Source organism: Mobula hypostoma, chromosome 4 (assembly GCF_963921235.1).
Source record: "Mobula hypostoma chromosome 4, sMobHyp1.1, whole genome shotgun sequence".
NCBI classification, from domain to species: domain Eukaryota; kingdom Metazoa; phylum Chordata; class Chondrichthyes; order Myliobatiformes; family Myliobatidae; genus Mobula; species Mobula hypostoma.
Genome location: NC_086100.1, coordinates 79,643,038 through 79,715,126, shown reverse-complemented (window position 1 = coordinate 79,715,126; position 72,089 = coordinate 79,643,038). Strand labels below are relative to the sequence as shown.

At 42.1% G+C, this 72,089-nt stretch overlaps 1 long non-coding RNA gene across 1 annotated transcript; it reads right to left on the bottom strand.

Annotated features, from left to right (window-relative positions):
• Positions 1-38,318: 38,318 nt before the first annotated feature.
• LOC134344851 (uncharacterized) lies at positions 38,319-53,177 on the bottom strand. The gene is made up of 3 exons (XR_010017542.1): positions 53,093-53,177; positions 52,883-52,928; positions 38,319-38,337 (listed from the first exon to the last, which is right to left on the bottom strand). It is a non-coding gene; the product is annotated as an uncharacterized LOC134344851 (long non-coding RNA).
• Between the last annotated feature and the right edge of the window lie 18,912 nt (positions 53,178-72,089).

The following is a 72,089-nucleotide window of genomic DNA, read 5'->3' as shown; positions in this document are numbered from 1 at the left end:
AATGTAATTAAGAAATGGCAGTTAACAGGAACGGTGGAGGTCAAGTTAAGGTCTGGATGACCAAGAAAACTTTCCGAGAGAACTGCTTGTAGGATTGCTAGAAAAGCAAATCAAAACCCCCGTTTGACTGCAAAAGACCTTCAGGAAGATTTAGCAGACTCTGGAGTAGTGGTGCACTGTTCTACTGTGCAGCGACACCTGCACAAATATGACCTTCATGGAAGAGTCATCAGAAGAAAACTGTTCCTGCATCTTCACCACAAAATTCAGCGTCAGAAGTTTGCAAAGGAACATCTAAACAACCCCGATGCATTTTGGAAACAAGTCCTGTGGACTGATGAAGTTAAAATAGAACTTTTTGGCCGCAATGAGTAAAAGGGGTGCAGAATCTTATGAAAAGAACACCCCTCCAACTGTTAAGCACGGGGGTGGATCAATCATGCTTTGGGCTTGTCTTGCAGCCAGTGGCACGGGGAACATTTACTGGTAGAGGGAAGAATAAATTCAATTAAATAGCAGAAAATTCTGGAAGCAAACATCACACCATGTATTAAAAAGCTGAAGATAAAAAGAGGATGGCATCTACAACAGGATAATGATCCTAAACACACCTCAAAATCCACAATGGACTACCTCAAGAGGCACAAGCTGAAGGTTTTGTCATGGCCCTCACAGTCCCCTGACCTAAACATCATCGAAAATCTGTGGATAGACCTCAAAAGAGCAGTACGTGCAAGACGGCCCAAGAACCTCACAGAACTAGAAGCCTTTTGCCAGGAAGAATGGGCGAAAATCCCCCAGACAAGAACTGAAAGACTCTGTCTGTCTGTATCTTGTTTTACGGTGGTCGGCATCCAGCTTAATGGTGCATTAACGCCACCTTCTGCTCCGGAATGTGCACTAGACATATATTCTAAATCCCTTCACCCAATCTTCTCGCGCACGCGCGCACATACATACACACACACACACACACACACACACACACACACACAAACCTACACTTTACCCTCCCATCTTTGACCATCCTAGTACCCTATTCCTGTTTATTCGTCATATCCTATGAAAAGACTCTTAGCTGGCTACAGAAAGTGTTTACAAGCTGCGATACTTACCCTAAAGGGGGCGTTACTAAGTACTGACCATGCAGTGTGCTCAAACTTTTGCTTTGGGCCCTTTTCCCTTTTTGTTATTTTGAAACTATAAAAGATGGAAATAAAAAAGTAATCTTGCTTAAAATATTAAAGACATGTGTCATCTTTAACTTTATGCCTTTTGGAAATCAGGTCATATTTACTCACTTAGCTATTCACAGTAACAGAAATTTTGACCAGGGGTGCCCAAATATTTGCATACGTATATGATATATCAAATCATATTTTTCATTCAACAAATTTGTCAACCTGTCAATCCTGAAGTCCTCTGGTGGTCTTATTTTTTTTTAATTTCCTCAATGCTGCTTTAACTTTTGATTATTCTCTCTTCTCACATCTTCAAGCAAGTCAGCAATGTATTCAGACTATCTGGAGAGTATATCTGCTTTTTCCATGAGTATTGATCTATCTTTCACCTTCTAACGCCCACTAGATGTACAAGAATTCATACCCGTGAGTGTCCTCACCTTCTTGTGCATATCATGAGAAGTTTTCCATTTCTCTACCTCCTTGCATTCTCCACTTATCTTTCTCTTCCCTATAGTTTTACTTCATTTCTTTGTTCTATATTTGTAACTGTTCGTTGGTGTGATTTTCTGTCTTTCTTTCATTAGATCCAGAATTTCATCTGTCATACATTTTTTCTTCTTCTCTTTTCTCTTTTTAGGTATCACTTCCTTAGACACATCAACCACTGTCTTTTTAAACTTCAATCATCTTGGTGTGTTCTCTATTGTCTAGAGTTTCCAATCTGTTCTTCACTGCTACAGTATAATTATCTTCGTATTTAGATCTTTCAAGCAAGCCAGTTCTAATTTGGTATTACCTTAAAACTTCTTTAACCATCTAAGTTTAACCTTGAGCTTGCATATCACTGAAACATGGTCACTCTCATAGTCCGGTCCTGGATACGCCTTGGTCAGTTGCTTGATATTCCTGAAACACTGGCTGATTGTGATGTAGTCTGCTTGATTTCTGTACTGATCTTCTGGGTTTCTCCAAGTCCACAAATCCTCTCTTGTGCTTCTTGAACCATGTGCTTGCTGTTATCTGAATATTCACATGACACTGTCTATGAATCTTGCATCTCTGTTGCTCATTTTTCCCAATCCAAATGCGCCAACAATATCACCAAGTCAATTTTGTCCAACTTTAGCATTTATGTCCCCTCTCACCATAATGATATCTTGTGATTTGCAGTGGTCCTTTGCTCCTTGCAAGATATCATAACAACTTTCTATACCTTCTTCACTACTATCAGCCTTTGGAGCATATACTACTATTACTGAAATGTTCATAGGTTGTCCTCTAAGTTTCAACAGCTGTACTCTGTCTGATAATGCCCAGTATCTCATAAGGCTTTTGCTTCTTTCAGCATCAAATGTTATTCCCACATCCCCTTTGTGTTTATCACCAGCTGAGTAGATCAGTTTATATTCATCAGAATCAAACATCCAGTCCCTTTCCACCTCGTCTCACACAGTCCCATGATGATCACTTCCAAACTTTCCATTTGTTGCTTCGCATCCTCTAGCTTTCCATCTTGATAAAGTGTTCTCACATTACGAGTTGCCATTTTAATAGTATCCTTGTTGTGGACAGTAGGCAGATGATGGTTGACTCTCACCTGTCTTACATGAGTGTCTCTACCGAGCAAGGGATCATTGCCTGTGGGGAAGACCGCTTTCACACTGTTGTTCTTAACCTTTTCTCTATCCATGACCATGATTGTTCTTGGCAAATTTTTCTAAGGAAGTGGTTTGGCATTGCCTTCTTCTGGGTGATGGGTGACCCTGGCCATTATCAATATTATTCAGAGATTGTCTCCTGGCATCAGTGGTCACGTAGGCAGGACTTATGATATGCACCAGTTGCTCATATAGCCATCCACCACCTGCTCGCATGGCTTCACGTGACCCTGCTTGGGGAGATAAGCTGGTGCTGCACCTTGCCCAAGGGTGACCTGCTAGTTAGAGGAGGGAAGGAACACCTTTGGTGGAGATGTATCTCCACCCCGCCACCTGTATAAGTTTCAATAATTGATGCATTATGTACATCATATAAGAACCAGAAAGATTTTAAGAGATGGTTCATAGCATTGAAATAATCATAACAGTTCTTGATTTCTCAACCAATTGAAGCTTGATCTTATGGTTGAAAGGTAGAATTGATAAATAGACTGGTCACACCTCTGCAACACACAAAGCGCTGGAGGAACTCAGTGGATCAATAGGTTCGATAGGTACATTTAATGTCAGAGAAGTGGATACAATATACACCCTGACATTCAGGCAGCCTCTACGTAGGGAAATGGACAGTCAGGTATTTCCTTCCATAGATACTGCCTGACCTGCCGAGTTCCGACAGTACTTTGTGCTTTGCTCCAGATTCCAGCATCTGTAATGTCATGTGTTTCCTGCTTTCTCCTGTGAACTGAGAAATAGTCTTTTATCCAAGACATAAATCAAAATACAACATGTGTGAGTTAAAGAACTAATGAATGGTCAATCACTTGCACAGGAGGTGATCTTGTTGGCTTTAAACTAGGAATGATAGTGAAAAACTCACTGATCTTACCTTGTATGGCCTCAAAAGATCTTAATTCTTGTCTTTTTTTTAATTCCCAACTGCATTACACTTCTTCATAGTTCTGTAATCTTTTTACACTTCTTCAACTCTCCAACTGTTCTTCCTTCCTCCAACCCTAACACTATTTGCCTGTTTAACCTGCAGCTTTCTCTTCACACAATTACAATAATCACAAGGCTTCTTTCTGTTTCTCTGTTTGGCTGTCATCTTTTTACAAACCCCTTGGGGTTTATATGTCCATCAAACTTATCAGTCACATTGCATATTATCTCTTTTGGTTCAGTACAATTTCTGGCAGATTATGTTCCTGTAAAGCACCTCTGATATTCTGTCATGTTAAAGGCACTACAAAAATGCTGATTATTTTTAAAGTAAGAAGGTTTTCCTGAATTCCCCTGTCCTGCTGCTTTTAGGAGAGGATACATGAATCAGAGAGCCCTCCCAAATTTTGTGATTCCTTATCACAAGATCACAAGACAAAGGAGCAGAAGTAGGCCATTTGGCCCATCAAGTCTGCTCGGCCACTCCACCATGAGCTAAACTATTCTCCCATCTAGTTCCAATTTCCGGCTTTTTCCCCATAGCCCTTGACACCCTGACTAATTAGATACCTATCAATCTCCTCCTTAAACACGCTCAATGATCGGGCCTCCACAGCTGTATGTGGCAACGAATTCCATAAATCCACGACCCTCTGGCTAAAAAAATGTCTCCTCATCTCTGTTTTAAATGGGTACCCTCTAATTCTAAGACTGTGGCCTCTTGTCCTGGACTCACCCACCGAGGGAAACAGCCTTACTACATCTACTCTGTCCAACCCTTTCAATATTCGAAATGTTTCTGTGAGATCCCCTCTCATTCTTCACCTCATCCGGACCAGGAGACTTATCTATTCTTAGTCCACTTAGCTTCCCAAGCACTTCCTCTCTAGTAATCTTGACTGTACCTAATTCTATTCCCTGATACCTTTGGCTATCAGGAATATTGCTCATGTCTTCCACTGTGAAGACTGATGCAAAATACTCATTCAGTTCCTCCGCCATCTCTTTGTTATCCATTATAATTTCTCCAGCATCATTTTCAATCGGTCCCGTATCTACCCTTGTCACTCTTTTACTCTTCATATATTTAAAAAAACTCGTAGTATCCTTTTTTATGTTAATTGCCAACTTCCTTTCATAATTCATCTTTTCTTTCCTAATGACTTTCTTAGTTTCCTTCTGTAAGTTTTTAAAAGTCTTCCAGTCCTCATTATTCCCACTAATTTTTGCTTCCTTGTACGCCATTTCTTTTGCTTTTATTTTTGCCTTAACCTCTCTTGTTAGCCACATTTGTGCCATTTTTGTATTCATGATTTTCTTTTTTCTTGGAATATATCTTTCCTGCATTTTCCTTATTTCTTGTAGGAATTTCATCCAATTCTGCTCTGCCGTCCCTCCATTTAGCTTACTCTTCCAATCGACTTGGGCCAGTTCCTCTCTTGTACCATTGTAATTTCCCCTGTTCCACTGAAATATCGATACACCTGATAACAACTTCTCCTTTTCAAATTTGAAACTGAACTCAATCATATTATGATCACTACTTCCAAGGGGTTCCTTTACCTCCAGCTCCCTAATCGCCTCAGGTTCGTTACACAGCACCCAATCCAAAACAGCCGGTCCCCTGGTGGGCTTATGGACAAGCTGCTCCAAAAAGCCATCCTGTAGGCTTTCTACAAACTCCCTCTCCTGAGATCCCATACCTTCCTGACTTTCCCCGTCCACTTTCATATTAAAATCCCCCATTATTATCTTGACATTTTCCTTCTGACACGCTTTTTCTACTTCCAGCTGTAACTTGTAGTCCACATCCCGGCTGCTGTTTGGAGGCCTGTATATAACTGCTATTAGTGTCTTTGTAACCTTGCCATCTCTTAACTCGACCCATAAGGATTCTACCTCTTCTGATCCTGTCACAGAGGTGTTGTCCACTGTCTCTCTATAGGTATTATCAATCACCTCCTCACTTTCCCTAATTAGCTGAAGGTCATCAAGTTGCAGCTCCAGATCCCTAACATGGTCCTTAAGGAGCCTCATCTCAATGCACCTGATGCAGATGTAATCCTTAGGGAGGCTGGGAGTCTCCCAGGGTCCCTACATCTGGCACTCCAAGCACAACACTAATCCTAGATGCATACCTCTAATGCTACTGTTATTACTAAATAAATAAACCTGTAACTTACCCCTTTACTATGAGACTCAACGGTCACAGGAAGCCTGTTATTGGAGTTTCTGATGGAGGAAGTCAGGACCGAGGGAATATATTTTGACAGAGCATGCTTCAGAGCATCCATAAAAAAAACTACTGAACAAACTCAGGCAGAGGCCCATGAACATATTATTGCAAACAACCAAGCTGCCAAGAGCTAGAGAACTAGCCTATAGGTGAGAAAAGGTTCACTTTTCTCATTAGCGCTTGGACAACAGGAAAACAGATTGAGCAACTTAAGAAAATGGGAAATTATCAATTTTAGTCAGAAGGAGAAGAAACCAGAATAGTAGTTAAAGATGGGAAACTATAGCAAAAATTCAATGTACTGCTACAGCAAGCGGCTGAGGTGGCAAATGATATGTTACAATTCAGTGGTAGAGAATTGGTGGTTACAAGTTTATAAATATTTTTTAATTTGCATAAAGCTCTGCAAATATTGCACCAAGTCTGATACATGGGTTTGATCTAATTACTTGAGGAAAGATATACTTACTTTGGAAGGATAGGAGAAAATGTAATTGATTGCTTTCTGGAAGGTCAATCCTCTGGAGAGAGATATGTCTGTAGGGTTTAGAATAATGAGAGCTGATGTTATTGAAATGTCTCAGAGATCTTGACAAGGTAGCTACAGAAAGATTGCTTCCCCAGACTGTCGATTTTAGAACTAAGCTCACAGTCTCAGGACAAATGGTCAGATACTAGAAGCAAAATGAGAGATGCTTCTTCCTTCAGAGTGAAGATTTTTTACTGCAATAGCATAGGTCACTGGTGAGAACATACCTGGAGGAGTGTGTACGGTTTTGGTCTCCTCATATGCTTGCAGAGAGATGCTGTCGTAATTTACCAGAGAAGAAAAGGAGTAAGTTAGCTTTCTGTTTGAGAGACGACTTGGGCAGGTGTTATCTCCAGATTGAGGACTGAAATTCAGAGGTCACTGTTTCATAGAACAGTACAGTGCACTACAAGCAATTTAGTCCACAATGTTGTTCCAACCCTCTAACCTACTCCAAGATCAATCTATTCCTTCCCTCCTGCAGAATCCCCCATTTTCCTTTCATCCATATTCCTATCGGAGAGTCTCTTAAATGTCCCTGATATTGCTGCCTCTATTACCACCCCATGCAGTGTGTTCCATGCATCCACAACTCTCTGCGTAAAATACCTACCTCTGACACCCCGCTTGAATTTCCTCCAATCACCTTAAAATGATGCACCCTCATTAGCTACCCTCTTTCCCTCTGGTAAAATCTTTCTGACCACCCACTGTATCTTTGCTTCTTATCATTTTGTACACTTCTATTAGGTCACCTCTCATTTTCCTTCCCCAAAGAGAAAAGCCCTAGCTTGCTCAACCTGTCCTCATATGACATAATCACTAATTGATGCAGCATTCTGGTAAATATCCTCTCTACCCTCTCTAAAGCTTCTCCATCCTTCCTATAATGAGGGGACAAGAATTGTATACTCCACTCAAAGTGTGGTCTAACTAGAGGTTTATACAACTGCAACATTACCTCATGGCTTTTGAACTCAATCCTCCGACTAATGAAGACCCACACACCATATGTTTTCTTAACCACCCTATCATCTTTTGTGGCTATTTATGCAAACTATGGTTGTGGACCCAAAGATCCTTCTGTTCCTTCTGCTAAGAATTCTGTCATTAACCGTATACCCTGCCTTCAATTTCCACTTACCAAAGAGAATGATGTCACACTTTACAGGACTGAACTCCATCTGCAAATCCTGTCTCTAAGCAGCCTCCCACATATTTTGCTCACCACTGATATAAAACTCACAGGTCTATAATTCCCAAAATTAACTCCACTACCTTTGTTGAACAAAGAAATAACATTTGCCACCCTCCAGTCATGTGGTACTACTCCACCTGGCCAGTGAGGGGGCAAACATAATTGCCAAAGGTGTAGCATTTGTTACCCTCAACTCTCATTGGAACCAAGGCTACAGTATACCCCATGTGGCCCAGGGGACTTACCAGTCTTAATGATTTTCAAAAGTGCCAGCTCATTTTTGTTCTAAACTTTGACCTATTCTATACTGCTTTACACTGTCCTCACATTTATCGAGGTCTCTATCACTGGTGAATATTGAAGCAAAGTATTTATTAAGACTTTTATATCTCCACTGACTCCAGGCATGTTTTCTCTTTTATCCCTGATCTCTCCTACCCTTATTCAGGTCAACCTCCTGTTTTTGTACATGTAGAATACCTTGGGGTTTTCCTTAATCCCACTTTCCAAAGTCTTTTTGCGTCCCTACCTAGCTCTAAGTCCATTCGTAAGCTTCTCTCTTGCTACGTTGTAACTCTCTGAGGTCCTGTCTGATCTTGCTTCCTAAACCTTTAAGTGTGCTTCTTCCTTTTGAAGAGATGTTTTACATCTCTTGTCAGCCATGGTTCCTTCACACTATCATCCTTTCCCTGCCTCAATAGGATCAATCTACTAAGAACTCCATGCAAGTGCTCCCTAAGCTATTTCCAAATATTCTGTTGTGCATTTCCCAGAGTTCATCCATTCCCAATTTTGACTCCCAAGTTCCTGCCTAATAGCTTCATAATCCCCATTCCCCCAATTAAATACTTTCTCACACCGTATGCTGTTAATCTATGTCGAAGGTTACGGTAAAATTTAGGGAATTGTGGCCACTGCCTCCAAAATGCTCACTCACTGAGGGATCTGTCACCTGACCAGGTTCATTGTCTAGTATCAGATCCAGTAAGGCCTTTCCTTTAGTCCGACTTTCTACTTAATGTGTCTGGAATCTTTCCCAGACACAACTAACACAATTAAGCCCCATCTACACCTTTTGCACTAAGGATAATCAGTATTAGGAAAGTTGAAGTCACTCATGACAACAACCCTGTTAATTGTGCACCTCTCCAAAGTCTGCCTCCTGTTCTGCTCCTAGATGTCTCTGTGCCGTAGGAGGGAGGGCGATGGATCTGTAGAATAGAGTGCTTACACCCTTCCTGCTTCTGACTTCCACATACATTGACTCACTTGATAACTCTCCATGATGTCCTCCATTTCTGCAGCTGTGATATTGTCCCTGATTAGTATTGCCACTCCCTTACTTTCCTCCCTGTCTCTTTTCAAATGTCTAAACCCCAGAACATCCAACAGCCATTCTTGCCCTTGTGACAGCCAATTCTCTGTAATTGTCAGGAGGCTGCAATTCCATGTAAAAATCCCTTGATGGCATTTGGTTTGTTGACAAAAAGTTCTAAACTCAAATGAAGGCTTAAGCCCTATCCAACAGACAGCAATAGGTACCCTCACTAAAGGGAGTTTATACTGTAACCACCTACTCTTCGAAAGCTAGATCACTTCCCTGTTTATGCTACGCAGTGTGTTTAGCTGCAAATACTCACTATTTGAGCAGTGGGTCCCTCTACCTACCAAGGAAGAGATAATTCCTTCTAACAAAGTAGTTTAAACATCATTCATTTATTTTTAATGATGCACATTTAAAACCAGACATCATTAAAAACATATTTAGACCTTAATGGATTTATATCTTAAAAGAATATTTCCATATTAGAAATGATTTTAAAAATATAAAGGATTTCCAAATCATAGATACAATTTCTATAAGCTGAAAAGACATACCATCAAGTTGCCGATGAACGAATCATTCATCACAGAAACTGAAGGCAGAAGAATGGATTCTAGTTCACCTCATGTTTCTGTCACTCTTTTTGCTATGTCTTAACCAATCCTAATAAGCCCAACTGCTGTCTGCATATATACAATTTTTCTGCCACTTGGGTGACGTCACAGTTATATGGTATTTTTTCAGATATATTTTTTACAGAAACGGTCTAAAAGCTTCTGGAGACACATTTCCCAGATTCCTACAATTAATGCTGTGAAGCTGACTCTTTGAGTGCACAAAACCATCCAACTATTAATAGATCAGCTATCTGATGTGCAAAGTAATAGTTTCAATCTGCTCTGCAAGCTTCATTGAAATCTAAATAATTTAGCCACGCTGTATGGTTTGAAACATGCAAAATTAAATAACCCCATTGTCCTACACTGCAACTCTGGAGAAATCAATTCTGGTGCTGTGAGCCAGTAATCTGCTCCATAGACAGTGCTTGTTTGTTTGCAAAGCTGTCCTTTTAACTTCATACTGATTATTGTTTGCCAATTACATTAAGAACTGGACTGGCTCCCATTGAAACTGTTTGCCATTTCATCATGGCTGATCTATTTCCCTCTCAGCCCTAATCTTTTGCCTTCTTCTTGTTGTAGTGTGAATGAAGTTACCGATGAAAGTTACTGGTAAATACAAAGCAGCTTCTTTATTCCACAAAACAAGGTACAGCAGGCATCATATGGAGATACTTTTGGTGGAAAGGTCTGCTGGCCCAAATTGGGGCTCGATATTTATTTGCTAAACACAAAGAACAATTTCATATTTACAAGGTATAGACAATGCTTTCTTTTGAAACTACATACAAACTTCACATCTTCTGATTCGCATCCATTCCACAGATGCCAGCAGTGTCTGTGGACTGGGATTCACAGCTTTTAGGAATGCATTGTTCTAAATTAAATCCACAATACATTTTCAAGGAACAGAAGACTGATAGCCAAAGCCATTTGCTAAATGTAAATGACCTAAACCCAAAAATCTCTCTAACATTCCCCATGACCCTGCCCTCTAGTTTAAATATACCCAGCAGCTTGATCAGAACAGCCAGCTGTGACAATGAACTCCACAAATTCACCACTCACTGGTGAAAGAAACTCCTCCTCATCTCTATTTTAAATGGACATCCCTCTATACTGAGGCTGTGTTCTCTGGTCTTAGACATAGGAAACATCCTCTCCACGTTCAATATTCGACAGTTTTCGATGAGATACCCCATCACTTTTCTGAATTTCAGTGAGTACAGTCCCAGAGGCATCAAATGCTCCTCGTATGACAAGCCTTTCATACCGCAAATCATTTTTATGAACACGCTTTGAACCCTCTCCAATGTCAGCACATCCCTTCTTAGATAAGGGACTCAAAATTTTTCACAGTACTCCATGAGGCCTCACCAGTGCCTTATAAAGTCTCAGCATTATAGCCTTATTTTTATATTCTAGTCCATTCAAAATGATTGCTAACATTGCATTTTTCTTCCTCACGACTGACTCAAACTGCAGATTAATCTGTCGGGAATCTTGCATGAGGATTCCCAAGTCCCTTTGCACCTCAGATTTTTAAAATTTCCTCTACTTTGCAAATAGTCTGCACTTTTATTTCTGCTATCAAAGTGCATGACCATATACTTCCCACCTCTGTATTTCATCTGCCACTTCCTTGCCCATTCTGCTAATCTAAGTCCATTTGTAGCCTCTCTGCTTCCTCAGCACTACCTGCCCCTTCAACGATCTTCATATCATGCACAAACCTGTACAACACAGACCCCTATGGAACACTACTGGTCACTGGCAGTTAACCGGAAAAGGTTCCCTTTATTTCCACGCTTTGCCTCCTGCCAATCTGCCAGTGATCTATCCATGTTAGTATCTTTCCTGTACAGGTCCACATTCCTTTATGCGAAATTCTGAAATCCAAAAAGCTCTAAAAACCGAAGTCTCTTTTGCCAACAGCTGATGCCACTCAGGTGTGATGTGGCAACACTAGCAGAGGCCACCAGACGTCAGTTGTGGCTCAGCGCTCGTACTGGTTACACGTGCATTTGCTGTTCACTGATATTTTGTGCTCATTGTTGACTTTGTGTTTGATTTCGCTGTGAAAATGTCAAAAAGAGCTGCAGATACTCCTATAGGTAACAATGAGAAAAAGAGAAGGAAGCACCTATCAGTATCAATAACGCAGAAAGTGGTGTTATTGCAGAAGCTGGATCGTGGTGTGTCTGTGCAGCATCTTACTGAAGAATATAGTGTCGGCACTACCACTATATATGATTTAAATAAACAGAAAGACAAGTTACTGAAGCTTTGTAGTGACAGTGACAGTGACGTTCTACATTTATTCCAATAAGTCATTTGCCATGTGTTTGATTCGGTTCGTTTGAAGCTGTATATTTTTATGTTTTATGGAATGTTTTTGTTGAAAATGAAGTTTCTTCTTGTCATTATTCCTTAAACAATACAATATAACAATTATTTACATACCATTTACATTGTATTAGGTATTGTAAGTAATCTAGAGATGATTTAAAGTATACGGGAGAATGTGCGTAGGTTTGGTGCGCCGCCAGGTCCTAAAGTCCACCGTACTGACACAGGTTAAAAATGGACTTGAGCATATGTGTTTTTTGGTGTCAGGTGGCGGGGGGGGGGGTGGTCTGAAATCCGAAAAATTCTGAATTGCGAAATGCAACTAGCCTCAATATCACAAAAACAAAGGAGCTGGTTGTGGACTACAGGAGGAATAGAGACAGGCTCACTACTATTAACATCAATGGATCTGGAGTTGAGAGGGTGAACAGATTTAAGTTCCTTGGCATATACATTACCAAGGACCCCACTTGATCTGTACATACTGGCTGTGTGGCGAAAAAAAAAGCACAACAGCACCTCTTTCACCTCAGACCATTGAAGAAATTTGGCATGAGTCCCCATATCCTAAGGACTTTCTACAGGGGCACAATTGAGAGCATCCTGACTGGCTGCATCACTGCCTGGTATGGGAACTGTACCTCCCTCAATCACAGCACTCTGCAGAGAGTGGTGTGGACAGCCCAGCACATCTGTGGATGTGAACTTACCACTATTCAGGACATTTACAAAGACAGATGTGTAAAAAGGGCCTGAAGGATCGTTGGGGACCCGAGTCACCCCAACCACAAACTGTTCCAGCTGCAACCATCCAGGAAATGATACCGCAGCATTAAAGCCAGGGACAGCTTCTTCCACCAGGCCATCATACAGATTAATTTACACTGACACAATTGTGTTTCTAAGCTATATTGATCATTCTGTTGTATATCTACTGTACATACTATTTATTACAAATTGCTATAATTTGTACATTGCACATTCAGCCGCAAATGTAATGTAAAGATTTTTACTCAAGTATTTGAAGGATTTAAGAAGTAAAGTCCATTCAATTCATGTGCCTCCTAGTATCCCAAAACCACATCTTTAACAATTAACTCCAAAAGTTTCCAAACTGCTAAGGTCAAACTAACTGACCTATAATTTCCTTTCTTTTGCCTCTCTCCTTTCTTGAAGGGTGGAGTGTCATTTGCAATTTTCCATGCTTCAGATATATGTCTAATGATCTATAAAGATCATTACTAATGTCTCCATAATCTCTTTAGCCACCTCATTTAGAACTCTGTGGTGTAGGCTATCTGTCCCAGGTGATTTATCTACCTTTAGAAATCTCAGTTTCAGAAATACCTTCCAATCAAGGTGACACCTGTGTACAACACTCCTTCAGTCGACACTTTCTGGATAGATCATGAAACCATATATTTCACTTCTTTTAAGTCTTTTACATTTGTTTTTCATCTTGAATGTGATTCTGGAACTGTTAGAGCCTGTGATTTGCAGCTTGGAGATAGTGTGGGTGTTTTAGTGCTCTGCATCCTCCAAGAAGATTCCAGGAGACAGTCAGTGTGTGGGAACATCTTAGCGAGAAGGCTGCGGGACGGGGTGCAAGCCTAAGTTCGACTCCATTTTGCCGATTAAAGCTTCCAGTGTTTGGCGATTAAAGTGATGAGGGAGATTGAAACATCTAGGTGAATGCTGAAGGTGAGCATTGGCTGCCTGTCTCTTTATCGTTGGGAGACAGGGACTGATTGTTGGTGGCTGGGGGATTGCTCTGCTCCCAGAGAAGGGAGACTGCCTTTTGATTGCTGGTGATATCACTGACTGTCAGAGAGGGAAAAGCTTGCTGCTGTGCTCAGAGAATGTTAACCAGGTTTTCTGCATTTTGGATATGAGCTTGGACTCCAGACTTTTTTTCGGTCTTATAGTTTTTTTTTATATTTTGTGTTTTTTGCCTGATCTTTCTTATTCTTCTGTGTGCAGAGGAGGAGGATTTGGGGTTTGATGTGCCTGACCCGTTTCTGTTCTTTTTTTTGTGCAGGGAGGAGGGATTTGGGGGTTGATGATCATGCCGTCATTCTTTTCTTTCTTGGTTTCATGACTGTCTGGAGAAGAAGAATTTCAGAGATGTATACTTTGATAATAAACTAACCTTTGAACCTCCTTCCTAGTAATGGCAACTTCACTCACTTCTGCCCCCTTGATGCTCCTAAACTTCCGGCATACTGTTTGTGCTTTCCACAGTGAAGACTGATGTAAAATACCTATTCGGTTCATCCGCTATTTCCTTGCCCCCTCCCAACCCCCATTATAACCTCTCCAGCGTCATTTTAGACCATAAGACCATAAGATATAGGAGCAGAAATAGGCCATTTGGCCAACACGGTGGTGTTGTTAGCAAACTTAAATATGGCATTGGAGCAGTTCTTAGCCTCACGGTCATGAGTGAAAAGTGATTAGAGCAGCAGTCTAAGCACACAGCCTTAGAGTGCACTTGTGCTGATGGAGATTTCGAAGATATTGTTGCCAATCTGAACTGACAGGGAGGTTACAAATGAGGAAATCGAGGATACAATTGTACAATGAAGTATTGAGGCCAAAGTCTTGAATCTTATTGATTAGTTTGGAGGGGATGATAGTATTGATTGCCAAGCTGTAGTTGATAAAGAGCATCCTGATGTATTTGTGTTTGCTGTCCAGATGTTTTAGGGTTGAGTGAAGAGCCAATGAGATGGCATGCGTTGTGGACCTGTTGTTCTGGTAGGCAAATTGGAGTGGATTCATGTCACTTCTCAGGCAGGAGTTGATACGTTTCATCGCTAGACTCTCAAAACACTTCATCACGATGGATGATAGTACTACTGGATGATAGTCAGTGAGGAAAGTTACCACGTTCTTCCTAGATATAGGGATAATTGAAGCCTGTTCGAAGCAGGTGAGTACCTCAGACTACCTAAGTGAGGGGTTAAAGATCTCAGTGAACACTCCAGCCATTTCATCAGCACAGGTCTTTCATACTTAATGAGGTATCCCATCTGGGCTAGATGCTTTCTGTGAAACATGCTCGCACATCAGCTTTAGAGGCTGGAATCACAGGATCATCGGGGGCTGTTGGAGCTCCTGATGCTTACTCCATGCTTCGACAGTCAAAGTGAACATAGAAGGCATTGAGCTCATCTGGAAACAAAGCCCCGTCATCATCTATGTCAGTTCATTTAATGTCATAAGAGGTGATAGTGTTCAAGCCCTTCCGCAACTGTTGAGCATCCTTCATTGATAGGACTTTAGTGCAGAATAGCCACTTGACCCATGAGATGGCTTTCTGGAGATTGTACTTGGACTCAGTGTAACTTTCTTGATTGCCAGACATAAATGCCTCTGTTTCGGCCCTCAGCAGATTGTGGATCTCATAGTTCATGCAGGGCTTCTGGTTGGGGAAGGCTTTAAATGATTTTGGGAGGAGACACTCATCTACAACTGTTTTAATAAAGCCTGTAACAACCATAGTGTTTTCATTCAGATCCACAGATGAGTCCTTGAATATAGTCCAGTTCACTGAATCAAAGAAATCCCATAGACGCTCCTCTATCTCCCATGACCACCTCTTTGTTGTTCTAATCTCATGAGTTTTGCTCTTTAGCCTCTGCCTGTATGCAGGCAGGAGAAGGACAGCCAAATGATCAGATTTCCCAAATTAGGATCTGCACATGGAAGCTAGGCATTCCCCATCTTAGTATAACAGTGGTCTAGTGTGTTGAGACTCCTGGTGCTACAAGATAAATGTTGGCAGTAATTGGGCATGAATTTCTTCAAACAAGCCTGATTGAAATCCCCGATCATGATATGAGATGCATTGGGGTGGACTGTTTCTTGCAATGGTGATGGCATCATGCAGTATCTCATGTGCTTGATTATAGTCGGCAACTGGTGGTATATAAATTGTGGTCAGGATCACCGATGAGAACTCCCTTGGTAAATAGAATGGATGGCATTTACTTGTTAGGTGTTCAAGGCTGGGGGAATACAAGTTTGACAAAGCACCACATTGAAGCACTAGAGAGAGTTTATCATGAAATACATACCTTTTTCCTTTCCCAAATCAGTTCAGTCCATCCTGTGTATCAAGAAGCTTTCAGATCTAATCACCATATTTGGCATGCTGGGAGTAGGCCATATGTCTCAATAAAACACAAAACACAACAATTTCTCATTTCGATATATTAATCTTGCCTTCAGGTTCTCAGTACCTACCTAGACGAGATCCCAATGATGCACAAGTCTGAAACCTTGCCCCTCTGTACCAATTCAGCCGCATATTCATCTGCATATCATCCTGTTCTTACCCTCACTGGCAATATGGCATGGGCAGCAACTCAAGAGATTACTACACTTGAGATCTTGCTTTTCAGCTTCCTACCCAGTTCCCTATATTCTCTCTTCAGAACATTATCCTTTTCCTAACTATATTATTTGTACCAATATGCACCACATCTTCTGGCTTAAGAGTTCTGTGTGCCTGATCTGAGATGACCCAGAGCCTGCCACTAGGAGGGAAATACCATCTGTCTCTTTTCATCCATCAGATCTGCTGTCTCTTCATCTAACTATTGCATCCCCTATCACTACTGCTCTCCTCTTCTCCCTTATTTCCTCTGAGGGACTGATCCAGACTCAGTGCCACAGACTTGGTAGCTGCAGCTTTCTCCTGCTAGTTTATCCCTCCCCAGTTGCATCCAAAATGGATTATTTGTTATTGAGGGGAATAGCCACACTGTCTGCCTATTCCCTTTACCTTTCCTGAAAGTCTCCCTGCTATCTGCCTCCTACAAATTAGGTGTGTGACTATCTCCCTGTAGCCCCTTTCTATCGCTTCCTCATTTTATTGAATAAGATCACCCATCTCCGGCTCCAGTTCCCTCACACAGTCTGTAAGGATTTTTACCCAAATGAACTTCTTGCAGATGTAGCAATCAGGGAGACTGAAGGTCTCCCAAATCCCCCACACCTTACATGAGGAGCACACCACAGACTTGGGATCCATTTTTTCCCACTCTAACTTGTTCTACTAATGAAGAAAAGTGAAACATGATAAGAACCTCACCCTAGCCTCTGCCTCATCTTGCCAAAGCTTCATGAGCCAAAGCCTCTGTTCCCCACTTTAACACTGCCCCACTCACACAATGGCCCCTCCCACAATGCTGCTCCACTTAAACCTAACTTCTTTTTTCTTGGCCCCTGCAAAGCGACTAATAACCCAAACAATCCACAAAGTAACCCAGCAGGCCCTAGTCACTTTTTAAAATTATCATGCCTCTCCACAAGTAACTGTCCCACGATCAGAAACCCTGCAGAAGGTTCCAACAGGTCCCACTCTTTTCTTAAATCTAGTGTGCTACTCTCCACGAGTAACTGCCCCATAATCTTAGGCTTCATGTAAAGAAGGAATGGGTCATTAAAAACAAATTTCTTCATTCTATGGATGATGAATTGTTGGAATTCATTAACCCAAAGAATTGAGAGGCTCCGTCATTTATTGCATTCAAACCAGAAATTAATTAGAAATATCAAGGGATATGGAGATAGGACAGGAAAGTGGCAGACCAAGTTCAAAGGGCCAGATAGTATATTCCTGTTCCTATTTTTTATGTTCTTGTTGATTGGTGTCACAAGTACAACCTTGCACTCAAGTATCAACAAGACCAAGGAATTGACTGTGAACTTTCGGAAGGGGAAGTTGGGAGAACACACAGCAGTCCTCACTGAGGGGCTCAGCGAGAGAAAGGGTGAGCAAATTGAAGTTTCTGGCATCAATATCTTGAAGGATTTACCTGGACCCTAACACATAGCTACTATCATGAAGAAGGCACTCTATCAATTCCATAGCATTAATAGTTGATGGAGATTTGATATGTTACCAAAGACTCTGTGTGGTTAAAGTGTGGTTGCATCTAGCCTCATATGGAGCTTCCTACGCACAGCATTGCAAGAGGCTGGAGGGATTTTTAGATTCAGTCATATCCATTATAGACACAGCCCTCCTCACTACTGAGGACATCGTCAAGATGCGGTGGCTCAAGAAGGTGACATCCATCTCTATGTACCCTCATCATCCAGCTCTCTTATTGTCACTACCACTAAGGAGAAATTAAGCAGCTTAAAACTTGCATTCAGTGATTCAAAAACAACTTCATTCCCTCAACCATCAGATTTCTGAATGGTCCATGATCCATGAAACTAGCTCAGTATTTTCGTACCTTATAGAAACTTTATTTCTTTGCATGATACTGAGCCACATAAGAACAAAAGAACAAAATGCCAGGCAGTAATAATAAATCCAGTATTGATTCTGATATTCTTATGTGCAAAGGGCTGCAAATTCTTGAAGTCCGCAGAAGATGGTGATAATCAATCCATGCCAATATTTGAGACCGTGATTAATAGCATTTTATGTTCTGCGAATCATTGGATACAAGGATTTGGAGGAAAAGCAAAGAGAAGCTGATGTACAGTATAAGTTCAGTCACGATCTCATTGAATGAAGAGACCTCATGGATTACATTTGTTCCTTTTTCCTGGAATAGTAAAATTTAATAAAACAGTTCTCTGTTCTCAACCTGACCTATAATATTTAATACATCCTACCACATCTTGATACTTGAACAAATGCAAATTTTTTCCAGTGCTCCATTTTAACATCACACTATCTAATTCATTATCTTCCCATCCTCACCCCTTGGCACTTCATCCCTGTCCCTTGGTACGTGGTCAGTATGTACACTCTCCGAACCTGCTCATTCTAAAGATTAATTGCAGACTCTCAGCTTTGACATCATGCTGGAGAGAGTACCCAAACCCACAATGCTCACCTTCTTCAGTCACTTTGTCAGGACAGAGGGTATTAAGTAACATGAATGAGCTGAACCCAACTGATGATTGTCAAGGGAACCACAGATTATCAGTTATTCACAGCTCAACATGTCTTGGATTTCTTCCCTCAGGTAGTGAAATGTGGATGTCGAATGCAAACTAAAGAGTGGATTCTGGTTTGTCTGACGGTCTGCAGCCCGATGGAGGAGGATGGTGGATGCATACAGAAATAAGAAAAAATGGAGGTCAGGAATCCAAATCAGAAACACAATCTGGTTTGATATCAATGGCATATGTCATGAAATTTGCTTTTTCTCTTTTTGCAGCAGTACAATGCAATACATAATAATAACACTGTGAATTATAGTTAGTATATATGTATAAAATAGTTAAATTAAATAAGTAATGCAAAAAAATTAGGTAGTGTTCATGGGTGAAATAAGATCACTTATCAAGACGTGAAAAGAAAATAACATTAGAGTTCGATGTGGGAGGTTGTAAGTGCATGTTGGTTGAGAAAGGAGAAGTGTCATCGGTGTCAATTGTTATTGGATACTGAAGAATATGATGAATGATTGATGATGTTAAATGATATGCAGCCGGTGAAAGAAGCATTGCCAGGTGCTGTGGAGAGGGATGAAGCACTATATTTATTCTTGCTATTGTGGACCCACCATTCAATTTAGTAAAATTGAACAGATTTGTTGCAGAAATGGAGCAATTACACTTTGTATGGCCTTTCAGCATTCAGCTGGGGGAGCTGGCTTGCAACAGGCAACTCCGCCGTGCTTCTATTTCTATGAAAAAGGGCAAGTGCAGGCAAGAGTCACAGAGTCATAGAGTCAGAGCAAAGTACAGCACAGAAACAGACCCTTCAGTCCATGTAGTATGTGCCAAACCATTTAAACTGCCTACTCCCATCTACCTGCACCGGGACCATAGCCCTCCATACCCCTACCATCCAAGTGTCTATCCAAACTTCTCTTTAACATTGAAATTGAGCTTACGGGAGAAACATCACCAGTTATCTTATGGGATACATTGAAAGCTGTACTGAGAGAAAAAATTATTTCAATTACCACTCACATGAAAAAAATCAACGCAGAAAAATTAGCAGACCTTCAAGGAAAATTAAAACAACTTCAAGTTGTAGATAGCAACAAAAGTAATTCTAATTTAAAACAGGAAATTAAGAAATTGCAAAGTGAAATTGATGATATTTATACATTGGAAACTCAAAGAAATTTTCTTTACCTGAGACAAAAGGATTATGAAGTAGGAGGTAAATCAGCTAGATTATTAGCACATAAGTTACGAAAACAACAAGCAGACACTACAATTCATAAAATGAAGAATCCAAAGACAAAGCTTGTGGAGAGTACAATAGGGAAAATTCAAGAGAGTTTTGAAACACATTATCGAGAGCTGTACTCCCAACCCCGGGCTTCCAATGAGCCCTAAGTGGACACTTTATTGAATTCTTTAGATCTACCCAAGCTTACAGATTTACAAAATGACTGCCTGTTAGAACCAGTAACTGCCAAAGAACTGAATGTGGCCATCTCTAGATTAAAGGCTGGAAAGTCTCCAGGTTCTGATGGGTTTACCTAAGAGTGGTACAAATCGCTGAAGTAACAGTTAGCTCCATTACTACTTAACACCTTTAATTGGATCTTGCAGAGAGGAGAAACTCCACCTTCCTGGAGAGAAGCGATTATTTCAGTTATTCCTAAAGAGGGTAAAGATAAACTACAATGTGGTAATTATCGGCCAGTTAGCGTTCTTAATTTAGATGACAAATTATTTACATCTATATTAGCGCGCAGATTGGAAAAGCTTTTACCTGGCCTAATCCACTTGGACCAGACTGGATTTATTCAACAAAGACAAACACAGGACAACATAAGGAGAACTCTACACATACTAGAACAGGTTACTAAGAACGGGACAGAGACAATGGTAGTGGGATTTGACGCTGAGAAAGCCTTTGATTCAATTAGTTCGGCATTCCTATACAGAGTGTTAGGAAGATTCGGCTTTCAAGAAAAGTTTATTGAAGTAATCCAGACTTTATATGACAGCCCTACAGCTCAAATTAAGGTAAGTGGGGACCTCTCTGACTCCTTTATTTTAGAGAGAGGCACTAGACAGGGATGCCCAATTTCTTCTCTCCTTTTTGCGCTATATATTGAACCGCTTGCCCAACTAATAAGACAGAGCAAAATCGTAAAAGGTATCAAGGTGGCAGGGATTGAACAGAAAGTGGCGTTATTCGCAGATGATGTTTTAGTCTATCTGAGTGAACCAGAAAAATCGCTTATAGGATTGTTTGCGCTGTTGGATGACTTTGGGAAAATATCAGGTTATAAAATAAATGTAAAGAAAACACAGGTTATGTCCCTAAATTATACACCATCCAAAAAACTGCAGGATACATATGATCTTAAGTGGGAAGCTAAATCATTAAAATATTTAGGAATAACCTTGCCGAAGGATCTTTCAACGCTGTCACAGGTAAATTATGGGCCATTAATTTCAGAGATAAAAGCAGATACGCATAGATGGAATTTTATCCCCTTTTTAAGTTTAAATTCAAGGATAAATACCATAAAAATGTATATTCTCCCTCGGTTACTCTTATCTTTTCCGGACTTTACTTGTGGAGGTGGATGATAATCAATTCAGGGAATGGGACAAATGGATTTCCCGCTTTATCTGGCAAGGAAAGAAAACTAGAATTCGATATAACACCTTACAGTTAGGGAAGGAAGGAAGAGGTATGGTACTTCCTTGTTTGAGAAATTATTTTTATGCTTCACAGATAACCCCTCTGTGATATTGGTGTAATAGGGAATATAAGGCTAGATGGAAGGAAATAGAATTTGGATTGGTTGACAGTTTTCCTCTACAGGCCTCAATAGTAGGCAAAGGATTGATGGCCCAATTGGAAAAGTTTAAAAACAGCTGGATAAATCTTACATTAAAAGTATGGCAGAAGGTGGTTAATTCATGTGGAATCAATAACATGTTAAAACTCTTCAGATGGTGTGCATATCATACCGATTTCCTTCCCAACAGAGGAGATAAAAGTTTTGAACTATGGATAAAGAAAGGTCTTGCAACCTACCTCTCATTTATACATAAAAGAGTATTGCAAAGTTTCCAATTCCTGCAGGACAAACATGGCTTAGAACACAATGATTGTTTTAGGTACCTTCAAGTACGACACTATGTTAATCAAAGTTGTAGATATACAGACTTATCAACAGTAGAATTAGAATTTTTCAAGATTCTGAATTCGGCTTACAATTCAATACCAAGTAAATCAATTTCTCGATTATATAATGCACTCTCCCATGCTAAAAATGTAAACACATTGTATATTAAAGAGAAGTGGGAGAAAGAAGTGGGGTTGGTACTTTCAGAGGAGGCTTGGGGGAAAATATGCAGCTTTCAATGGTCCTCGACTAATTCTTTGACTTGGAGAGAACATTGTTGGAAAAATATTTTAAGATACTTCAAGACCCCATATCAGGAAAAATATAAAGACACAAACGTGACGTGTTGGAGAAGGTGCGGCTCCAAGGAGGCAAATCATTTCCATATTTTCTGGGATTGCCCTAAATTAAGTTTATACTGGAAAGGTATTTATAGAACATTAGTTAAGGTATTTAAGACCCAGATACCTCTGAACTTTGAGATGCTCTATTTGGGGAATGTATTGTTTCTTGAACAGAAGAAAGACATAAAGTTGCTGTAGGCCCTTTTAGCGGCAAGTAAGAAATCAATCACTAGAAAGTGGCTAAATCCAATACCACCTACATTAGAAGATTGGCACGAAATTATCTTGGAAATATTTAAAATGGAAAGGATGACTTACTCTCTGAGAATTCAAAAAGAAAAAAATTTATTAAATTTGGAATAAATGGATTGAATATATAACCTCAAAGCGAGCAGACTTTAGATGACTCTCCCAATGATTTATATTGCTCTTCTCATCAACACAGTAATATTGCTAATGTAAGCACCCCTGGTCTAAATGTTTACTGTTTTTGCTTTCTTTTCTTTTTTTTGGAAAATGGAGAATTAATACAAGTAAAGGAAAAGATTTGGGAAAGGGATAAAAAATGATAAAATTAAGTAAATAAGTACATAGGGATTGGATAATTATGTTTGGGGGTAGGAGCAAACATGAACAAGTTAGGATATAAACACCTACAATGGTAGTTATATAGGCTTACATACAACATTTTGGACCAGAAAAAATGCTTCAGAAGAGATATATGGAAATTATTATTAATCCACTATTATTGCTATCTTTCTTAACAACTAATATCATTATTTAGCCTAATAGAGTAGAATTTCAACTGCACACAATTATCTATTTAAATGTCTAATTTCTTTTTATATCATCTTAATGTGTACTCAGGAATGCATAAATAATTATAGTTTTATACATATATAAAAAATGGAAAAGGTTATACATGTGAAAAAAGTTCATGATACTTGTGAATTCCTTATCCAAATATAAATAAAAATTTTTTTTAAAAATTGAGCTTACATCCACCTTTTGTGCTGACAGCTCGTTCCACACTCTCACACTCTCACAGGCTGCTTATTTCCTCCATTGTGGTTGTAACATTGTGACTTATATTAATTATTTTGATACTTTAATTACTTGCTATGATTTGAATTAAATATACAACGTATTAGAATATAAAAAATTTAAAAAAAAAACAACTATTACAGTTGTTTTGAAATGCATTCTACAATGAGTCATGCACAAAGATTTAAGAAGCCATTGAGAGTTCACCATTTCTTTCTAATATCATAAAATTGCAATTTCATAACTAATTCATTCTGGAGGAGGTCAGTGGGTCAAGTAGAGTCTGTACGAGGAAAGGAATTCTTGAAGTTTTGGGTCAAAACCCTGCATCAGAACTCTGCTGATGCTTTGAGTTCAAATCATACCTTTAATTACTGTCTTTCCACAGATGCTGCTCAACTTGCTGAGATGTTTCAGCAGATTGTTTGATGCTCCACATTCCAGTGTCTACAGTCTTCTGTGTATACACTAAGAACTAGTTAAAGTCATGCACCATCAACTTTTCCAGTCAAATATTTTTAAATCCCTCTGATCTAGATTTGTTTTTAAATGCAGATGCTAAGAATGAAGGAACTGCCTGCACTTACACCACCATCAAATCTCCAGGAGCTTAATCTGAAATGTGCATCATAAAACCCAAATAAAGATATGAAAATGATTTAAAATGCAGAGATATTCCAACTCCAGCAAAATATACTGTACTTTATATATTTAATGTACAGAACACTCTTCTGAACTCCACACCCCCTTTTTATAACATTGACAAATCCCTTACAAATACGAACAAACTAAGAGCTTTTGTGGGTTGAAGATGACCTGGGACTCAGATCGTCTGGCATTTACAGAATTCCCTGTGAATGCGGAGCAGTCGTCGTGGCTATCCCTTGAAGTCGAGGATGATTGTCTTCATTCTTTTGATCTACTTATGTGCTCCCAAGTGGCTTTTGAGTCCAATCTTGGCTTTGAAAGTTCTTCCGCATTCAGGACAGATAGTTCCAAATGGCAGATTGGGATTTGGTTGTTGCTGCCACTCTTTCCATTTTCTTCTCTTTTCTTCTCATTCTGCACATCTGTTGGCTTTGAAAGTTGATTTTCCTTCTCAGGTGATGCCTTACTAGAGTTTCCTTTCCTTGGTATTGGTTTCCCAATTGTTGATGTTGATGTTCCATTTCTTCATGTTGGCTTTTACGATGTCTTTGAATCTCTTCTGTTGTCCGCCTCTTTTACGTTTGCCATCTTTAAGCTGGGAGTGAAAGATTTGTTTCAGCAGACGTTTGTCTTTCATCCGATCAATATGGCTGCTCCATCTTAGTTGGTTCTTGATGACGTAGGCTTCAATGCTTGTTGTTTTTGCTTCATTTAGCACACTGACGTTGGTTCTTCTATCTTCCCAGCTGATATTTAAGATGTTTCAAAGACAGCGTTGATGGAACTTTTCAAGTTCCTTCAGATGTCATCAGTACGTTGTCCAGGTTTCTGATGCATACAGGAGTGTTGGAATCACCACTGCTTTGTACACTAACATTTTGGTGTCTGTTTGGATGTCACAATCATGAAAGGCTCTTGTTCAGAGACGTCCAAAAGCTGTTCCAGCACATTTAAGATGATGTTGGATCTCGTCATTAAGGTCAACATTGGAGGAGAGGTGACTTCCAAGGAGCGGAAAGTGGTCCACGTTTTCCAGGGTTGTTTCGTCAAGTTGAATTGATGGTTCTATCCAATTTGTCTCAATTGGTGACGGTTGATAGATGATCTGAGTCTTCTTGGAATTGATGGTAAGTCCAAGTTTCATGTGTGCACGGTTGAAGGCAGTCAGAATGTGTCGTAGGTGGTTTTCTGAAAGCGCTGCAACACTGTTGTCATCTGTGTATTGGAACTCGATGAGGGAACTCGTAGATGTCTTCGTTTTGGTCTTGAGATGGGCAAGATTGAAAAGTCTGCCATCTGGTCTGTAGACAATTTCAATTCCTGGGGGTAGGTCATCCTTGATAATGTGGATGATTGTCGCAATGAAGCTGGTGAACAAAGTTGGGGCAATCACGCATCCCTGTTTTACTCCTGATCTAACTTGAGAAGGCTCACAGTTGCTGTTGCTGACCATGACTGTGGCAAGCATGCCATCGTGGAGGAGTCTCAGGATTCAAATGTATTTTTCAGGATATCCATAGGGGGATAGGACATCCCATAGGAGTTCCCTTGATACCGAGTCAAAGGCTTTGGTGAGGTCGATGAATGCCATGTACAAAAGTTGAAATTGTTCATGACATTTTTCTTGTAGTTGTCGCATTGTGAAGGTCATGTTGATTGCTCCATGTCGTGGTCTAACGGGATTCCCTGTGAATGTGGAGCAGTGTATACCAGTCAGATGGGGAACATGATAGAAACCTGCTTAGAGGAGTACAGGAGGTATATCTGTTTGGGTTACCTGGTAAAATCGGCGTAAGCAGAACATTACATTTACAATGGCCGCAGGACTGACTTTGACAGCACCAAACTACTGTGCCACACCAATGGCTTTTGGGACCACCTGGTAAAGGAGGTCATTGAAATAACACAAGAGGAAAAGAATTCTAACAAAGATGAAGGTCTCACTCTGAATAAGAACCAGAATTCAATTGTAAACAAGGTGGGAAAGCGGAACCCTGATTGGATGAGGTTTAATCAATCAGGATGGACAGATCACAGGGCTAAAAATACTACCGGACTGGACCTGCCCAGGCATCAACCCTGATAAAGATGCTGGAATTTGTCATTGAAATACTGGTTACAATTAATACCTGTACCCAGCTTGAAGCCTGAAAAGAGTTTATTCGTAAGAGATTAAGGTTACAAGGCTGAAAATATGAGCACAAAACAAATACCTGAGAACATATTTAAAGTTCAATGCAGTTAATCTGTTAGATAGATAGATAGACATACTTTATTGATCCCGAGGGAAATTGGGTTTCATTACAGTTGCACCAACCAAGAACAGAGTATAAATATAGCAACATAAAACCATAAATAATTAAATAATATGTAAATTATGCCAAATGGAAATAAGTCCAGGACCAGCCTATTTGCTCAGGGTGTCTAACCCTCCAAGGGAGGAGTTGTAAAGTTTGATAGCCACAGGCAGGAATGACTTCCTATGACGCTCTGTGTTGCATCTCAGTGGAATGAGTCTCTGGCTGAATGTACTCCTGTGCCCACCCAGTACACTATGTAGTGGATGGGAGACATTGTCCAAGATGGCATGCAACTTGGACAGCATCCTCTTTTCAGACACCACCGTCAGAGAGTCCAGTTCCATCCCCACAATATCACTGGCCTTACGAATGAGTTTGTTGATTCTGTTGGTGTCTGCCACCCTCAGCCTGCTGCCCCAGCACACAACAGCAAACATGATAGCACTGGCCACCATAGACTCGTAGAACATCCTCAGCATCGTCCGACAGATGTTAAAGGACCACTGTCTCCTCAGGAAATAGAGACGGCTCTGACCCTTCTTGTAGATAGCCTCAGTATTCTTAGACCAGTCCAGTTTATTGTCAATTTGTATCCCCAGATATTTGTAATCCTCCACCATGTCCACACTGACGCCCTGGATGGAAACAGGTGTCACTGGTGCCTTAGCTCTCCTCAGGTCCACTACCAGCTCCTTAGTCTTTTTCACATTAAGCTGCAGATAATTCTGCTCACACCATGTGACAAAGTTTCCCACCGTAGCCCTGTACTCAGCCTCATCTCCCTTGCTGATGCATCCAACTATGGCAGAGTCATCAGAAAACTTCTGAAGATGGCAAGATTCTATACAATAGTTGAAGTGCGAGGTGTAAATGGTGAAGAGAAAGGGAGACAAGACTGTCCCCTGTGGAGCCCCAGTGCTGCTGGTCACTCTGTCGGACACACAGTGTTGCAAGCACACGTATTGTGGTCTGCCAGTCAGGTAATCAAGAATCCATGATACCAGGGAAGCATCCATCTGCATCACTGTCAGCTTCTCCCCCAGCCGAGCAGGGCGGATGGTGTTGAACGCACTGGAGAAGTCAAAAAACATGACCCTCACAGTGCTTGCTGGCTTGTCCAGGTGGGCGTAGACACGGTTCAGCAGGTAGACGATGGCATCCTCAACTCCTAGTCAGGGCTGGTAGGTGAACTGGAGGGGATCTAAGTGTGGCCTGACCATAGGCTGGAGCAGCTCCAGAACAAGTCTCTCCAGGGTCCTCATGATGTGGGAGGTCAATGCCACTGGTCTGTAGTCATTGAGCCACTGGGGCACGGCGTTGGCAGACTCAAATTATATTTATTGTGGGGCTATCAGATATTCTGGCACAATTTTCAACAATTATGCAACAAGTTTCACAGCCCATTTAATCACCAAAATCCTCGTGACCCCAGGTTCAGATATTCCAAACATCTTCTGAATAATCGGTATGAAACTCTCCTTACCCAAAGACCTTCTACTCTTAATTTATTTGAAACTAAGTCCATATTATTTCTTAATGCCAGTGGAAGAATTTATAAATTCAATGGATCGTTGTGAGATGATGATTATCATCATACATGTGAAACTGCATTGGCTACCAATTGCCAGAGCATCAAAATTTAAAGTCTTTTCTTTGTACTTAAATCCTTTATAGCTTTTCCATCCTCAGAATCTTGTTATATCTCCCAGGTCCATCCCTAACACAGCAACAACTTCATTCATCTTATTCCAGCCCATTGTACTTTGTTTTACTCTCTTTTCACTTCATGGTTATCAACCTAATCTTCATCCTTCTGCCTGAAACTCTTTCCTGAGCTACCTGCTTCTCCCAAAGACCTTTCTTAATGTCAATTTCTGCAACATACCTTATCCCAGGCTCTCTGGTCTGGCATTAATTTCCCAAAGCTTCCATGAAGCATGATGGAATTATATTTTACATTAAAAGTGCATCTGTTAGCAACGTCATTGCAGCTAAACTGAGCTACAGGAAGAAGTCATTGTTTCTGTATAACACTCTTATTAATTTGTATTATAGGTAGCGTTTTAGGCAGCTCATGGATCCTCTTGTACATTGTAGGTCCCTCAAGATTAAGGACCATTTGATTCTGTTCTGATTTTATATCTTCTGAGAAGTCTGAAGAGGCTGGTGCAGGAGATGCAGATGACGCAGGTGATAGATGATGGCTTGGGTTATGGGGGAGTGGGGTGGTCTTCTTTCAACATTTACAGGGATCTGGACCTCAAAATAACAGCATACAATCCACTTTCAGACATTATTGAAATTACACAGGTTACTGCATTTTAAGTTTTCTCATAAATTATTATTAAAAATAATTTCCATAAATAATAAGAAAATTAAAATAGTTGTAGATATTGGAATCTGAAATGCAAACAGAAGTATATTTCTGTTATCACAATTTGCAATGTCCTACCTGTGCTCTGTGCATGATGTAACCTCAAAAACACTCACCTACATTAAATAATAGCTCCTAATCCAAGGTCAAAATATTGTTTTATATATATATATATTCAGAAGAATAACAGCACCAGGTTTTCAGCTTGCAGAGCAGTGTGAAAAAAATGAGCAGACTCAACAGGCCTGTGCCTTAAGGTCTAAAAAATAAAGGAAAGCTAAATCCTAAATTGTTCTTGGAGAGCTGAATGCAGGGTATAATCTAATTAGTGAACTTGCCCAGCACACTCTAATTGCCCATGAGGTCATTTTAGTTGCTTGTCAGATGATCCCAATATATGAATTAAAATAGGGGCATCGATCTGTTCCAGTGGGTGAAGGTCAGCCTGTTATTGCAGAATAACCTGAAACAGCAAGATTCAGTGTTTTATCCGCAGGCTGGTTAGGTGGAGGTGCTGTCATGAGCAATAAATCCTAAAGGAAGAGAGGTATCACAAATAATTGTTGTGAGTGGTGCTACACATAAATTGATGTCTTCCTTAAAATATATCAGAAAGGGTTGTGCTTGCCATCCTGTACTGTTAAGCATCCTTTGTGCAACTGACCTCCATGTTTCTGAGTTTCAAGGCAGGGGAAAAGAAATGTTATTTGTTCTTCGTAATGATTCATAGAAGGATATGAAGCAGGCACAGCAAGTAATTTAGAAAGTTAACATCTGAGCATACACATTGCTGTGGTCCATGGGTTCCCAAATCACAATCACCTTGAAAAAGTAATTGAATGGTCAAAGCAGGTCATCATGGAACACTGAAAAAAGAGAAATCTCCAAGTCAGTTCAGTGGCAAAACCCAAGTACAAGAAAATCTGCAAGTGTTGGAAATCCAAAGCAATGCACGTAGACTGCTGGTGAAGATCAGCAGGTCAGGTAGCATCATTGAAAAAGACGTTTCAGGCTGAGACCCTTTATCAGGACTGAAAAGGAAGTGGGAGGGAGTCATACTAAGAAGATGGGGGGATGAGAGAAGTGCAAGGTGGTAGGTAATAGGTGAAACTGGGAGAGGGGGAGGGTGAAGTAAACAGCTGGAAATTTGATTGGTGAAAGGGGGGAATCATTAGGAGAGGATATGGAAGAAAGGGAAGAGGGAGGAGCACCAGAGGGAGGTGTTGGCAGGTGAGGAGAGAAGATGTGAGAGAGAAGCAGGAATGGGGAATGATCAAGGAGAGGAAGGGTGGGTAGGGTCAATTACCAGAAGTTTCAGAAATCGATGTGCATGTTATCAGGTAGGAGGCTACCCAGATGGAGTATAAGGTGTTGCTCCTCCAACTTGAGTGTGGCCTCATCGCAGCGGGACAGGAGGTCACGGACTGACATGTTGGAATTCTAATGGGAAGTAGAATTGAAATGGGTGACTACCGGAAATCCCGCTTTTTGTGGCAGATGGTGCAAAGGTACTTGACAAAACAATCTCCCAATCTAAGTTGGGTCTCACCGATATACAGGAGGCCACACTGGGAACACCAGTTACACTAAATAACCCCAAAAGAGTCACAGGTTAAGTGTCGCCTCACTTGGAAGGACTGTTTGGGGCCCTGAGTGGTGGTGATGGAGGAGGTGTTGGGGTAGATGTGGCACATGTTCTGCTTGCAAGGATAAGTGCCAGGAGGGAGATCAGTGGGGAAGGATGGATGGACAAGAGATTCATGTAGGGGATGAGCAGACAAGGGAGCCTCGGTGGGGATGAGTGGACAAGGGAGTCACTTAGGGGTTAAGTGGATAAGGAAGTGTGGCAAATCCTACAACATTATAAAATATATGTCATCAGCAACATGCCCTGGTTTTGTCCCACAACACCCCTGTACAGTTCTGTAGCTCATATCAGATGTTGGTTGCACAGTGACACTGTGGGCTAAGTTTCTGGGTGGGCTGACACAGAATTTAGGACTATCAATCCAGAGAAATGAATCCAAAAAAAATTGAAGCCAAACAGTTGAATCTCATGGATGTTGATCTTCAGATTAATGGAAACTATCAGAGAATCAAGCAGTTCAGGGAGTTGAATGGTTTGCCTCAAAAGGTAGAGTCTGAAACAGGGATTTTGATACAGAAGGCACTGGTCTGAGTACTGGGACAAGGGAAACTCTTCTATTCGGAGTGTTCCATTCATGCTAAATGTGGGACTAAGTAGCGATGTATCAGATAATCATATGGAGCTTTCAGCTTAAGACGGCATTGGTACAGGCAGGTGAGTTTAAGAGGAAATACATGTCTAAGAGAAGCAATGGAACCATGAAGTTGTGTGGTGATGAAAATGAAAATCTGCATATGAAAGAAAGGAAGGAACAATAAGAAAAATTGTTAACAGATGATTGAAAAAGATCAAATCAGAGAAAAATGTTAAAGCTCAATCTGTGGCGACCCACTTTCTAGCACACACCGGCAGAGAGGCCGGCCCCAAAAAGGGCGCCAGGCCATCGTCACCAGCAGGGGGAAAATCCCACGCGCGGAAAGAGTCTGGGAATATGCATTCCCCACAGCAGTTCCGCCCCAGGGAGGGCGGGAACGGGAAGGCTTTAAAGCAGGCAGCGAAGTTTGAATAAATCCTTTTCATCACAACTCTAACTCGCCGACTACGTGTAGTTTTTTTAGCGCTGTGTGTAGCACACCGCTACAATTGGTGACCCCGACGGCCCAAACGATATTTGGACCAGAGATGACCGACGCTGCATCTGTTCACGCAGTTTCGTTAAAACTGTCAAGCTTCTGGATGCTGCGACCCCAATTATGGTTGTACAAGTAGAAGCACAATTCCACATTCGGCAGGTAACCTCGGATTCCACTCGCTACTACTACGTGCTGAGCTCCCTCGACCAGGAGACAGCTACACAAGTTGAGGAGTTTATACAGTCGCCCCCGGAGAACGGCAAATACACAGCATTCAAAGCCCTGCTCATAAGGACTTTCGGACTCTCACGGCGTGAACGAGCTGCCCGCTTACTGCACCTGGATGGTTTGGGAGACAGGCCGCCGTCAGCATAAATGAACGAGATGCTGGCCCTGGCTGAAGGACACAAACCCTGCCTCATGTTTGAGCAGGCGTTCCTAGAGCAACTGCCCGAGGACATATGCCTGCTGCTGTCCGACGCAGATTTCAGCAACCCCCGGGAGGTGGCGGCCCGAGCAGATGTGCTGTGGAATGCCAGGAAAGAGAGAGGGGCGTCCGCCACACAGGTCACCAAGTCGCTTGCCGAACGGCAGACCAGACCAGGCCCAGCAGCAGAGCCTACAAAACCCGGCGACAGGAGTGAGGAACCAACGAACAATGGTGCTTCTACCACCAGCGATGGGGCACGGAGGCCCGCCGCTGCAGACCACCCTGCAAATTCCCGGGAAACGCCAGGGCCAGCCGCCGCTGATGGCTACGGCGGCTGGCCATCAGGACAGCCTCCTGTACGTCTGGGACAAGCAGTCGGGACGCCGCTTTTTGGTCGACACCGGAGCGGAGATCAGCTTCTTACCTCCAACGAGTTACGACACCCGCAACAGAGAACTGGGACCCACCCTGAGGTCCGCAAATGGCAGCACAATACGAACCTACGGCACCCGCACGGTGCAGCTACAGTTCAACTCCAGCCGGTTCACGTGGGACTTCGCACTGGCCGCCGTGGCCCAACCACTCCTGGGGGCGGATTTTCTACGAGCCCACAGCCTGCTGGTCGATCTGCAAGGGAAGCGATTAGTCAACGCCAAGACTTTTCAAACGTTCTCCCTGGGTGAAGCAAAGTTGTCAGCCCCAAACCTCGACTCCATCATGCTGCCCGATGACGAATTCACCAGGGTCCTGGCGGATTTCCTATCAGTACTGACACCGCAGTTCACGGCAGCCATGCCCAGACATGGAGTACAGCACCACATCTCGACCCAGGGACCACCCCTCCATGCCCGTGCTTGAAGGCTCCCCCCGGACAAGCTCCGACTGGCGAAGGAGGAGTTCAAGAAGATGGAGGAATTGGGGATCATACGACAGTCCGACAGCCTATGGGCCTCCTCCCTGCACATGGTGCCCAAGGCAACGGGGGGCTGGAGACCATGCGGTGACTACCGCAGACTGAACGAGGCTACAACGCCAGACTGCTACCCTGTGCCGCACATTCAAGACTTCGCAGCAAACCTACATGGTGCAAGGATCTTTTCCAAGATAGACCTCGTCCGGGGATACCATTAAATCCCGGTACATCCGGACGACATCCCCAAAACAGCACTTATCACCCCGTTCGGACTTTTCGAATTCCTCCGAATGCCATTTGGTCTAAAGAATGCCGCACAGACTTTCCAGCGGCTAATGGACGCGGTGGGACGCGACCTGGACTTTGCATTCATCTATTTGGACGACATCCTCATAGCCAGCAGTAGTCACCAAGAGCATCTGTCCCACCTCCGCCAGCTCTACACCTGCCTGAGTGAACTTGGCCGTACAATCAACCCAGCCAAATGCCAGTTCGGACTCGACACCATCGACTTCCTGGGCCACAGGATTACTAAAGACGGGGCAACCCCGCTGCCCGCCAAGGTAGAAACGGTCCGCCACTTTCCCTGACCCAACACAAAGGCCTGCAGGAATTCGTGGGTATGGTGAATTTCTACCACCGTTTCCTCCCCTCAACAGCCCAAATCATGCGCCCCCTGTTCACCCTGATGTCGGGTAAGGGCAAGGACATTACCTGGGATGAAGAGGCCACAACCGCTTTCGTTAAAACCAAAGAAGCCTTGGCAAACGCCGCGATGCTAGTGCACCCCAGAACGGACGTTCCTACTGCCCTCACGGTGGACGCATCCAACACAGCAGTCTCTGGAGTGCTGGAACAACTCATCGAGGGTCGCTGGCAACCCCTGGAGTTCTTCAGCAAACACCTACGACCACCCGAACTCAAATACAGTTCTTTCGACCGGGAGCTATTGGCACTATACCTGACAATCCGGCATTTCAGTTACTTCTTAGAAGGTAGGCCCTTCACCGCGTTCACGGACCACAAACCGCTTACCTTTGCGTTCACGAAGGTGTCCGACCCCCGGTCGTTCCGCCAGCAGCGATATCTGTCCTACATCTCCGAGTACACGACGGACATCTGGCATGTCTCGGGAAAGGACAACGTCATGGCGGACGCATTTTCCAGACCGAGCATACAGGCCCTGTCCCAGGGGGTGGACTATGCAGCGCTGGCGAAGGCACAGCCGGCAGACGATGAGATCCCTAGTTACAGAACTGCGGTCTCCGGTTTGCAGCTGCAAGACCTCGCCGTAGGCCCAGGTGAGAGGACCCTACTGTGTGACGTAGCTACCGGCCAACCCCGCCCCGTCGTCCCAGCAGCCTGGCGCCGGCGGGTTTTCAAATCCATTCACAACTTAGCGCACCCCTCCATCAGGACAACCATCCAGCTGGTCGCCAACTGGTTCGTGTGGCATGGACTGCGTAAACAGGTTAGTGAATGGGCCAAAACGTGCATGCAGTGCCAAACGGCCAAGGTGCACCGGCACGCCAAGGCTCAGCTGCAGCAGTTCAAACCCACCAGCCGGAGGTTCGACCACATTCATATGGATATCGTGGGGCCTCTGCCAGTGTCACGAGGAGTGTGGTACCTCCTAACTATGATAGACTGGTTCACCAGATGGCCAGAGGCAGTCCTGCTCATCGACACCACCTCCGAATCCTGCGCCCGAGCACTGATCGCAACCTGGGTAGCCCGCTTTGGGGTACCGGCCCACATTACCTCCGACAGGGGCACCCAGTTCACCTCCAGCCTGTGGTCGGCTATGGCCAGCCTTTTAGGAACACAGCTACACCACACAACTGCCTACCACCCACAGTCGAATGGACTAGTGGAGCGTTTCCACCATCACCTGAAATCGGCTCTCATGGCCCGCCTGGAAGGGCCTGACTGGGTGGACGAACTTCCCTGGGTCCTGCTCGGAATCCGCACGGCACCCAAGGAGGATCTGCACACCTCGTCGGCCGAGTTGGTGTACGGCGCACCCCTGGTCGTCCCAGGAGAGTTCATACTGGCCCCAAGGGGGCAAGAGGAGGAACCCACATCAGTCCTGGACAGACTACGTGAGAGGCTCGGTAACCTGGTCCCCATACCCACTTCACAGCACGGACAGAGCCCGACCTACGTACCCAAAGACCTGCAGAACTGTAAGTTTCTTTTTGTACGACGGGGCAGACACTGGGCACCGCTACAGCGGCCCTACGAGGGGCTGTTTAAGGTGATCAGGAACAACGGGTCCACATTCGTGCTGGACATTGGGGGGAGAGAGGAGGTTTTCACGGTGGACGGACACAAACCAGCCCATGTGGATTTGGCGCAGCAGGTCCGGGCACAGGCACCGTGGCGCAGGGGCAGACCTCCCAAACAGAGGCCGATCCAGACTGTGGACATTGGGGGATGTATCGCCGATTCGGTCGGGGGGGGTGGTAATGTGCCAACCCACTTTCTAGCACACACAAACCGGTGCGCACTGGCAGAGAGGCCGGCCCCAAAAAGGGCGACAGGCCATCTTCACCAGCAGGGGGAAAATCCCGCGCGTGGAAAGGGTCTGTGATTATGCATTCCCCACAGCAGTCCCACCCAGGGAGGGCAGGAATGGGAAGTCTTTAAAGCAGGCCGCGAAGTTTGAATAAATCCTTTTTATCACAACTCTAACTCACCGACTACGTGTGGTTATTTTAGCGCTGTGTGTAGCACACCGCTACAAATCCATGATAAATTCTTAACAAGACAGATGAATTAATGGTACAAGCTGAGATGAATAGGTTTACAGCAAATATCATTTATATAAACACAGCAAAGTGGCTCCACGGTAACAAAGTTGGGAATTAAGTACTTCAGGGTATTTTATGAGAATGTACGAAATAAAATATTAAGAGATAATGTGACACATATAACAAAGGATGATATAAGATCAGTTGAGAAGATATCTTGGATCAGAAGATTAGGAAGGAAAAACAGTGTGATAAGAGGTAAACAGAAACAAGGATCCTTAAGTGTGGAGAGGTTTAGCTCATGGTCCTGAAATACAACAACTGTGCTCTTACAGGGTATTAACATAGAGAGAGAACATTTATTCAAAGGCAATACTAATGGGTGCCTTTAATCCTCACTTAGACAGCCAAGTCAGGAAAAGCAGTTGGACAATGAGTTCATAGGTCAGATCCAATAGAGATTTCAAAGGAAATCTATGAGAGAAAAGACTGGGAAATGAGGTATTAGATTCAGATTATACAGGGAAGCAGTTAATCAATAGTTAATACTGTAGGATTATCATTTGATCAAAGCTTTACAGAGTTTGAGAATTACATACAATATGAGACACATTTTAAACAATCCATTCATCTGGTTGTCCAATCTTCATTGGGAAACCACATAAAATGTTTGGAATGCTGAGAAGAGATCACAAATACACAAAAAAATTTCAATATTCTCAGTGAATCGACATTCTGCTGAAGAATACAGACTCCTGGAGGCACAAATCTATCCATAGGTAATCAAGAGGGTAATGTTACTATTACTGTGAAGAAGAGTTCTAAAATGTGGCAATATCAGGATAGTTTCTGAAACCAGCAAAGTACATCACAAAAATAAAGAGAGAACAAACAGAATGGGAGTAATTCAAAGAAATGTAAACACATATTCTAGGAGCTGCCTCAAATTTATAATAAGAAAGATTCTAGTGAAAGCAAATATTATTGTCTGATGCAGGTTACAGCTTGAGACAGTTCTTGAAGGCGTTGTTTAGTGCAAACCTCCTAACGTTGTAAGCCAATCATGGTAACATTAACTTAGAAACTGATGAGGATCCTGAAGTTGATGTCCACACTTAAGGACAAATCATTACGTGTCACTTTGTGAATCATTATGTGGTGCACACGTTTCTCTTCTGATTATGAATTTGTCATTACAAACAGCAGGCAGACCCATGGTTAACAATGTAGATACCATTGAAGTCCAAGGGATGGTTTGTATAGATCAGGAGTGAAAGAGGGCAGGTGGTTGAAGGGAAAGTTATGATTGTTCAGATTTGCATATTTCTGGACTACTGGCAAGGGTTGAAAGGCAACAGCATATATAGTCTGCTATTCCAGAAGGAGAGAGAGTGAGAGAGACAAAAATAGGGAAAAATAGGAAGATCGATTAACTTAATGCAAGTAATTGAAAAAATTTTGGAACATGTTAAGGAACAGTTAACAAGACACAAAATATGATTTAATTAGGCAGAGTAAATCTGGTTTATCAAAGGGAACTGCATTAGCTGATTAAGTGGGTCCTCATTTTCAAAAGGCATTCAATAAAGTATCATAATGAGAAGTTGTAAACAAAATACACTCAGTGGCCACTTTATTAGGTACGCCTGTATATCTGCTCATGCATACAATTATCTAATCAGCTAATCATGTGGTTCCAATTCAATGTCTAAAAGCACATATCCAAGTGGTTCAGTTATTGTGCAGACCAAACATCAGAATGGGGAAGAAATGTAATCTAAGTGACTTTATCCCCAGAATGAGTGTTGGTGCCAGACAAGAAAATGATGTTCTCCTGGGACTTTCATGCACAACAAAGGGGCTCAAACATGTAAAGCAGAAGATTGTGATGTCAGACAGTGAACTGCTGGTCTCCGCTCTTATTGTTGCAGGAGTGACCCCTCTCTCCCTCGCTAGTGAGAAAGATCCTGTCTGAGATACCGAAGTGCTGGGATATGGACTGTAGTTTTTGATGGCCTCTAGATCAAGGTTTCTTTGGGGGGTTTTGCTATTGCTTGCCTAGTTGGAGGGAGGAGGTCGGTGCTTTTGCTGGTGCAGGTGGGTTGAGGAGAGGGGGAGAGTCGATGCTTCTGGTGCTACTTGTGCAGAGGAGGGGGAGTGGGCTTTGGGGTTCTGATGTTTCTGTCACATTATTTGGAGTTATTTTTGTTTCGTGGATGTCTGCGAAGAGTATGATTTTCAGGTTGTATACTGCATACATTCTCTCATACTAAATTGAACCAGTTGAACAATCTCTGGAGCAGGGGTTCCCAAGCTGGGGCCCACAGGCCCCTTGGTTAATGGTAGGGGCCCATGGCATATAAAAGATTGAGAACATCTGCTCTAGAGTTTACAGGGAATGGTGCAAAAAAACAAAAAAAAAAGGTTCTGTGGGAGCAAATGTTTATGAGAGGGATCTGATGGGAATCGCCAGACTGGTTCAATCTGACTAGAAAGCAACAGTAACTTAAACAATGACACATTACAACTATGGAGTGCAGAAGAGCATCTCTAAATTCATAACATGTCGAACCTTGAAATGCTTGTTCCAGGACATCAGAGATGCCCTCCTTCTTCAAAGAACGAGGTTTCCCTCCCTCCACTATTGATGCTGCCCTCACCCGCATCTCCTCCATTTCTCCCCATCTTCTGCTATTCCAGAGAGAGATAAAAATAGGGAAAATAGGAAGATCAATTAGCTTAATGCAAGTTATTGAGAAAATAATTCTGTGCTCACCCCATCTTCTCGCTGCCTTAACAGTGATAGATTATTGCCTGATCCCATTTGTTTGTGGGATGTCCTGGTGTACAAAGTAATGATGTTGAAGAACTGGAAAAGGAAAAGAATGGATGTAAATGGTATGAAAAATAAAAGGTGTCTTGAATTCGTTCATTCATTATGTACTGTGTCGCATGACGTGGGCGTTCATGTTCTTTCCATGATCATAATTGTAATTGGCAAATTTTTTCGACAGAAGTGGCTTGTCAATACCTTCTCCTGGACAGCGTCTTTACAAGGCGGGTGACCTCAGCCATTATCAACACTCTTTAGAGACTGTCTCCATGTGTTAGTGTTCACATGACCACGACTTGTGATATGCGCCAACTGCTCACAGGACCATCGACCACCTGCTCCCATGGGTTCAAGTGACCCTGATCAGGGGCTAGCAGGTACTACACCTTGCCCAGGGCTGACTTGCAGGCTAGCGGAAGGAAGGAGTGCCTTACACCTCCGCACGTATCTCCACACTGCCAATTACATGAACGGATAGATGAGTTTATCTAAGAAATTGGCTAGAATACATCCCTCATCCAAATGAAAGAAGAAACTCAAAGCAATTAATGTTCAAAAATAAGGGATCTTTAGCCTGAATATGAAAAAAATGTACGTAAATGAAGGGGTATGGTAAAGAAGTCCACAGATCTCACTCAGAGTCTGGTATTCACCCTATGAAAGGATGTTGGAGAGAGTAGCATTACATTTCAGCAGCGCTTGGTTATGTATTTGAAGAGCCATAATCATCAGAGTTATAAAGCCATTGCTGCAAGAGAGAGAGAATCATGAAGTCATAGATTTGACAACACAGAAATGGCCAGCACGTGATGCCAACCTTTTTGTCCATCTACAGTAATCGCATTTTACTGCATTATGTCCATGTCCATGAATGCCTCTTCAGCATAGAAATTGTATGGGATTCTATCACCTCCTCTGGTAGCAAGTTTCAGGTACCAACCACTCTCTGTGCAAAATAATAAACATTCTCTCAGTGAGACTTGATGTAGATCAGGAGACCACTTCGCTGAACACCTATGCTCCATTCGCCAGAAAAATCGGGATCTCCTGGTGGCCTCCTATTTCAGTTCTACTTCCCATTCCCATTCCGACATGTCAATCCATAGCCTCCTCTACTGCTGCAATGGGACCACACTCAAGTTGGAGGTGCAGCGCCTTATATTCCATCTGGGTAGCTCCAATTTGATGGCATGAACATTGATTACTTGAGCTTCCGGTAATTGCCCTTCCCCCTTTACTATTCCCCCATTCCCGTTTCCTTCTCTCACCTTATCTCCTTACCCGCCCATCCCCTCCCTCTGGTGCTCCTCACCCTTCCCTTTCTTCCATGACCTTCTACCTCCTCCTATCAGATTCTCTCTTCTCCAGCCCTTTATCCCTTTCACCAATCAACTTCCCAATTCTTTGCTTCCCCCTTCCCCCTCTCCTGATTTCACCTATCAGCTACCACCTTGTAATTATTCCTCCTTTCCTCCCACCTTATTGCTCCAACTCATTACCTTTTTTCCCAGGCCTGATGAAGGGTCTCGGCCCAAAACATCGACTATTTATTCATTTCTATAAATGCTGGCTGGCCTGCTGAGTTCCTCCAGCATTTTGTGTGTGTTCCAAGTATTCTCTCAGGTCCTGCCTCTCGGTTTTTTTGCACTACCTTACTTTCTATTTTTCTACTTTTTATTTGTGAGTTATAATTTAAATTTTTATATTTACTAATTTTTACTATTTTTAATATTTAATATTTGTAATCCAGGGAGCGGGAGGTGCAGAATCAAATATCGCTGTGGTGATTGTACTTTCTGGTATCAATTGTTTGGTGACAATAAAGTATAAAGTATAAGTATAAGGTCCCCTTTAAAACTCTTCCCTCTCGCCTTGAACCTATGCCTTCTTGTTTTTGATAGTTTTACTATTAAAAAAAATATTCTGACTCTATACCCTATATATGCCTCTGATATGAGTGTCAGGTCAGCCTCTGATGTTCCAATGAAGTAAAACCAGTCTGACCAATGTTTTCCATGAACTGTTGTCCTGGATTAGATTGAACAAGTCTTTTTAATATGACGGGTCGAATGTCCCCCTTCTGTTACATAAATTTCTTATGATTCATTGATTCAATTAGTTAAAAGACAGAAAATAGAAACAATAAACGGAGCTTTCTCAGATTCACATCCTGTTGCTACCTGGTTTTCATAGAGATAATTGAAAAGCCATCAGCTATTTGCGGTCTATACTAATAACGGGAGAATGGACTGGGTGTAATGTGTTTAAGTTTGCTGATAATTCAAAGATAGGGAGAGCGTATTTGTGAGTGAGAAGCAGAAATAAGTATAGGCAGATTTAGGGAAGAGGCAAAGAATTAACCAGCAGAGAATAACATGGGGAAATGTGACTAAAATTCAGATTGATGGGGGAAGAGAAAAATTGAAATATTCTTCAAAGTGGAAAGAATTTACAAATGACAATTTTATCAACAGGAAATGTTAAATCTGGATTTTCTTTTCCTACTAATGCTGCTTGAGTATTTAGAGTATTTGGTGTTTTTATTTCAAATGTCCAGAATCCGCAGCTTTTTTGCCTTAAATTTAAAATTCCACATTGCATATGAAATCCATTTTAAACTATGATGATTGTATTTTCTGAGTCACATAAAAGATGGATGTGATACCGAGATTATCACACAGATCAGAAACAGGATGAGATACAAATTCACTATAGCAACTACAAGTTAAAACAGAATACAAGAGCACAGAGGCATCATACTAGTTAGGTTACACAAAAGATGCTCCCTAAAAGTCTGAAAGAGAATGGATAATCTGAATAAATCTTGAAATAAACTAGTCATAATGAAGCAGCCGAGGAAAGGCAAAATTCCAAACTCTGGAATAACACAAATTAGAGGGACCTACAAATAGAAGTTAATTCCATGCTGTGTGCCATATCTTTCTGCATTGGAGAAATACTTGATCACGACATGAAAAAAACAACACTGAGAACTGAAAGCCATGCACCAATTGAAAAGTGCCCTCTCAGAGGTACAACAGATCTATTCCAAATCTACACAGAATGCTTTTTTGAAATAGTTATTCATTTTAATGATTTTATATTACCAATGACCTACATTGCAACTAGTCAACCAGGCCTCCAATAAATTTTTTGAATGAGTTGAGCAGAAAGCTTGGAAGGATAACCCAAGCGATGGAGGAAAGATGGATAATAGAGAAAAGTTACTAAATCTGCCAAGTGAACTTCACAAAGAATGCCAAGGATACATCAACACCCCATATACATGACTTACCTCAAGCAACACACACAAAATGCTGGAAGATCTCAGCAGACCAGGCAGCATCTATGGAAAAAAGTACAGTCAATGTTTTGGGCCAAGACCCTTTGGCAGGACTGAAGAAAAAAGATGAAGGGTAAAGTTAAAAAGTGGGGAGAGGGGAGAGAGAAACATAAGATGATAGGTGAAACCGGGAGGGGGAGGGATGAAGTAAGGAGCTGGGAAGTTGATTGGTGAAAGAGATATAGGTCTAGAGAAAGGGGGTATCTAATAGGAAAAGACAGAAGGCGACGGAAGAAGGAAAAGGAGTGAGGAGCACCAGAGGGAGGGGATGTGTGAAGGGAATGGGGAGTGGTGAAGGAGGCGGTGGGGGCATTACTAGAAGTTCCAGAAATCGATGGTCATGCCAACAGGTTGGAGGCTACCTAGACAAAAAATAAGGCGTTGTTTTGCCAACCTGAGTATGGTATTGCAGCAGTAGAGGAGGCCACGGTTTGACATATTGGAATGGGAATGGGAAGTGGAATTAAAATTGGTGGCCACTGGGAGATCCTGCTTTTTCCAAAGGGCATGGAGCACAGGTGCTCAGTGACACATTCTTTCAATCTAGGTCAGGTCTCCCTGATATACAGGAGGCCACACTGGGAGCACTGGACACAGTACATGTCCCCACTAGACTCACAGGTAAAATGTTGCCTCACCCAGAAGGACTATTTAGGGCCCTGAATGGTAGTGAGGGAGGGGGTGTAGCACTCGTTCCACTTGCAAAGATAAGCGCAGGAGGGAGATCAGTTGGGAGGGATGAGTGGACAAGGGAGTTGCTCAGGGAACGATCCCTGCAGAAAGCAGAAATTGAGGTGGGTAGGTGGGAAGCTGAGCTAGGTGGTGGGAGATGGCAGACGTTCCCGAGAATTATGTGCTGGACGTGAAGGCTGCTGGGGTGGTATGTGGGGACAAGAGGAACTCTATCCCTTGTAGGAAGGCAGGAGGTTGGGATAAGAGCAGATGTACGTGAACTGGAAGAGATGTGGTAAAGGGCAGCATTGATGGCGGAAGAAGGGAAGCCCCTTTCTTTGAAAAAGGAGGGGACCTCCTTAGATCTGAAATGAAAAGCCTCATCCTTAGAGCAGATGTGGCAGAGACGGAGGAATTAAGAAAATGGGATGGTGATGTTACAATTAACAGGGTGAGAAGAGGTATAGTCCAGGTAGCTGTGAGAGTCCATGGGTTTATAATAGATATGAGTAGATAAGCTGTCTCCAAATAGAGACAGAAAGATCGAGATAGGGAGGGAGGTGTTTGAAATGGACTAGGTAAATTTGAGGGCAGGGTGGAAGTTTGAGGCAAAGTTGATGAAATTGACGAGTTCCACATGGGTGCAGGAAGCAGCATCAATGAGTCGTCGATGTAGTGTAGGAAAAGTGGACCCATGACTTACCTCAAACTTGTTCCAATTTTGAAAGCCATCAGAGCAGCATAGGGAGAGACAGGATTTGAAACTTAATAAGGAACCTTTACTATAGATTGCATTTATTAAAATACTTGAAAAAAAGCATTTTAAAACATCAATCCCTTGGCCTTGAAGTAAGATAGGATACGTTCTAGCAGAAAGTAAGTGATAGCAAAAGAGGATGCAAAAAAAAATGGACATAGTAGATGACATCCAGATCTAAGAACTGGATAACAAAATCCATGATTGTTATAACGGTGAGGCGATGGAAAACCCAGAAAGCCTGAATGCAAGCTAAATGCTGACAAATGGACCATAAAGGGAAACGTTTCACACACCAGAGTTAAACAAAGCACAGAAAAAGTCAGCTGTCTTTCAGATTAAAGCAGCAAGAGAAAATAAATAGTTGAGAAGCTTTGTGAGACTAACCCAGACCATGAATGCTTTTAATCCTCATGTCAGAACATGCAGCAAACTTGTGAAAAATGATAAAGGAAGATGACAACTACCTGAAGTCACAGTACTGTGAAATAAATTTGACAAGTTTTAGATATCTCCACATGATTAAAAGAAGTAAGACAAAACTAACTGATGCAGAGTAAAAGAAAGCAAATATTACAAACACAAGATAATCTGCAGGTGCTGGAAATTCGATAATCACACATAAAGAACTCAGCAGGCCAGGTAGTGTCTGTGGAAGTGAATAAACTGTTGACATTTTGGGCTGAGACCCTTAATCAGAACTGGATAAAAAAAGACAAGAAGTTGGAGCAATAAGGAGAAAGGAGGGGAAGAAGAACAAGGTGGTAGGTGACAGCTAAAACTGGGAGGGTGGGAAGTGGTGAAGTAAAGAGCTGGGATGTCAATTGGTGAAAGCTATGAAGGGTTGTAGAAGGGGGATATCTGATATGAGATGGTAGAAGACCATGGATTCATTGTCTAGTATCAGATCCAGTAAGGGCTCTCCTCTAGTCACACTCTCTACATAATGTGTCCAGAATCTTTCCCAGACACAACTAACAAATTAAGCCCCATCCACACCTTTCACACTAAGGATAATCAGAATTAGGAAAGTTGAAGTCACTCATGACAACAATCCTGTTATTTCTGTACCTTTCCAAAGTCTGCCTCCTGGTCTGCTCCTCGATGTCTCTGTGCCCTAGCGGGGAGGGGGGTGGATCTGTAGAATACTCCCAATAGAGTGCTTACACCCTTCCTACTTCTGACTTCCACACCCATTGACTCACTCGATAACCCTCCATGATGTCCTCCATTTCTGCAGCTGTGATATTGTCCCTGATTAGTATTGCCACTCTCTTACCTTCCTCCCTGTCTCTTTTCAAACATATAAACCCCAGAACTTCCAACGGCCATTCTTGCCCTTGTGACAGCCAATTCTCTGTAATTGTCAGGAGGTTGCAATTCCATGTAAAAATCCCTTGATGGTATTTGGTTTGTTGACCACAAAGTTCTAAACTCAAATAAAGACTTAAGCTGTGTGGTGCTACACCTACCAATAGAATCAAAAGACTTTTTCAAAGACTACATCCATTGAATTGTCTCTGAAGTCATGGTAAGAACTGCTGAGGTCGCTTTCTCCCTATATACCCTTGCAGAATTTGTCATATCATTCAGATGGGATGTCCCCAGGATTTTTGATGGAAAAATCTGATATTATATCATGTTACCTCTCTTCTAATCCTTCTGAATATAACTATCTAACATTTCCAACTTTTCCTCCTTTTAGATGGCACCTTCTCCACTGATCCCACGCTGCTTAACTCTCTGACACCTAACGATCATGACTACTCATTTCAATATATACACCCATCTCTGCTTCCACTGCTCCATCCTGTCCTAATGGTTGCTCGCACACTTTGATCAATTCACTGCTACCAACTCTCAACCAATCAGTATCTGGTGCAAAGTAGACATAAAACGTGGTCAACCAGGCCACCGTTAAACATATCTGGCTCTGAAATGACATCCATTCTAGCTGGGTTATTGTCCAAACTATTGCTGTTGCTGATAAAGTGAAAGTTCTATAGGCCAATTACTCAGTCATTGCCCATCTGGAAATCTGTACCTTGCAAAGGGAGACATTGCTGCACATTTCTAAGTCGTTATATCGGGATCTGTGACATATCAATACAGCCTTGGGCAAGACTTGCTTTCCGCCAATGGAAGAGAGAGCCCATCTTAAGTATTTCCTTTCATTTTATTCTGCATTAAAGCTATTTTTCAGCACTCAAGCACATTTTCAGAATTTAATGATATTTCCAGCAAAACAGTTATAATCACTTGGTGAAAGGTTAGAATGTGACGACTGTTAATTGCACATTTTATATTTGACCACTTAGCACATTATCAGTGAGGAAATCAGGGAACCATAAATTGACAAAATAATTTGTGTTCATAGGTCATCTCCAGCAGAAGGCAATTCACGGAGTTATATATATAACATTTTACATTTATTGCAACATTAATTTGCATACGTAGTTACATACGTGCTACACATACATTACTGAAATATCCCCAAGCAATCTTTGTTTGATGCCAGTCCTGCTACTTGACGACAGGTTATAAAGCAGATTTACAAGGCATATGACCATTTTTTGGAGAGTAAATAAGAAGCTGTTTCCACTGACTGAGGAATCAGTAATCAAAGGGCATGAATTTAGGGTAATTGGCATATAATCCAGAGGTGAGACTGCGGAAAATATTTTCATATAAATGGTTAATGGCTGTCACAGATATATTGGGCTGAAGAGCAAGGTTTCCTGCTGTATTTCTCTATGATGCTATGAGATGACTTGCTGTAACATGGAAGGTAATGGAAATGGTTTCAAAAATAACTTTCATGAAGGAATAGGATAAATCAAAGAAAGGGGCGAATTTGTAGAACTGTGGAGAGAAGAGGAAAGTGGAGTTAATTCAAAAGCTCTCCCTAAGAGCTGGTATGGGCAACTAAAGACTATTGAGGGCAATGCAGTGATGCCAGGTTTAATAGCAGAAAGAAACCCCACACTGTTTCTCGTGAATACTTGGAGGCTGTTGGATTGATTTCACAAAAGGACCCACTTGTGCTCTCTGGAGCTGAATTCTGAAAGAACCATGATCAAAGCACTTTTATTTTCTCTAATTACTGAGGTGAAAGCTTTGGAGTAAGATGAGTGTATAAGTAGTGATCCTCCTGAGACTCCAGTACAACTCAGGGCAGGACAGCAGGGCCTGAAGGCAATGCCTTTGTTTCAGAGGAGACTAAAGGAGGAGGCAGTGTATTTGGCAAGAAGTTTTTATCTTCCAGTAGCCTTCTGAAAGCAAGCCTTTCTATCTCCTGTAAGGCACCTGGGAACTATGATTTTCATAAGGTAGTGGTCAGTGAAGTCAGTCACCAGTGAAGGAAGTTCCAACCCAGACCTCTCTGCCACTTCTCTCCATCCAGTCCAATACGCTGTGTTGCGTATGGTTAATAAAGTTAATAGTATCGTCAGGAATGCCTACCATCCTGGCCATTTGCTTTTCTCTGTTGAAAGCCCAGACATCCAAACTGAAGAATTGTGTCTTCCCCATTGCTGTCAGACTTCATAATCTCTTTCGTATCTCTTTTCATACTCATCTCCTGATGATGTTGCCATTTTCTTGGATTCTTAAATCTGCTTTTCTCAATCGTTCCTTTATTGTCACTTCAGCATTTCTTTTTGTGTTATTTCAGATTGCACTACAATGCCTTGCGCTCATCATTATATTTATTGTTGCCATGTATACTGTTGACACTGTGAGCTACACCTAAGCAAAGAATTTCATTACACCCTGATGTATATGACAATCAACTAACCTGAACTGGAATCAGCTCTTGTAGCTATGTGTGCCTGGGATCCCAATCTCATCTATGGGGCTACATAGGTCATTGTGGAAATTAACACAAGGATCATAAAACATAAGGTATTTCTTTCTTGAAATACTCAAAAAGAACTTCTGAAAGGGTCCACAGCTGCATACATTTTTAAAAATAATCTTGTCTTGTGATGGATATTCACTGTCCAAGGCCAGTGGGCTTTTCTTTTCTTGCCAAGCAAAGCATTCTAACATAGCCGCTAAAGTTTCTAGAGATCAAAGGGTTATTTTTGAATAAGACAAACTTCCAACCAACATTTTTTTAGCTTCTTGTCATAAGCAAGAACCAGTCTTCAGTTCTTAATGTAAATCACAAGCAATAATCAATCTGAAGTTAAAAGGACAGCTTTACAAACATACACACTATCCATAGAACACAGGATTCTGGTCCACTGCAGATGGGCTAATAGTTAAGGAATTACAGTGTTAGGCAATGTGGTTATTTAATTGGGCTTGTTTCAAACCAGACAATGTGGCTAAATTATTTAGTTCAAGTAGGCTTGCAGACCAGATTGATACTGTCACTTAGCACATCAAATAGCTGATTTGTTAATCGTTAGAAGATTTGTGTAATAGAATCAGCTTACCAGCATTGACTGTAAGAATTAGCTAACTGTGTCTACAGATACTTTTAGACCGTTTGTGTAATGAAGTATCTGGAAAAACACCATATAACTGTGAAATCAACCAAGAAGCAGAAAAAAGAACAGTATAAATGTAGAGAGTAGTTAGGCCTATTAGGAATGGTTAAGAAACAGTAAGAAGAATGACAGAGACATGGGGTGAACTAGAATCCATTCCTCTTTCTTCAACTTCTGAGTTGAAAAATCTATTCATCTGCAACTCATTGGTAGTCTCTTTAGCTGATAGGAACAGTATCTATGTTTTGGAAATCCTTTGTGTTTTAGAAATCATTTATATTTTGAACTTCACAGTCAGCAAGGCCTGCATTTATTGCCAGTACTTGATGACTCTGAACTAAGTGAACTAACTACTCCACTGAAAGGGTTGATTCAACCATAGCCTTTGGGATGAGGATGAATACAGGTTAGAAGAGGGGGCACATAGTACCGTAGTGTATAGCTTGGGAAGTCAAACTTTGAAGTTCAATTCCGGTGCCATCTGTAAGGAGTTTGTACATCCTCCCTATGAATGTGTGGGTTTCCTCTGGGTGCTCCGGTTTCCTTCTATAATCCAAAGATGTACCAATTAGTAGGTTAATTGGTCATTGTAAATTGTCCTGTGATTAGGCTAAAGTCAAATAGGAGGGTTGCTAGGCAATGCAACTCATTGGTCTAGAAGGTCCTGCCCAGTGCTGTTCTCTAAATGAACATAAAATTTTAAAAAATCCTTCCTAAAAGAAACATTAATGAAGTAGATATCTTTTGTTTTAACACAATCTGAACATTCTGTGATCAACTTCATTCTACTTTCCAGATTCATTTATTAACTGAATTTAAAATTCCCAAGTGCCACAGTAAGGTTCACACTCATGTGTCCATACCATTAGTCATAGTTCCTAGATTATTAGCTGTTATGGTAACACCTATACTCTCACCTGCAATCTTTCTATGAAATGAACATTGCCTTTGTCTGCACCACAGGACAAGATGAAGGAAAACAATGCAGTCAGATGTCCACATGCATGGGGATACTGCCAATAACTGAAGCTATTTTCAAAAGCATGAAGTTATCATCGTGCCCCACCAAGTATCTTGCATTAACCATCTCCAATAAGGCAAAGTTTAACTATTTTACTTTGGCATTATCATCATCCAACCTAGATTTGCAACGTATCAGAGATCAAAGTTCCTTGATAACTGATGCTGTCTTGGTCCTTAATAACTCTCATCACAGGGTAAGCCCTCCCCATCATTGGGCATGTTTATAAGGAGCACTGCTGCAAGAAAGCAGCATCCATCACGAAGGACCCCACGTCCAGGTCATGCACTCTTCTTGCTATTACTTGTGATGAGAGTCCTTGATGAAGATGGCTTGGAACCAAATGTTCAAGTATCTGTGGCAAGGGTCGGGGCATGGAATTGATCTTGAGGGTATTGGGGAGCCACAAGCTATAGGCCATAGGATTTACTTTCCTGAGAACCCTGAAGGGTCCAATGAACTTGGGCACCAATTTCCTCGTATCCACTCGGAGAGGCAAATCCTAAGTCAAAAGCCAGACTGTTGCCCAGGTTGCAAAACTGGTCCTTGTCTTCTCTTACAGTTAGCCATTTACTGCAGCCTTCTGGGTAGAAGCTAACAAAATTGTCCTTGTCCGAGTCCATGTCTTCTTGTAGCATCAGACGGGATTTTCAGCTCCAGGAACTCCTACATCCTGCTCAGGGAAGGGTGGTGGAGAATACCTAAAATAGCATTTGAAAGGAGACACCCCATGTGGTGAATGCCTTAAAGTGTTGTGGGCAACTTCTGCCCACATCAAATGGTCACTTCACTCATTCGATCTTTCAGATGCCAGGCATCTATGGGTACATACCATATCTTGGTTCACCTGCTCCATTTGGCCATTTGACTATGGGTGAAACCTAAAGGAAAGACTTGCTGTTGCCCCAATTAGTTTGCAAACTGCCCTCCAAAAACATGATGTGAAGTGCAGACCACCATCTGACGCAATATCCACTGGAAAACCATGGATCCTGAAGACTTGCTGCAGGATGATTTCTGCTATCTGCGCTGCAGATGAAAGTCTATCCAAGGCAATGAATTTGCAGGCCATCGAAGAATAATCCACAATTACCATGATAATGGCCTTCTCCTTGGAAGGAGAAAGACCAGTGACAAAGTCCATGGAGATGTTTCCCCTTTTATTTTCTGGAACAAGCAGAGGCTGAAGGAGACCTTGAGGCTGGATGCAGGACTCCTTGTTCTGGACGCACACCTCACATGCCAGCATTGATGGAATTCCCTTGCCATTCAAGGCCAACAATGTCTTCTCTTAATGAACTTGAAGGTCCCGGCCACCTGTGGGTGAGATGTCAATCTCGGTACTTATTCTCATTGAAGAACCTGATACCGGATGGGACTTGGAATGAACAGCCGATCCGGAGGGGTGTTCTGAGGAATCCTCCCTTGTACTCAAGCCTTATGAGCAAATGTGTTGGTCCCCCCCGCCCCAAAGAATAGGCACGATCACGTTGGCTTGGGGCAAAATGGTGGTAGGCTGCTTTTCATTTTCAGGTTCATTGAACTGATGGGACAAGACACCTGGCATCTAGGTCTTAGATCCCAGTCAATAGGTCAGGATGAAATTAAAATGATTAAAGAATACAGATCACTTGGCCTGCCTGGAATTCAGTCTCTTGACCTCCTGGTATAAGCCAAGTTTTTGTGGTCTGTTCATATGATAAAAGAGTTCTAGGTCCCTTTGAGCCAGTGACGTTATTTCTCCAGAGCCAACTTGGCTGCGAGCAGCTCTCTATTGCCAATGTTGTAATTCATCTCTGCTGAAAATAGTCACCTGGAAAAGAACACACATGGGTGCAGTTTATTGTCTGTTGAGACAACACTGCACCCACTCTGGTGCCCGAGGCATCCACTTCCAAGGTGAAGAGAAGGTCCCAGTTGGGTGCGACCGTAACAATTACCTTTGGGCAGGGATTGTCATATGGGGGGGAGCATTGGTGGTAGACCCAAATGCAAGACACAGACACTGAAGTACTAGGAACAGGACTTGACTAGAGAGCTGGGACAAGAACACAGACTTGGGCTAGGACATTGGCTAGGCAAGCGGGACCAGGACAAGAAACTGGGAACTAGGAGCCTGGGCTTGGACTCCGAGCCAGAGACTGGACAAGGACCCAAAACCTGGGTCTTGACCCGGGCTCAGACCCCGGAACTAGGTGAGGACATGATGTGGCTACAGGACTAGACATGGCTTGGGTTCCTCATGGCTTGGGTACTTCATGGCTTGTGTTCTTCAAGGCAACGACATGACGAGGCTTGGGTTCTTCGAGGCAAGGACATGATGAGGCTAGGGTTCTTCAAGGCGAGGACATGACAAGGCTTGGGTTCAGACTCCGAGCCAGAGACTGGACAAGGACCCAGAACCTGGGTCTTGACTCAGGCTCAGACTCCAGAGCTAGGTGAAGACATGACGTGGTCTTGGGAGACAGGACTAGGCGAGGCTACAGGACAGAATGAGAGACTCCTGGGAAGGATGAGGGAACTCCAGTACAGGATGAGAGAACTCCAGCACAGGACAAAGCACATGGACAGGACGAGATCATGAAGCCTTGACTTGGTACTCAGGAACAGCCGAGCCTTGGGTTTGGGTCGACAGGAACCTCGGAACCTTGGACTGGGATGACAGGAATGCAGAACACAGAGCCTTGATCTTGGGGAGGACAGGAACACAGAGCTTTGGACTTGAGAGACAGGAACACAGGAACATGGAACACAGAGCCGGGACCCATCCTTGGGAGCAGGTCATGGGGCCAGGGCTGTACACAGAATGCTGAACACGAAAAGACGATTCCAAGCACTAGGTAGCGGCAAACGGCCGGACCTACCTAGCGAAGGCGTGGACACAGAGACGGTTCCCAACAGTAGGTAATGGCAAACGGCCGGATCTACCTAGCGAAGGCGTGGACACAGAGACAATTCCAACTCAATGATAGACAGTTCCTTATCTTGACACAGCAAGGCTCCAGTCTTGCTCCGGTGGTTGAACTTGACAAGGTTGCGGGGCCAGGCTTCAGACACAGGTTGCAAGGCAAGGGTCCAGAAGGAAGGGAACAGTCCAGCTTCAGGGTAACAGCAAAGGTGACCTGCCTTACCCAACAGAGGCAAGGACAAGAAGGGACAGATCCAACTGCAGGGTAATGGCAAAGACGGCCTGACTTACCCCACAGAGGTGAGGACAGGATACTGATGAGACAAACCAGCACCAATACTCGAACCCAGGGCCACTTATATTCCCAGCCCCAAGACAAGCATCAGGTGCCTATGATTAAGCCCAACTGAAACAAGGGACAGCCGGAAGACCCAGAGTCTGGAGTCCATGGACCAGACCATGAACCAGAACATGGACTTCACGGACCGGACCATGACAGGGATACAGGAACCTTATGTCCCACCCCACCAGGTTCGGGAACTGTTATTACTGTACAACCATCAGATCACTGAATCAATGTGGATAACTTTAATCACCTCAAATCCAAACTGATTCCATAAACTCAGACTCACTTTCCAGGACTCCACAACTCTCATTCTCAGTATTATTTTTTTTATTTGCACTATTTACCTTCTTTTGCAAATTGGTTTGTTTGTCAGACTTTATCAATGTATAGTTTTTCACAAATTATTTCTTTATTTTCCTATAAATGCCTGCAGGAAAATGAATCCCAAGCTAGTATCTGGTAACATATTTGTAGTCTGATAATAAATTAATTTTTACTTTGAATTTTCTTTGACTTGAACTCTGACATCCCTGCAAATTGACAGCAAGACAATTTGTATAGGTATTCTACTAACTAAAAGGCAGATCAAAACTGTGAAATAAGTTGCATAGATTGTAGATCTTCAACAGAAAGCAATGCCATTGCAAATCTCATCAACCACAATGAATATTCCCCATTTACTCAGACTAGATGAAAAAACAAGATTCCTTTGTCACATCTGGGAAAATCTTTGACCTCTGCCTATCCCAGTTCTTACGTGTTTGCTGAATGACATGTTGAAGGTGTTCAATAGCTCTGTGACATTCATCAGAAGTAGCTATTCTTGACAGGAGGACTTACTGCCAGTGGTGAATTACCTTGAACTGGGGACTGTTCTTACCCATCTTCAAGCAAAATTAAATACTGGAGAATAAAAGGAAGTAAATTTGATTAGAATCAGAATCAGGTTTAGTATCACTGACATATGTCGTGAAATGTGTTGTTTTGCAGCAGCAGTACAGTGCAATAAATAATAAAAACAATAAATGATAAAATGCTAATAATACAAACAATAAATGATAACATACATACATGGTAGATTCCAGTTAATTGGGACAGCTCCTAAAGAATAAAAACTAATAGAGAAAATAGCCAGGATTCCCTTCGTTTATTTGACACAGGATGCCTCAACTGGGACAGGAGACTTGCTGAACAGTTTCTAACTGTGGTTGGTCACATGAACTTATATGGTCATTAGACACTACACCATGCTTAGAGCAAATGGTTTTTAAATAGCATCAGTCGTGTATGCTTGTGTTCAAAGAGCAGTGATCTTTGTCACTGAAAGTTGGCAAGAAACAATTAGTTAGACAATTTGGAATCATTTTGCTCACTACGCTTTCAAGCATCCAGGCTTGGAGATGCTAAAAATAGCCAGCAGTGAAAAAGAAATGAATGCACTACTTCAGCAAATTATAGGCATCTGTTAGTCAAGACCATAGATTTGTGCCTTGGAAGGTTTCCAGGGTGCAGGCCTGAGAAGGTTGTATGGAAGACCAGCAGTTGCCCATGCTGCAAGTCTCCCCTCTCCACGCCACCGATGTTGTCCAAGGGAGGGGCATTAGGACCCATACAGCTTGGCACAGGTGTCGTCGCAGAGAAATGTGTGGTTAAGTGCCTTTCTCAAGGACACAACACGCTGCCTCAGCCAAGGCTTGATCTAGCGAACCTTCAAATCACTAGACAAATACCTTAACCACTTGGCCACGAACCAACAAATTAGGAACTACAATCAATTTGAAGATATTGGTAGTAATCTTGAACGTTATGTTATGAATGTTATATAAGACCACTGTCTTGAATGTTATTTAAGACTATAGCATCTTCAAAATGAAGATTTTGAAGATGCAATAGTCAAAAGCATTGTATGAAGACAGTTCATTATCAGCACCAATTTGGTTCATTTACAGTCAATCAAAAGAAGATATCCAACAATGACAGAGAAACCTGTGTGAAAGAATTTTTAAAGTGGTGAACCGTGCCACTGAGACATTTCAACTTTCTCGACCTCAGAAGCCCAGGTCCAGTGGTATGAGTAGTCATCACGAACTGGGGTTTTTCTTGGTTTCAGAGGATAATCATGACTTCTTCTGTGTCTTAATATGCCCTGCACGCTCTGCAAAACTTTGCAGAATCGCCTTCCTGGCCTTTGGATTTTACTGTTGATCTCATCCGCCCCATCTTCCAGAGCTGGCTTCACATGCTAGGACAGGTATACCCTGATTTCACCAGGTATGAGGTATAACCTCAGATGGTTTAGCCCGTTTATTGACGCAGAGTCCGCAGCGTGGCTGCTGTTGCATGCTGACAGCTACTTGGAGCCACATTTGAGAGCGGAGTGTCTGGTGGGGACCAAAGGTGAATGAGCTGCCCCAGAATTAATTCAACAACCCCCTTCACCGGAGGTGCAAACCCTCCCTGGACACCGAATACACAATCATGTACTCTAGATGAATTGCTCTGTCAATAAATATTAGGAACTAATATGTTTTTTTAGCACAATAGTAGCATTAATTGTGTTCTAATTAGTTCTGTATTTCATTTAAATACATAATTTATCAGTTAAATAGAGTTTGCTTCTTTATACATTTTCAATTTCCGTGAAACTTCTGCTACTTAGGACAGCTACTTAATTGGGCCAAAGTGTACTAGTCCCAATTAACTAGAATCCACTGTAAATATATAAAATAAAATAGGTGGTGCAAAAAGCGAGAAAAACCAGAAAAAAGTAACAACTTGTGAGGTAGTGTAAATGGGTTCAGTGTTCATTCAGGAATCTGATGGCAGGGGCTGATCCTAAAATGTAAAATGTAAAGCATGTGCCTTCAGGCCCCAGTACCTCTTCCTTGAGAGTAGCAATGAGAAGCTGATATGTCCTGGGTGGTGGGGGTCCTTAATGACAGATGCCACCTTTCTGAAGCATTGTGTTTTGAAGATGTCATCAATGCTGGGGAGTCTAGTTCCCGTGATGGAGCAGGCTGAGTTGATAGTAGCAATGAGAAACACAGTGATGGGGGTGAATACCGGACTGCGATGTAACTAATTAGAATGCTCTCCATGGTACACCTGTAAAAATTTGAGAGAGTCTTTCCTGACACACCAAGTTTCCTCGAACTTCGAATGAAATATAGTAACAGTCGTACCTTATTTGTAATTGTGTCAGTATGTTGAGCCCAAGACAGATCTTTAAAGATGTAGACATCCAGGAACTTAAAGCTGCTCACCCTTCCCACTGCTGATCCATTGACGAGGACTGGAGTGTGTTTCCTCGATTTGCCCTCCCTGGAATCCACAATCCATTTCTTGGTCTTACTGACATTAAATGCAAGGCTATTATTGCGACATCACTCCATAAGACCATAAGACATAAGAACAGGATTAGGCCATTTGACTCATCAAGTCCTCTCCATCATTCTATCATGGCTGAATCCTTTTTTCACCTACTCGGCCCCACTCCCTGACCATCTCCCCATAACCTTTGATGGCATCGCCAGTCAGGAACCTATCAGTCACTGCCTTAAATACACCCAAAGAACTGACCTCCACAGCTGCCTACGGTAACAATTCCACAGATGATTTCAATGATTTTAGTTAATTCTCCTTACCATTTGTGTTAAAGTTATCTACTTGCAGTATTCACATATTTTTTCTCTCTCCACGGTGTAATATACTGGGCATTTCCAACAATTGCTTTTAATTTTGATCAGCAGTATTTCTTTATCTCTATCTGTCCTCATTAATCTATGAACTAGATGATTCCATAAGGTTTATAACCATGGCCTCATACTATCTGAGACTAGCCATCCCTCCTCCATATCCTCCCCAATTCTCTTTGCAACTTCCAACAAACTTGTGTTTATTCTCATTTTCCCAGTACTGATGAAAAGTTGGTGACCTGAAAATCAGCTGTGTTGCTTTTGCCACAACCATTGTCTGATATACACACTATTCCAGCATTATCTGTTTTTATTTCAATTTTGTACTTTTAATTTACAAGAAGACAAAGAAAGGTTAAGTAGCTAAGTGAGTGGAATGAAATGTAAGAAAAGGTGTAATTGCCCCTTTTGACAGGGACAAATAAAGAAGTAGCAAGTGATCTAGATGGTGATAGATTGCAGAGCTCTGAGGAATCTGCTGCCCTGTTGTATTGTTTGCCAAACACAACTGTCAAAGTTCAGCATTTAATTAGAAAAATCATCATGTTATTATTAAATACATTAGTAGAGCGATAATACATTAATACTCTGTACCATTAATGAGCCCACTTCTTCGGTACTGGGTACAGTACTGGTCTCTTTATTTAAGGAAGGACACTGGTTCATTGAAGGCAGATAGTCTAATACTTGGAATGGGCTATTTGTCTCATAAGGAAAGGTTGGACAAGCTGGGCATCAAAATTAAATTGTTAGAGGTACTCAGTAGGCTGAACACATCTGTGGAAACTGAGGGGTGTTCAATGTTTCAGTTTAAGACCATGCATCATGACTGAGAATATAGATCAGAGATTATTCATAATAGAGTCATCAAAAGGAGGAATGAGGCAGGGCTAGCAGGTGATATGTAGAATGAGGTGAGAATAGGAATAATTGACAGATGGAGGCAGATGGGAGGCAAGAGGTGATGAGCTGAAAAACAGCAAGTGGATGATATATAAGGAGGAGGCAACATCTATCATCCAGCCTATACCCTCTTCTCATTGCTTCCATCCAGGAGCAGGTACAGGAACAGAGGAACCACACAGGTTCTTCAACTGACCTGCACATCCTCTTACAGTAGCATGATCTTGCTTTCACAATATCTCACTAAGATCTTGCTTTTGCACAGTCTTTTTTCTCACTGTATGGTATGTTTTATGGAACTTCTTTAACCAGAGAGTGGTGAATCTGTGAAATTTGCTGCCACAGGTGACTGAGGAGGCCAAGTCATTGGGTATATTTTAGATTATGAGGACACTCAGTCCTCATTTATTGTCATTTAGAAATGCATGCATTAAAAATGATACAATTTTCCTCCAGAATGATATCACAAAAAAAGGGCAAACCAAGACTAAAACTGACAAAACCACATAATTATAACATATAGTTACAACAATGCAAAACAATACCATAATTTGATAAAGAGCAGACCATAGGCACAGTAAAAAGTAGTCTCAAAGTCCCGATGGACTCATTATCTAATGCAGGCGGCAGAAGGGAGAAACTCTCCCTGCCATGAACCTCCAAGCGCCGACAACTTGCCGATGCAGCACCATTGGAAGCACCTGACAGCAGCTGACTCTGAGTCCATCCGAAAACTTCGAGCCTCCGCCCAGCCCCTCCGACACAGCCTCTCCGAGCACCATCCTCTGCCGAGCACTTTGACCCCGTCCCGGCCGCCGAGCAACAAGCAAAGCTGAGGACTTGGGGCCTTCCTCTCTGGAGATTCTGGACCACGCAGTAGCAGCAGCAGCGAAGCAGGCATTTCAGAAGTTTCTCCAGATGTTCCTCCGTGCTCTCACAACCATCTCCATCAAATCAGGATTGTGCACGGCATCCTACTTGACAAATAACAGACATCACCACCGGAGTGGCCACTGCGAGCTGTGTCGCGCTGCCATCTTTTCCTCTATTTAAGGCAGACATTGATAGAATCTTGTTTAGTCACGGAATGAAGGGATACAGGGGAAGGCAGGAGATTGGGGCTGCGAGAGTAAATGGATCAGCCATGGTGAAATGGCAGAGCAGACTCGATGGGCCAAATGGCCTTGGTCTTATGTATAGTTTTTGTTCTGTGTGTTGTCTGAATCTACACGCCTGTAATATAGCTATACGTTTTTTTATTATACTGGACCTCACTGTCCTTGTGCACATGAAAATAAACTCAACCTGAAGCAAGGGAAGATACAACTTGGGTGATAGAAGGTATAACCTAGTGAGGAGGAGATGATGGCGGCATGACACAGTGCGTGCAGCTCTCCGGTGAAATGATACCATATTTGTAAGTAGGATGCCGTGCACAATCCTGATTTGATGGAGACAGACGTGAGAAGCACAGAGGAACATCTGGAGAAACTTCTGAAATGCTCAGTTCGCTGCCGCTGCTACTGTGCGATCGAGAATCTCTGGAGGGACGGCCCCAAAATCCTCGGCTTTGCCTGCTGCTGGCAGCCGGGGCTGGGGTCGAAGCACTCGGCAGAGATGGTGCTAGGTGCTCGGTGTTGGAGGGCTGGTCGGAGGCTCGAAGTTTTCAGACAACTCAGAGTCGGACTGTGGTCGGGCATGGCAGGGAGAGTTTTTTTCCTTCTCCCGTCTGCGTGAGATGTTGGACTTTTGAAAGACTTTGAACTTTTTTTTACCGTGCCCATGGCCTGTTCCTCATCAGGTTATGGTATCGCTTGCACTGTTGTAACTATATGTTACAATTATGTGTTTTTCGTCAGTTTTTCAGTCTTGGTCTGTCCTGTGTTTCTGTGATATCAGACTGGAGGAATATTGTATCATTTCTTAATGCATGCATTACTAAATGACAATAAAAGAGGACTGCATGTCTTCATAATCTTCAAAAAAAAACAACGAATGAGATTAGAGAAAAGTAAATGGTTCCAAATTATCAATCAAGCTCAATTACTAGTTCTCAATGTTTCTCATTGCATAAATTAGATCTTTTCTAACAGGGAAACACAGGACACATTCTTAGAGTTGGGTCAGGAATGGGACCTCTCCCCAGAACTGATGGACAAACTGGAGGCATTTACATGTCTCCTGTATGCCCCAAGAGCATCGACCACCGAGGTCAATGAGCTCAGGTATCACCTTTTCTGTGCCAAAAAAGGGGAAATCTAAAGTCATCAGCTCCCACCATGCAAGGATTGCTTAACAAGACATGCACAGCGAGCCAACTACCAGGCTGGTATATGGAGAAGATATTTGCAGAAGGACCCACAAATGCCAAGCCCTGTTGGCAGAGGATTGAAGATGGAGAGATAAGAGGAAGCTGAACAGTTTGTGGTGCACTGGATGGAAGGCCAGCCAGCACTTGATGCCATCCTGGATCTACTGGCCTGTAACTAATAAGACTGCTGAACGGATCCTGACCCGGATCTAGGCCGTACCCTCCAAATATCTGGACCTGCCTCTTGGTTTTCTTGCACTACCTTACTTTCCATTTTTCTATTTTCTATTTATGATTTATAATTTAAATTTTTAATATTTACTAATTTTTACTATTTTTAATATTTAATATTTGTAATCCAGGGAGTGGGAAGCGCAGAATCAAATATCACTGTGATGATTGTACATTCTAATATCAATTGTTTGGCAACAATAAAGTATAAAGTATAACTGTCCAAAAAAATGTTCTCTCCCAAGATGTATGTGTGTTGCAAATGGCCTCAGGTGTACTGACATGTGTAGACTGGCAGACTGTGAGAACCAGGCATCCACCTCAGAGAGTGTGGAAAGTTCGGATGAAGATGTGGAAGATGTGGAAGACTTGGAAAATTATTATGATTATGAAAATATGGAAAACAAAGTATGTAAAGCAGTCTTTGATTAAATATATTCATTTTACAACCAAATGGGGCCTAGGGTTATGGCTGTGTGGAACCCCACATTTGAATTATTGTACTGTAATTCTATATGCTATGACAAAAGCTTAAGATTGTTTTGATTTGATACAACAATATGGAAAACATCATGACATTGCTAAAACTCCAGAAATCTCTCCAAATGAGGTCTTTTAACTTTTGTGGGGTGGGGTAACATTTTCTGGAATATATACAAAAAGAGATTACTTATTTGAAGTAATAAAGCTACCACTGGTACAATGCTATCACTTATTTTCTAACTCTAGAGATGTGTACCTTGCCAAAAATCACTATGAGCATTATTCCCCTCAGGTGATATCGACCAACCCTACTGGCTCACGGACTAATTATATCATCTACTTTTACAGGTACTGCTTTAATTACCTTTCAAGACTGAGGACATTTAGCTTCTCTAACCTACTTTCTAATACAGTTGCCTGATGCTGGGAATTAGGTTTATTCCTCTTCACTGCATTGCCTTCAAGATCTGAGTGCTTCTCTTGTGTTTTCCTGGCCAACAACTGAAAAAGTGCAATTTATTAGCTACATTGTACAGTTCAGATGTAAGTTGAAATATGCTATCTCAGTACTTGCAAGCTGAGTCAGAATGATGATCTGGCTGTTTTCCTTCCCTGAAGGATTTTGCAAACAAATTACCACGTGGACAGTTCTACTTCAAATATTTATTTCATCTTCAAAAACGGAAATGAAATGTCACTCCCTTAGAATAATTTATCTTGAGTATATTACAAGTATAATCTAGGTTTTACAAAGCTGCTGAAAAATTCAGTAGCATTCTTTCCACCCTCTATTTGTTCAATTTCTAAAGATAGTAAAGTATTTTTCGGCATGGTAAAATTGTTTCCCTGGAAAGGCAAGTTGCTGAATGTCAGAAAGCACAATGAGCGCAAGTCACAGAGCCAGAACGTCATGACTCTATTTATAGTCCACCCTGAAGGAAAGGAGGAAGGCAAACCTTTATATTATTTCTGAAGATGGTGCAGAAATGAATCTGCAGCTATCAGACAGGGTTAGATTATAACATCCATTACACACAGCCAAATTTTGCAGGGTCAGTTAATAATCACTTTTGTAAAAATGATTTCTTCATCCATGTGCAGAGAAGGGTCACTGAGCATAATGCATAATTACTTTTTGGCTTACTCATTTGGTTTTCATCTGTAGTTAAGACATAAAAGGTTTCATGATAGGGATTTATTTCAGAAGTGAGCATAGACTGTAACTTTGTTTCCGCACTGTGAACATAAAGAACAATTGATCTGAACGAAGTATAGATTTGAATTTTAAGAATATTTTTTGAACAACACAGAAAAATATGTACTCTACCTGCCTAGTTAGTGAAATAAGGAAAAGTGAATTACCTATTCAACCAATGTTTACTGTTAGTCACACACACAAAATGCTGGAGGAACTGAGCAGGCCAGGCAGCATCTAAGGAAAAGAGTGGACAGTCAACGTCTTGGGCTGAGACTCTTCAACTGGACTGATTTCCAGCATCTGCAGATTCCTTCTTATTTGTGATTTTACTATTGACCTTCAGGTTTACTATTTAATCATATTGACTCCATTTGAAGTTCACCAAGCTGCCATTTTAGATGGATACCCTTCTTTTTAAAAATGTTCTCCTGCAAATGGCTGTGTATTCAGCCTCTAACACAATCTTTCTTTCAGGATTTCACTCAAGTGCACAGGAAACAATAAAGGTAGCAGTATTCTTACAGAAGAGCCAATTATTTTCCACTTAAATTGGCTGAGTGGGCTTGGATGACATTTGTAATGTGAATGACTAGCATTAATTAAAGGTCCCTTATTATCTGAACTGTGTCTTTCAAGGCAGATCACAAGCACTATCTTTAAATCAAAGGTGTTTTGAGATATTCTTGAAGATTAGGAACATTATCCTCGAAACTGAACACATTATGAATACAGAGTAATGCAGAGATTACTGGAGTGGAATGCTATGGGATGTGTTTGCTGTATAACAGTGTGAATGATTCTGGAAGTGAGTTGACCATGCAAAATTCTTAACTTGATGGCAGTACTTCCCCCTGTGAACATTGCATTATCCTGTACAAATTAAACAAAGTGGAATTTGTTAGACCGTGGTCATTAGATCGGTCTGAATGAGTTATTTAATTTACAGCTCCTGGAGCCTAACCATTATCTGGGCTCCATTAATCTGGTATCTAAATTAGCAGGACATCTGCTAGACACTTCATTCTATGACTCAAACATCTCTTCTAAACTAACATTCAATTGCAGCATCAAGGGAGTGCTACAACATTGGAGATCCCATCCAAGAAAAGAACATTAAAACCTGTTTGCTAAGTATTTAAAGTTCTCTACCATGAGCTATAACCTCTTCCTCAGCTATCTGCTTCAACTTCAAAAATAATTGGCTCATCATCAGACCAGTGTATCTGATTAAGCATTAAGAAGACATCCATAATTACCATCTATTGTTTTCCCTTGGGTAATGAATCAATTCTTCTCCACATTGAGCTACAAAAGGAAGAAGCACTGAGGGGGAAGTGTGAGGTGTTGACTTCAAACGATCGAATGTAAAGGGACAGGTAATGTTGATGCACAGAAGGATCTTGAGACCCAGTCTGTAGCTTGCCGAGCACAAGCAGACTGCATGTTAAGAAAAGTGTATGGCATTCTTGTTTTTCTTTGTTGAGGCAAGAGTCAGGAAGTTATTCTGTAGCCTTATAAAATCTCTGTTTAGGTCATATCTGTGCAGTTAATTCCCCAGAATAGGAAGAATGTGGAGGCTTTGGGGTGCAGAAGAGGCTTTCAAAAAGGGCAACTGTCATTAGGAAAGGCGGACAAATGAGCGTGCTTTTGTCCGGGGCAGCTGAGGCTGCAGAGGAAATCTGAAGATTTTTATAAAACTATCAGAGGCACAGAAACATCTTTTACCACAGGTCAAAATACCTAATACTCCAAGACATGCATTTAAGGTGAGAGGGAAAAGATGAAAGGAGATGGGCAACTCACGTTTCTTTTTAATCACAGACAGTGGTGGCTTCCTAGAAAGTACTGCCAGGGGTGGTGGTGGAGGCAGATATGACAGAGACTCTTAGACAAGCGCATGAATGTACAGTGAATGGAGGGATATGGACCATGTGCAGGCAGAAGGGATTAGTGTAGTCAGGCATCATTCCCTTCATTAGTTTAGTACAGTCAGTGGGTGTCATCCCGAATCCAGGGTTGGCGGCTATGCACCTCCACCTTCTTCGATCTTGCGACAGCACCGAGTACAGCCTCCCCTCCGGTTTGTTCTCGCTGGCCGCCTTGGCACCGCCCGCTGCCGCCCCTGCCGAACTTGAGCCTGAGGCCGTGTCGGCCTCCAGCCGCGGCCGCTTTTTCGAGCTCGGCCCTCCTTAGGTGGAGGCCTTGGGCAGGTCCAGGTACACGGTGCAGCGCCCAAGTTCATCATATCCCTTCTAACTAGCTGCATAGCATACGATTCGTAGATGCATGGTGAAGCATTAATCTCTTCCACGGAAGATGGCTGTTGGCTCACAAGGAGCACACCTGCCCTTTGTCAGGTCTTGTTTTTTTCAGTCCTGCTGGGTGTCCTCACGCCCTCCTCACCAGACTAATTCCGGTGGGGGAGCCGGCCCAAGTCACCGACCACTCGACCACGGCCCCTGGCCAAGCACCGGGCGCCCGCACTCCCGTTGAATCTCTCCGAACATCTGGTGCCTGACCGAAAACCATGGTCGAGCAGCCGGCGACCAAACCGGGAAGTACAGGACCAAAGGGCCTGTTTCTATGCTATTTTATGTTCTGCACAGAACAATAGCACAGAATGTATTTTGAATTGATAGCATCAAAGTCCATTATTAGGAGTGCTATGTTAGAAAGGTGGTCAAGATATGAAGGGCTCCATTACCAGGACTGATCTGATTCCAGTAATAAGAGAACTGATTCAAGGGAGAAATACAATTTGACCTCATCATCAATCAACATGCCATCAATGGACTCATTCATTAACAGTTCTGGTAGGGCCAGCTGCTGTGCAGTACTTGTGAAGCTAAGCTTCCAATGGAGACATCTTTCCTGCATTCTGTGACCCTGCACTAAATAGATAGGCTCATAGCAGATTCAGCAACTTAGAACTGGGTTTTAGAAGTCCTATGGTCTTTCACCAGAAGCAGAATTGCATCTCACTACATTGTGTAACCTCACTCTAATAACACCATGAAGTGAATGGGCCCATTCTAATTTGATGAAAATTGTCTAAGAGCGTGCATGAAACAATAAAAGTAGAGTTGTCAACTTGTTGAAGCAACAACAAGTCTGAGCAAGCTGTAGAAATCATTGATGGAGTAGCTTAGCAATTTCATACAAAAGGGAAAGCACCTTTAGCTAGAAAAGTCAAGAGGAGGATTCACCTGAGTTCCCTGGTGACGTGCCCAAATTCACAAGAATGAAATTGCAGCCAATTTGATTCACTCTATGATAAAAGTGATGAGAGCAGCAGAAACAGTGAGAGCCATCGGTAGGACCAGACAACATCCCAGCAGTAATGTTGAAGATTTGGGCTCTGGAACTAGCCATATCTCTTATCAAGTTGCTGCAATCCAATACCAAAAACTTGACCATCCACCAGGAGGATAGACAGCCCAGCCATGTGCCATCTTCAAAAACCAAAGCAAACTTCAGACTCCTGTCAGAAATCTGAAGTTTGCTTTTAATCATTCACAGGGACATGAACATTTCCATCAACATTGTTATCAGTTGATAATTATTCACAATTTATCTAGTCACTGATGTTTAATTTATGACCAGTCAAGAACACTGGCTCCAATCCTAGTCCAAACATGGTCAGTGAGCCGAATTTCAGAAGTGATGCAAAGGTGGCTTCTATTTGCATCAGGGAAACATTATTAATTAATCAACTGAAGACAATATGAATTAATGGGTGAACCTTTCAGTGCCTAGAAGCATATATTCAGCAAAATAAGGTGGCTGCGTTTGTTGGAAGCCAACCATCACATCCCCAGCTTAGCACTGGAAAACTTCCTCAGAGCCAATTTCTAAGCCCTATCAGCTGTTTCCTTAACAACCTAACAGCCTTCCTGCACAAATTGTGTGAAGATTAAATGTGATGTGGCAGCTAGAACAGGAAGTGTGAGTAATGATAATCATATACAGAAATTTCATCGGCATTAAGAATTATTGAAATATTGCACATCATTATAACTGCAATTATCTTGATTGTTTTGTGGTGGACAATGAGAAATTTAGTGCAGATACCACATTTTTCATAAGTTCCTCTGACTTTAGGATTGATTATGACAAAGTTGTTAAGCTGTTGAATAATAACCACTGGTTACTGAGATGTTATTGGTGGGAACTGAGAAAATGCTTTCCTTACAGATGCAGCAACAGATTTAGTACATGATGAGAAGGCTCAACAACACATTTCTCCTCAGTGTTTTCTACTTGGATGAAACAGTTCAAAGTAAATTTATTAGCCAGATACATAAATGTCACTATATATTACCTTGAGATTTGTTTTCCTGCAGGTATTCACAGTAGAACAGAAAAAAATGCAATAGAATCAATGAAAAACTGCACAGAAGGACTGACAATCGGCCAATGTGCAAAAGAAGACATACTGTGCAAATTAAGTAGATACATAAATACAGGTACATATATCCACAATATTGAAAATATGAGTTGTAGGGTTCTTGAATGCGTGGTGGAGTCAGTTCAGATTTGAGGTGAGTGAAGTTATCCACGCTGATTCAGGAGGTTGACGGTTGAAGGGTAATAACTGTTCCTAAACCTGGTGGGATGGGACCCAAGGCGTTGTACCTCCTTCTTTCTTGATGGCAACAGTGAGAAAAGAGCATGGCCTGGACAGTGGGGATTCTTGATGATGGGTGCTGCTTTCTTGTGACAGCGCTCCTTGTAGATGTGCTCAATGGTGGAATGGGCCTTTCTGTGATGGACTGGGCTGTATCCACTGCTCTTTATAAGGTTTTCAGTTCTTCGGCACTGATGCTTCAATACAAGACTTTGATACAAGCAGATAGGATAAACTCCACTCTCCATCTATAGTAGTTTGTCAAAGTTTTAGGTGACATGTTGAATCTGCATAAATTTTTAAGAAAGCAGAGGCATTGGCCTGTCTTCTTTATGATGACACTTACTTGTTGGTCCCAGGACAGATCTTCTGATATGATAACACCAAGGAATTGAAATTTCTAGCAACTTCACCAAAAATGGCAGAGGAGTTAATTGCATCACAAACCTCTACTGACAATAACTTCACAAACTCATGACGACAGTACTTTGCAGTTAAAGAACTGGTCAATTAGAAGTTGCAACTTTCCACTCTGAAGTCAGCTGAATCTTTCTGGCTGCATCTTTGAAATATTCCCCTTTTTTTTAAAGGGATCACTGCATGATCTGTTTGGTTAAACTAAACACCTAAGTTAATAATTGGCTGTTTAGATACTATATGCAATCCTCAGTACTGAATGTGAATTGAAATCTTTTGCATGTTGCCTTTCCAGCATTTAATGTGATTTCATGCTCATTAGGAACTCCAGTGATTTGGTGTTTCCTGATTGATACTCTTACCCAGAGGTACGGCCTTCAGTCGTTTCACACATGAGAAATCCAAGTATGTTATTGATGTTAGCAGCTTACTGGAGTGCAATAAAAGCTAAGGCCTGAGAGTATGTTGATTGCTTAACCCACTCAGTGAAAAATGATTTAAGACCCTGGGGAGATTTTTCGCAAAAAATAACCAACCAAATTTGTGAATGTGTAGCTGGAAACAGATAATATAATTATATGTAATTATCTTTTATCATAAATATTTACTTAAGAAATTTATAGCAGCAGATATTCCCTGAAAAACAAGTTAATCAAATTCAAACAAAATGAGTAAAAATTTTCTTCCCTGGCCTTCAGTTAATGTGTTTGTGTGATACTAAATCAATTTGCTATAAGTTTTTGCTTGTAGGGAAATAAAAGAACAATACTGATTGCAAATGCAATAGATTCAGCAGATGCTGGAAACCTAGACCAACACACACAAAATGTTAAAGGATTTTAGTAGGTCAGGCAGCATTTATACAGTGTAATAAACAGTCAAAGTTTTGGGCTGAGACCCTTAATTGTGACTGGAAAGGAAGGAAAGAAAGGGTAAATGCTGAGGATGTTCTACGAGTCTGTGGTGGCCAGTGCTATCATGTTTGTTGTTGTGTGCTGGGGCAGCAGGCTGAGGGTGGCAGACACCAACAGAATCAACAAACTCATTCGTAAGGCCAGTGATGTTGTGGGGATGGAACTGGACTCTCTCACGGTGGTGTCTGAAAAGAGGATGCTGTCTAAGTTGCATGTCATCTTGGTCAATGTCTCCCATCCACTACATAATGTACTGGGTGGGCACAGGAGTACATTCAGCCAGAGACTCATTCCACCAAAATGCAGCACAGAGCGTCATAGGAAGTCATTCCTGCCTGTGGCCATCAAACTTTACAACTCCTCCCTTGGAGGGTCAGACACCCTGAGCCAATAGGCTGGTCCTGGACTTACTTCATAATTTACTGGAATAATTTACATATTGCTATTTAACTATTTATGGTTCTATTACTATTTATTATTTATGGAGCAACTGTAATGAAAACCAATTTCCCCCGGGATCAATAAAGTATGACTATGACTATGACTATGCCAGCATACGAAAGTGGGGGGAGGGGAGTGAGTACAAGCTGCCAGGTGATAAACAAAACCAGGTGAGGAGAAGGTGACTGTGTGTGAGAGGTGATGAAGTAAGAAGCTGGGAGGTGATAGATGGAAGAGTTAAAAAGCTGAAGAAGAAGGAATCTGATAGGTGATGATAGTGGACTGTGGGAGAAAGGGAAGGAGGAGGCACACCAGAGGAAGATGATGGGTAGGCGAGGAGAAAGAAGGGGTAAGTGTGGAGCCAGAATGGGGAATGGAAAAAGAGAGAGGGTGAAGAAGGAGAAATTATTAGAAGTTAGAGAAATCAATTTTCCTGCTAGGAGGATGGAAGCTAACCAGACAGAATATGAGGTGGTATTTCTCCAAACTGAGAGTGTGGTCTCATCATGGCAGTAGAGGAGACATGAACCGACATATCAAAATGGGAATGGGAAGTTGAATTGAAATAGATTGCCACTGGGAAATTTCACCTTTTGTGGCAGATGGAGCAAAGGAGCTTGACAAAGTGGTTCCCTAATCTATGTCAGGTCTCACTGATGTAGGGGATGTCACACCAGGAGTACTGGATATAGAAGATGACCCTAACAAATTCGCAGATGAAGTGTTGTCTCACCTGGAAGATCAATTTGGGGCCCCGAATGGTAATGATGGAGGAGATGTAGCAACATGTTTAGCACTTTCTCACTTGCAGTGATAAGTGCCAGGAAGGAGATCAGCGGGAAGGGATGAGTGTGTTGGTGTAGCAATTGTCCCATTTGCAGGGATAAGTTAGTAGGTTATGTTTCCTGCTCCTTTGCTGAGGTCCTCACAATTTCTACCGCCCTCAAATTTACTTGGACACATTTCACTCCTTTCTTTATCTCTGTCTCCATCTCTGCAGACAGACTATCTTTTATGAACCAACTGACTCTCTCAGCTTTTTTGAGTACACCCAATTCCTATCCTTTAACTTGTTAAAATGTTATTCCCTTTTGTCAGTTCCTCGGTCTCTGCCATATCTGATGAGGCTCTTCATTCCATCTGAGATGTTCTCTTTTTTCAAAGAATGGGGTTTCCCTATCAATACCATTGATAACACTCTCACCCACATCTCCCCATTTCCTGCACATCTGCCCTCACTTCATTATTCTATTTCTGGTTCTTATGTACCACTCCTTGGCTCTCGATATCCAACATATAATTCTCCATAATTTCCATTATCTTCAACAAGATCCTAACACAAAGCAAATCTATCCCTCCTACCCACTCTCCACTTTCCACTCTCTATGTGATTCTCTTGTCGATTCATTATTCCCCATTGATCTCCCTCCTGGCACTTATCCCTGCAAGTGGGACAACTGCTACACCTGCCCCGTTACCTCCTTCCTCTCCACCATTCAGGGCCTCAAACAGTCCTTCCAGGTCGCGTGACACTTCGCCTGCAAGTGTGTCGGGGTCACCTGTTTCCCGTGCTCCTGATGCAGCATCGTCTTCATTGGTGAGACCCAACATAGATTGCGACACTGCTTTGTTGAGCACCCTTGCTCTGTCCGCCACAAAAGGCGGAATTTCCCAGTGGCCACCCATTTTAATTTGCCTTCCCATTTCCATTCTGACATGTCAGTCCATGGCCTCCTTTACTGTCACGATGTAGGCACACTCAGGTTGGAGGAGCCATACCTAACATTCTGTCTGGGTGACCTCTGACTTCCTGTAACCCTACCCCCTCACTCTACTTTTTTTTCATTCCTCATTCTTGCTCTCCATTTACCCCTTCTCTTCACCTGCCTACACTTCCTTCTTGTGACCCTCCTCCTTCCCTTTCTCCCATGGTCCACTGTCCTCACCTATCAGTTTCCTTCTAGTTCAGCCCTTTTATTCTTCCATCAGTCACCTCCCAGCTTCTTACTTCATCCTCCTTCCCCATACACTTTTACCCTCCCCTCACCTGGTTTCACTGAACACCAGCCAGCTTGTATTCACTCTCCTCTTTCCACCTTATCATTTCAGCTTTTTCCCCTTCCTTTCCAGCCCTGACGAAGGGTGTCAGAGTAAAATATTGATGGTTTATTCCTCTCTATAGGAGCCACCTGGCATGCTGAGTTCCTCCAGCATTTTGTGTGTATTGCTCTACAATACTGATTGTGGCAGAAACAATTAGAGACGTGCTGGATGCAATCTTGTTGACCATTACTTCAAAGATTAAAGATGAGCTTCATTTGTTACCTGTGCATTGAGACATCAAAACATCCAGTGAAATGTGTCATTTCTGTCAATACCAACACATCTGAGGGTTTGCTGGAGGAAGCCCACAAGTGTCGCCATGCTTCTGGTGCCAACGTAACATGCCCACAGCTTATTAACCCTAACCAGTATGTCTTTGGAGATGTAAGATACCTGGAACACTCAGAGGCAACCCCCATGGTCATGCGGAGAACCTTCTTTCGGACGGCGGTGGAAATTGTTCGCCCGATCTTCCAATCGCAGGCACTAATGTCAACCTCTACTGTACCATGCCATCCCTACCTGCATTTCATCCATAACTCAACGCTTTGGACGCTGCTCAATTCCAAATTGTTTGCATCAGGGCAGTAATTCAAATCATTTTTCACAATCCAGAGTTTAAATGAATCAGAGCAGTAAATCAAGTGACCATCACAGAAGCAAGTGTTGTCCATAACGAAATGTGTACCCTCTTGATTGTGCTCCTTCAAAATGCAAAATAGACATTCAGATATCTACATAGTTCTGTTTAACACTTCACTGACTGTCATTCATCACTTTGATCTTTCTAATGGAAATTCCGAACACTTGCTGTAAGAGCTACACAAAAAAATATAGCATTCTGTCCTGACGGGGAGATTTACAAGCAACTAATTCAAATGGTAGTTTTTCTTCATGAACATAATGTAATAGCTCAGCGTTTGGGGGCTGAGTCAAATAAATGCTTTTTCTACTTCTTCTATCACTTATGCTGCATATCTGCATCTTGTACAAAATCTAATTTGTTTGCCCACTCGAAGTGAATGCCTATGTTTGTTTGAGATGCAGCATACTGGCTAAGCCAGAATTTATTACCTACTCCTAATTGTCCCAAAATAAAGAATGGCGACACTTCTGCTTGAATTTATATATTCTGTGAGAGAAAGGATCCCCATAATTTTGTGAGAGAGAGAGAGAGTTCCAGGACTTTGAGTCAACCTCAACGAAGACATGGTGATGAATGTCCCAGTCAGCATGATCCGTGACTCAGACTAGAATGTTGAATTAATGGTTCTCATCTACATTTGATAACCTTGTGGAAGAGGCTGTAGATTCTGCTGCAGTGTAACTGATGGAGCTAGCACATGGTGCAGGTGGAAGTGGATATTTATGGTCATGAGTGATGTACTGATCACATGGATAGCTTGGCCATGGATTATGCTGAGATACTTAGAATATTTTTCCAATCTTCTTATCAAAGTTCAAAATAAAATTTATTATCAGAATACATACATTTCATCACATGCGACCTTGAAATTTGTTTTCCTGCAGGCATACTTAGCAAAAGCTATAGAACAGTAACTGTAAACAGGATCAATGAACAATAAACTGTGCAAATACAAATAAAAATAAATAACAATAAATAACAAGCATGAAATAACAAGATAAAGAGTTCCTAAAAGTGTGAGAACGTCAGAAATAGAATGAGTGCAGTTATCCACTTTTGTTCAAGAGCCTGGAGGTTGAAGGGTAGTAACTGTTCTTGAGCCTGGTAGTGTGAGTCCTGAGGCTCTTATATCTTCTTGTTGATGGCAGCACCAAGAAAAGATCAAGTCCTGGGTGGTGAGGATCTTTGATGAAGGATCACACACAAAATGCTGGTGGAACGCAGCAGCCCAGGCAGCATCTATAGGAAGAGGTACAGTGGACGTTTCGGGCCGAGACCCTTTGTCAGGACTACCTCGTGTTTGAAGAAGGATGCTACTTTTTTTACGGCAATGTTTCATATAGTTGTGCTTAATGCTTCAGATGGCTTTTCCCATGATGTATTAGGCCAAATCCATGACCTTTTGCAGGATTCTCCACTCAAAGGGATTGGTTTTCCCATACCAGGTCATAATGCAGACAGTCAATACACTATTCAAGCATGTAAAGATTATTTCATGTTGATCACATGTCTTCTGAATCCACATGTCCTTTGGGCAGTTAAGAGGCAAGCTGCTTGATGTACATCATTTCTGACATGACCTGGTTATGTGTATTGGGGTATTTTTTCTGGATGATTAAAACAACTTCCAAAATCTTAATGGTAGTTGATGATGAGCATAACCTCCATTTCCACGTTACCATCCAGACCTCTCCATGACCCACTAAATACCACAATTTTTTCCTAATCGTGCTAAATGGTTGAAGAGAGATGAACCTTTTCAAACAAATTGCTTTGGATGCTTAGAACACTAATCCTTTTTCAAGTCCACTGTAATATAAAGAAAACATGCTTCCAATCAGAAGTTATGGCTTACTAGGCCAGAAATTATCAACCCTGTTCTCTCAATATTGTGTTGCCAGTTTTGGACAACATGAGGTTGCATTAATAAAAGTTACCACATTCTCAGTGCAGAAGGTGAAACATGCTGCCAATGTTGTAAATAAACTGTCGCCTTTAGCCAAATCAACAATTATCACAGACGTAACATGAAAACATGGAGAGAATTTCAATTAGCTTTTCAGCAATTTATCATGATTATCACCAAGTTTAGTAC